The 72,089-nt window shown below is 37.8% G+C and overlaps 1 protein-coding gene across 8 annotated transcripts; it reads left to right on the top strand.

Moving 5' to 3' along the window:
- Nucleotides 1-13,049: 13,049 nt before the first annotated feature.
- On the top strand, nt 13,050-42,796 carry Ythdf3 (YTH N6-methyladenosine RNA binding protein F3). Of its 8 annotated transcripts, XM_085836013.1 has the most exons (8): nt 13,051-13,400; nt 13,798-13,822; nt 16,824-16,969; nt 19,324-19,409; nt 23,273-23,329; nt 28,781-28,813; nt 29,418-31,016; nt 39,705-42,796. In XM_085836013.1, exons 3-8 carry the CDS (start codon nt 16,912-16,914, stop codon nt 39,726-39,728), a joined length of 1,857 nt encoding a protein of 618 aa, XP_085692139.1. In that variant the 5' UTR covers nt 13,051-13,400; nt 13,798-13,822; nt 16,824-16,911; the 3' UTR covers nt 39,729-42,796. The 8 variants fall into 8 exon arrangements, with proteins under 8 accessions (XP_085692143.1, XP_085692139.1, XP_085692142.1 ...); XM_085836016.1 differs by lacking the exon at nt 16,824-16,969 and having other exon boundaries at nt 13,052-13,400; XM_021157366.3 differs by lacking the exon at nt 23,273-23,329 and having other exon boundaries at nt 13,052-13,400.
- The last annotated feature ends 29,293 nt before the right edge of the window (nt 42,797-72,089 follow it).

Here is a 72,089-nt window from a genome sequence, read left to right as displayed (position 1 = left end):
TGTCTGATTGTCACCCAGCCGACTCCTTGCCTACCTGAGAACTGGGACCCTGAATTCTCCCGCGGATTGAGGGGCTGAATAAGTCCAGTCCGGGGCACTCCGGTGGTGAATCCTTGCAGGTCTGCCATGATACGGAGAAACTCTAGCAGTTATATCTTACCCCTCTGCTGTCCCCATTCCAAAAAAGCCTAAAGGAAGTTTTAATGATTATAGTTAAATATATAAAGCCATGGGACATTGTTAAATGTTAAATGTTTTTGTTAAATGTTAAATATTTAAACATTGTTAAACATTGTTAAATGTTTTATTGAAATGCCTTTATTAATATATGATGATTTATTGAAAATAACTATAATGATGATAGAAACTCTAATGACTTTAGAAAGCTATAATGAACAACAGCAATCAAATTATGGATGCACAAAGGGGGGCAATCTTGGTGGAAGGAACTCAGGCAGTCCCCATGGTGATGGCTATGGATCTGATCATGGAAGTGATGGATATGGTAGCAGAAGGTTTTTAAAATAAAACAAAAACGGGCTACATTCTTGCAAGAGGGCGAATAAGGAGTTGTCAAGAAAGCTGACTATTACTTTGAGACAGTCATTCCAAATGCATTAGAGGGACTGTAAAAATCTTCCATAGAAGGAATGATGATCCATTGTCATGAAAGTTTCTGCTCCTTAATCAGGAAGCCATTCTTGTTCACGACTGTCATACCATAATTTGTAAAAACTACAGCTGCTAATTAATGCAACATGATGTCAACTAGATATACATTCCTGAGGAATTTTTAATATGTTGTACCTTTGTCCTTTTCTTTTTATTATATCAGGCATATATTGCTCTGTAAATTACCTTAATGATGCCAGGAATAAAAATTAAGAAATCTGTTATTTAAAATTTTTTAGAGGTTTATAGCATTAAAAAGGTTAAGAACCAGTGGCTATTCAGTTTGCCTGAGCTCCAGCAATGATCGAGCATGCCCAAGGAGCAGACAAACTCTTTCAAACAAGATGCTTACCATTTTTCCCAACTTATTAACGTTTTCCTGTCCTGACACTGGTTTCAGCTTAAACTAAACCCACAGGAAACTGGTGTGTTCTGTTATGTTCTGTCAGATAAAAGACAGAAGTGTTCCCAATCTCTTTATGGAGTGTGTTTATGGCTTAAAAAGTTTTATTTTGATATTAAACATCTTCAATTCAAAACTGTAATTTTTAAGGTTCAAGCCTAACAGGGATTGATAGTCAATAAACTTGTGAATGATCAAATCCTTCAATATATTCAGAAATATATTTAAAGTCATGCTAAGTACTGGCACAGTTAATTTCAAACTTAAAGCTTTATTTAGTCTCCTGTCTTATGTTCACAAGGTACAGTTTAGAGCAGACAACTAAAAACAGACAAGGTGGTTTAACTAGGTAGGTAGTACAGGTAGCCCTCAAACTAGTCAGAGATCTGCTGAATGTGGCATTAATGTGGTTAAACATGACAGTCAGAAATTCCTGAATCCTAACAGTGACCCTCCCCCAAGGTCTCCTAGAAGATATGGGTAAAATGACAAAGGGCACCTCCTGGATTATGGTACAATAACTACTGGCCACAACTGCTTTAATGTCAACTATGAACTATGGACAAACAGGACAACTGGAAAATTGATTGCCACACATTGTCAAGACAAGGTGAGGTCAGTCTCTTCCATCTTTCCTCCACAGGAAAAAGTCTCTTCACCTGGGCATGATGGCCAAAACTCACCTCTGCTCTTGGTGCTATAGAGACACAGGACTCTGGAATAACTGTCTGGATAATAAAGTATGGGCTAGTCTCTATCATTTTAATTTATCCTTCTTCAGCTCCATGATCACAGTGATGGCTAAGCTAATTGTAGCTTGACAGTTAGAAAACAAGCAACTAGCTCCTTATCTCAAGGTAATCCACCACTGTGCTAGTTCATTAGTCAAATCATTAGTTAATTAGAACTACTAGGTCTCATGCTAAAAAGGGCAAAAAGATTTTTCTTGCTCACAGTCTTCATATTAACTGATTGCTATCAATACTGGGTTGCTTATGTCTCATGGTAAAGACTTAGATAGAAAAAAATTTATTTAATATCTGAGGATCGAAAAAGATGTTTAAGATTGGAGGGTCTAAGAAGATATTTTATAATATAAATACAAATTATAGAGCTATAAGAAATATATATTTCAAAGCTTAAAATTATAACAATGAAGTTTTGATAAATGGATGGAGCACTTACAATGGTTGTCTTCTGAGTATAGATTTAAAGGTGCATCTGATTATGCTAAAATTTTTTGTTCAATCTGAATATCTAGCCCTCTGGACTGAAGGAAAAAATATTCCGTGCCTTTTAATCCAAAACTATAGCTATTACTGGTCTCAAAGACACGCATCTACTCCTGTTGTCTTACAGACACCTCTTAACTACTTTGTCTAAAATACTGATTTCAATGCTGTGATAAAACTGATGTCTATCTTTTTGTAAACTAAAGTTCACATTATTTTCAGGAAATCAAAACATCATAAGATTTGTCCACCTGTCACAGATTAAATTGACTCCAGTTAAATACACCTGTCAGTTCTCAAAATTTTCTGCCTTCCTGGGCCCCTTTTGACAATGTCCTAATGTCAGTAGGGATCAGTTACAGAAGAAAGATATGGTGTCTGTTGTCCCATCTTACAGGCTGAAATGCTAACTAAAAAGGAAAGCAACCTGGGCCTAAATGAAAAAGGGCCCCTCTCTGTGATCCTTACCACCCAGACAGCCATGAAATGGGATGGGAACATCAGGACCCAGACTAGCAATGGGTCATCCAACAACACCCACAGGACCCAATAAATTCAGACTGGTAAAAAACTCTGGACACATTTTCTCTTTATGTTGCCTTGGGCTACTGAAGTACATGCAAAGGCTAACACATATGGTCTTTAGAACTATGGATGGGAGCCTAATTACTAATATCACTGCATATGGTTCCCCCACCCTCACATTTGATATACCTGTCCCTCAAATGGAGACCCGGATTGTGGGGGACAAGATATGTACATTTTTGTTATACGGAGCTATGTACATTAGCACCCTGGATAACTATCAGGATAATGATATTTAGTTACAAAGGGTTGAAAGCCATTCTTTTTGTTTGTTTGTTTTGTTTGTTTTTTTGGTTCTTTTTTTTTCGAGACAGGGTTTCTCTGTGTAGCCCTGGCTGTCCTGTAACTCACTCTGTAGACCAGGCTGGCCTCGAACTCAGAAATCCACCTGCCTCTGCCTCCCGAGTGCTGGGATTAAAGGCACGCACCACCACTGCCTGGCTTTGAAAGCCACTCTTAAAAAAAAAAAAAAAAACTGGGAAAAACTCAAGCCCATTCGAATTAAAATCAAGATAAATAAAATGGGGGATAATACAGTAAAACAAAGAATGTGTTGCCACCTGTTGAAATCAATTATAAGCCCTATGAAAATGGTCATTACAACTACCTGGAAGAGGAAGAAGTTTTGTCCTCACTTAGACAAAGGACAAATGGTATGATAAACACTTTTGGTCTGATAGCACCAGAAAGGGGCATTCACTTCACAGATAAACGTAGCCAACCCTCATTTGGCAGACATGGGCTTAGTTACATCGCTGGCCACCATAGCCCATGCTGCGTACCATCACCCCTGCCTCTGCCATTCCTGCCCTAATAAAAGCACTGTGGGTGACTGATGTTGCTAGCCAGACTGTAGTTGGTGGGCATCAGCAATGCTATATTCTGCTTGTTTCCATTGTATGGGATACAAGGAAGATGTGGGGACTCTGCAGTTATACACTAAGAAGGACCCTGGAATGATGGTCACCATCCAGAGATTTCAGGGCCCCAATAACAGGGTGTTAAACATCACTAGTTCCACTAAAGTGTTAAAAGGCACAGCCACAAAGGATCCATTTCTGTCCTTACACAACTAACAGGCCTTTCCCTAATGCTGGTCAATTCCCCCTCTATCCTAAGAGTTCATCTTTCCCTCTGAGAAACAGAAGATGCCCTTGAGGATGTGAAACCTGGGCCCCAGGATGGAAAGTAGAACTCTCAAATTTTGAGACGCTTTTCTCCCTATGCTGATTGGGAGGTTGGATGTACCTAGGGATTCAGGATTTATGTGATGGGACCAGACCCTGGAGTGCTTTTTACAATCCAGGGATTGGTGAAACCTAAGGTCCCAAACCCCGTAAGACCTCTGGCACAAATCTCAAAACCTAGATCTGTGACAAAAGTAAGTATTGTAACCTTTTATGGCATGGGGTCAAATATCAGCCCCCCCCCCCGTGTTTCTTAGGACATGCTATATTCTCATAGTCCCTCCTTTTATGGTCCCTGAGCCCCCTTTTGTTACATGGGACCCCTTTAGTCAACACTATAAAAAACTAACCTCCTAGCAGCACCTAAATGCATTTAGCCTTTCTTCTTGTTTATCATTAACTCATTTCACAAACAAGCAAAAGCCTGAATTATATGTGCTTATACATGTAGTAACATATGGTGGGACAATAAGGCAGAATCGCAAGGGCCTGCATCCTAGCCCTTGATCTGGAAGAGTTGTACCCATTTTAATGCCAGTGTTAACTGGGATGGGCATTACAGGGTCAGTAGCAATAGGGACTGGTGCTCTAGTTACAGGGCAACAGAATTTCAGGCTGTTAAATGAGCAGGTGGACAAAGATCTGCTCAATCACATTCAGCTAGCTCATTTTTGAACAACAGGTGAACTCTTTAGCTGAGATGGTTCTATAAAACCATTGAGCATTAGACTTACTGTTCCTCAAGGAAGGAAGATTACATATGACTCTACGGGAACAATGTTGTTTATATGTCAATCATTCTAGGGTAATTAGGGACACATTGACTGAAGTGAAAACTAACCTTCTCAATGGAGAAGAAGAAAGACAAAAGATAGAAAATGGTTTGGAAGGTTATTCAGTTGGTCTCCTTTGTTAACGTCTCTGATTACTGCCTTGGTAGGCCCCCTGTGTATATTACTGCCCTTTTTAACTTGTGGGCCATATCTTATCAGTGTCCTCATGGCTTTCATCTGGAAAAGGATCTCTCCAGTTAAACCCAGGATCGTAAGATATCAATACGATTCTTTAAAGAACTACATGGAGTAAATGATTTGACTCTAAAGTATAAGCTCAAGAGGGGGATGTTGATTCCTGTTACTTTTAACATACCTGTAGCCATTTTGTATTCAGTCTCCATTTTTCTCATAAGATGAAATTAAATTCAGGTTCTCACACTCTACTTTCCAGATGTAATTATCCATAGCTGACACTGAAAAAAAAAATGTTTCTAACAAGCCAAAAAGTTAAGGTTGAGACACTTGTACCCTGTTAACTCAATGTATTGAAATTCCCATAACCACCTGCCTACCATTCAGGACCAATCAGCTTAAAGGTTAGCTGATAATACCTTCTTTAGTTAGCCAAAAATATTGTACCACTTCATTGTTTGCCTTTGAAGGTTTGAACCTGATTTTTCATTTTCATTTGAAAAGCCTGCCCTGAAGACAGACTCGTTCCACAGTTACGTTTTTCCTTCTTGTGGTCCTAGACATCTAGTAATATGGTGTGCATTCAATAAACTATTCTTACTTAACTGAGATTAGTGTACATAGGGTTTGACTGGCAATTCCCAGACTCCAAGCGATATGATGTCAAATGGTTTTTACTACATATTTGTTTTATATTTACAGATTAGTACTATTTTCAGCCTTAGCCAGAGAAGATTGTCTTTGCAGTGTGTGACAGCCAATGCCAAAACTTGTAACTACTCAACATGTTACAAAGAAGTGGCCATTGAATCCTTATCCCTAAATATGTCATCTATATCATACCCTTTAAAATTCAGAAAGCATCACGAAAGAGGTATCAGAAAGAATGTAAGATGTGAAGGATGGGAAAGCACTATAAAGTGCTGTGGTCTACTGGGTGCAATACGGCTTAGGACCCACCCCCCACTCCATACTCTTAGCAACAATAATTAAATTCAGTTATTCATCAATACAAACCAACAACCAAAAGACCTGAAGATAGGAGGAGGAATTGTTAAGATAAAGAAAGGGTTCAGCAGGAGTGAGAAAGAAATCAGAGAGGACAATGCGGGATGGAAATGACCAAAATACATTGTATATGTGTGAAATTGTCAATAGATAGTAAATAACCCTTAACCATCCCTAGGTAATTTAGTATTGTCTTCATAAACAAGAAGGAAAACTTGCTCAATTAATAATGTTCTGAGACTGTTTGCTGACATTGTATTTATAAATATGCCTACTAATAAGGTATTTGTAGACCTTATTTGTATCTGAACCCACTTTCTTGGTCATAGCCATATGGATATGCAGGACAGAAAATGGATTTGCATTGCTAGAAGAAGGGTTTGGTCCCAGAAGATGTAAGCCTGGTTATATTCTGCCCTCTTGTTTCAGAACTTACACTGTAAACAAGCTTTCTTTTGAAACTATATTTCACACATCTAAACTTTCCCATGCTGATTTCATTGTTTGAAATGACTGCCACACCTATTGCTGAAACTTAGTGTACCCCCCTGCAAGATACTGTGTTACACCTTACAGAAAAAAAAAGTGTACTAGAATAACTTTACTAGGAGAGGTGTCACTGTGCTGTTGTCTTTGAGTTTAAGGTTAATGAATCAACAGTTTATATTAAACAAAGTGCCCTTAGGCACAAGTATTGTCAAAACAAGGCTACATAATTGATCTGCTGATGAAAATGTGACTCAAGGCTTGAGGGAATATAACCTTGTGTTACACTTGGGAAAGTTGGTCCCAAAACAGTTAATTCAGCACTTGAGTTGACTTTATATATAGAATCTAACCAGTGACTAGCCACATCAGACTGTAGTCTTATTTTTATAACCCAATTATTTTAAAATACATCTATTGTGGAGAATTTTCAATAGATAAATTAGAATTTATTATTAGTAATAAATAGCAGTAGCAGAATAATATAATTCATCTTTTAGGGAACATTTGCCTGGATTCAACAATAATTAATTCATAGCCAATGTCATTTCCTCTCTAATTCCCCTAATCCCTCTCTTCTGGGAATTTGGCTTTCCTTGGAAGGCAGAGCCAGGGTGGCAAAATAATAGAAAAGTAATGTTAGTAGCCCCAAATGGCAGAATGAAACCTGTTTAGTGGGAGGAAATTTGTGGATTAGGCTGAGTAGATATTACATGGCCTGTGCTTTGGGCTTTGGTACATTCCTAAGCTCTCTGTGTCACATTTCCTATAGTCTTTATAGTCAGGACTATGGGCTCACACCCAGGGTGGTTGACTAGTGAAAAGAATCCCCAGATTTTAGAAAATGGAACATCTGAGAGCACCTGTGTGGTGTCAGATGAGAAAAGCTATGGGTGGGGCTGGGGGTTGGGGTTGGGGTTGGGGTTGGGGTTGGGGTTGGAAAGCAGACTGGAGAAGCTTCCAGGCTATGTCAGAGCCTATGGGGTGGCATTTGAGTAGAGACTGCTGTCTTGAGTAGAAATCACTCTAGATGAATTCATCACAGGCAGGTTGCTGAGGTTCAAGTTCCTATCATGGACTTAGTGCTAGTACAGTTATTATTGGTGTGATGAAGCCCCATCACCAAGGTAACTTGGAGAGGAAAGGGGTTATTTGGTTTATGCCTCCACATCACAATTCATCACAAAGGAAGTTGAGACAAGAACTCAAACAGGGCAGGAGCCTGGAGGCAGGAACTAATGAAGAGGTAATAGAGGAATACTGGTTTCTGGCTTACTCCCCATGACTTGCTCAGCCTACATTCTTGTAGAACCAAGGACCAGCAGCCCAGAGGTGACCCCACCTATAATGGTCTTGGTCTTTCCACATCAATAAGTAATAAAGAAAATGCCCTACAGACTTGCCTACAGTCTGATCTTTTAGACATTTTCTTAATTGAGGTTCCCTCCTCTTAGATGTCTCCAGCTTGTGTCAAATTGTCTTAAAATTAGCCAGCACAGACCCAGAGAGATCTAGACTCTAGATCTCTTTCACCACAGAGATCTAGAGTCAACTCCATGCTGGACTTCATTTGGTTGCTCATTCTGCTCTTTTCCACACCAGCTAGTGGGAAATAGGGATGGACTCCTTCGGTACAGTCAGATATAGTAGATTGAGGACTAGTCAAAGGCTAGTGTGTGACAGTCACAGCTGCAAGGCACCAAGCCAATGGTTGCCCTGAGGAGGAGAGGTACTGTGAACTGAATGTTGGCTATTAGACTCTGTGGGAAGTAGGCAAGCCTCAGTTGGGACTTTTGTGAGAGAGGGACACTGGCATTGCCTGGAGGAGGAATTTCTAACTGTGTAGCTTTGCTTTGCAAGAAATAAAACATTTACCTGGCTCTGATAACCTGTTTACTCTTTGTGCTCATTTTGGAAATGCTGTCCTGTCAGTTAGGGATGGGAAATGAAAACATGCTCCTATTTTGGGAAGTTTAAGTTATTCACTTCAGGGCAGTAAAGAACTTCAGGCCTGATTGATTTGCTTGGAAACAATCACTGATATCTACCCTCATCAATGTTTAATGATACAAAACTTGATAGAAGTAAGAACTAAGGCCAACTAAGTCGAGGGGGGGAGTACACCTGTAATTCTAGCATTTAGGAGGCTGTGTCAGTAAGATCATGACTTGGAGGAAGCCAGCCTGGATGAGACTGTATCTCAAAACAAACAGAAAAATGGAAAGAAATTCTAGTTAGCATCATTTTGCATGGTTCCATACAGGTCAGAATTAAAGCTCTGGAAATTTTTGTTTTTATGTTAATTAAACGAGATTGTGGAATTTTATTTTATTTTGTCATAATATCCAGGAAGTAAGAAAAACCATTTGGTACTGAAGAAAGTAAAGTATCCACAGCTCCATTTGTATTTTCAGCATGATTTTTGGGTCCCGTGAAGAAGCTTTACTCAATGCTGTCTTATAATTTGTATGTATTCATTATCCCAAAACTAGGCAGGATGGAAACTGTCATGGTGACTGGCCCCTAAAACATTTAAAACCTTGGGGAAATAAAGCACCAGTTTCCCACAGAAGTAGATTGGGCCCCTCAGAAGGAGCTGCTGGCAATGGGCTGTTAATCATTGATTATGGACAAAGGGAGGATAAGCTCAGAGCTGAATTCCTGGAATTTCCTCAAGGCCTCACCAAATATAGTAAAAACGAACATTTAGCAGCCAATCGGAAACCAACCCATGTAACTCCTCTAGCACCTAACAATGAAGTCTTAGGTTATCTAACCTTCACTAAAATTCCTGGAGTTTCCCAAAAGAGACTTGTGCTCCTTTGTCTGGGGTCACCATGCTAGTAGAAAGCTTATTGCTTTCTCAAAATAAAAGCACTCCTGCCTACTGCATCTGTGAGTGGTGGTCTCAGTGGGCACTTTTGGATGTAACAATGGATGAATTTCACAAGGTATAGGTGTGGAGTTCATTTTTCATATCCCATTTAGAGACTAGGCCATGGATCATTTGCTGTCTATCCTGGGTGAAAGGTACTCACTCTGCTTCTGCAGGTCGACAGCTCATTCCCCTGACTGGATTGCTTTAAGGCTGGCTCCAGTTAGCATCTCAAAGTGACACCTTGGAAGGCTAGGTAAAGGCAGGGAACTGTGCTTCTGTAAGTTTAACTCTCAGGAGAAGGGGACTTATCTCTGCCCTTTGTTCTCAGTACTTGTAAGACTCAAAGAGCATGCATTCACATGATGAAAAAAACTACAATTCTGCCCATAAATTCAGTCATAAATTGAATAAGAGGTTATAATAGAGAATGCTTATATGCATATACACTAGGAACAATTATCTGGCTTCACTTTGACCATTTGTTACTATCTTACAGAGTCATAGAAAAGTTTAAGACTATAGCTAAGCTGTCCTTGAAGTTTTGTTTAGACAAACTAGTCAATATTTTATCTCCTCTTTTTGGACTTGGGGTCCTGTGGTATATATCTTCTTTATGACCTTGGGTTAATGGTTTCTGTAACCTCCTGGAATATGCCCTAAGTTTTAGAAGTCTGCTGTTATCTCAGGAGCAACTAAGCAGTCATGTTTATAAAAGGAACTCCAATGTCTCTGTGGGTATTGATATTTGGAAACAATGGTAACCCTTGCATGCTAGATGTTTCTGAAGAATAAACACTCTTTGTATTTGCATACTATCTGGATCTGGGGTCTTCCTTCAGTGATTTTTGTGGACCTTACAAAGGAAACATGAAATTGAAGTGTAACATGGTATTCTGAAATAGAAAAGGAACACGAGTGTGAAAAGTAGGGAAATTTCAGCAGTGTGGAGCTGGAGTCCGTCAACTTGCAGGCAAGTTCCTCATTGCTTTTATTGTAGGGTAGTTGTGTAAGACAAGAACATTAGGGGAAGATGAGCAAGAGATGTGCAGGAACTGTAGATAACATCTTTGTAACATTTCTGTAAATCTAATATTACTTCAAAATAAACATGCTTTTTTCTTTCTAAAAATATATACTGTTTCAAACTAGATACGTTTTAATTTAGTAAATTTAGCCAATGTCTAGAGTCTGCTTTTATAACAAGTTCTAGGGAAAAGCTGTAGTTTTCCCAAGAGACAAGAATCATACTTGAGAGACACCATCTAAAGTAAACCCAAGGCTACATGATTTCTTCTGCCTTTTTCTTGCCTTTATAAATTTCCTTTCAATAACTACAAGAATGCTTGGGACAGAGGCCCATTTCAAAACAACATTTTAAAAAGTATTTCTCTGTATCCAATTCTGTTAACTATTAGTTTTACCTTATATACAGCATTTAGATATCTTACATTTCAAATGCATCATTCAGTCCTATAACCTATCTGTGCTTGGCTCATCTACTGTCACTTGAAGGTAATACAGAATCTTAAAATTCTTAGTTTAAATACTGGAAAAAGTTTCAAAGAAAAATTTAGATACTACCAGATAGCAGAGTGAATTTGGGAAAGAGTTTTGCCGACAGGTCATTACTTGTTATGTCTCTCTTGTCGTCTATTATTCTTCCTGGGTGGTAACTTTCTTGATCCTCAGTTGAACATACATTTCACAATACATGTTTCAGTTTCCTTGCAACCAAGAATTTTCAGAGAACAATGTTGTAGTTAGTAGGAGGTAGACAGGTGTGGGAAATAAAATTGCTATGAAATATCCCAAGAGAGCACTCTGCTCTCCCTGCCTGTCCTGCTCTTTCCTCTTTCCTTTTTGTGTGGTGGGGTTGTGATGATGGTTGGAAGGAGAACAGCCACCTCTGCAGCACTGATGGAGTGTTCTAGAGGTGATCTCAGGGGGCACACACATGGGGATCAGAAAAACATTTTCAGGAGTGGTTCGCTCCTATCATGTGGGTTCCAGGTATAGAACTCATGTTGTCAGTTTTTGGTGTAAGTGCCCTTATCTGCCCAGCCATTTTGCTGGCCTTGGACTATTTCTTAAACTTACTATGGAGCGGGGCAGAGGTGGTGCATACCTTTAATCCCAGCACTTTGGAGGCAGAGGCAGAGGCAGAGGCAGAGGCAGAGGCAGAGGCAGAGGCAGAGGCAGAGGCAGAGGCAGAGGCAGAGGCAGAGGCAGAGGCAGAGGCAGAGGCAGAGAGGCCAATTTCTGAGTTCGAGGCCAGCCTGGGCTACATAGTGAGTTTTTTTAATTTTTAAATTTTTTTTTATTTTTGAAACATAGCCTTGGCTGTCCTGGAACTCATTATATACATCAGGATAGCCTCAAACTCACAGAGATCCACCCTCAAGTGCTGAGTTTAAAGGTATGTGCTCCCTCACCCAGCCTTCAATTTTTGTAACAGCAGTTATCACACAAGATACTGTGACTGTTTAATCAATTATATTGCCTGACATTTCATGAGTACTCACTGAGTTACAGTTTTGATGCTGGGACTCACTCAGTGAAGAAACAAGAAGTGGCTGTACAAGGCCACGACTGTGGGAAGCCTACTCCTGCCACTGATTATGTATGTCAGGCCTTAGTTTACTCGTGACGCCAAGGTTTAGGTTCAGAGACCTCTCCAAGGTTATAAACTAATCATTGCTAGGTAAGAATTCAAACTGAGATTCGTGGGATTCCAAAGCCAAGCTTCTCAGACAGGAGTAAAGTCAAGGCCTGCAAGCCTTTTCTATTAGTTTTCGCTATGTACTTTCAATTTTCCAGCCTCAATTCCTCTTCCGACAAACTCTTTGAAAACCAAAAATGTTTTTGGGAGTGGGAGCTAGGCAGAGCAATGTAGAATAAGGGGGACCTTGGGAAATGGACCGATTTGCAACTCAGGGTCCGAACAGAAGGAACACAAGAGAAAGGGATTTGGGTTGACCACACCTAAAGTTGCCTTTTGAGGATTTGCATGAGAAGCGATCTTGATACAGTGATTCTAAAATATTGTGGTACTACATACAGAAAACTGTGATTTTCCTAATTTCCTGCTTCATAGGTTAGCACTTAAACTGGGAGGTTTTGAAAGGATTTGGTTAGGAGTCCGCACTACACCACACCTGTAAAGAAATCTTACTTGGGAAGGAAATTCAATAAAAATGCCAAAATTACAATTGGACTGACTTTCTTTGTTTTTGCCAACAGGTAAGAAAGTAACATTACCAGTTTCTAGGGACATTTTAACATTATTTTCTTTTTTCGGGGGGGTGGGGGGGCACCAGTCTTGCAACTGTTTCTCTCTCCGAAGGCTATTTTATTCAATAAAAACCAACCCAATCCCAGCAGAGAGTTAGAAAGCATTAATTGAGAGCGTGCTCCTGCACCCCGCACGCACGCCCGGTGGTGGCTGAGCCGACAAGGCGCTGCTGGACGGCTTCTGTAGCCTCCAGGCTAACAACGCCCGAGCCCAACGCTCACGGTACCGCGCATGCGTCTAAAGTACAGCTGCGCCTCCGGGTCTCTGCCCCCCTCCCCTCTCCGATGACGCGCACGGCGGGGGCGGAGCCCGAGGCCGTGGCGGGAGTGGGGGAGGAACTGCGAGGTGTGCGTGGACGTCAGACTGGATAGCGGAAGGTCAGGACGGCCCGGAGCGGAAGTGGGGCTGAGGCGCCTGTCCGCCATTGTGGGCCCGAGGATCGGAGGACGAGCGGGGACGAGCAGTGTGCAGGCGGCGAGCTCGGGCCCCTTCCGCGACTCCCGAGCGTGAGCCCTCTCCCTGGAGCCTGCGAGAGCGGCGGCGGCGGAGGCCGGAGCAGAGCTTCGCGAGGGCGGTAGTCGACTGCTGTGAGTGCTCTCGGCGAGGCCCAGGCGGCGGCGGCGGCGGCGGCGGCGGCGGCGGTTCCTCTCGGGTTACGGTGAAGAATGTCAGCCACTAGCGTGGATCAGGTGAGGGAGCAGGGCCCCGGCTCGGCGAAGGCCGGAGCTGCAGAGCTCCACCCTCGCGTGCGGCGCGGCTCCTCTAGCCGCCGCTAGCTCCGTAACGGCGCCGCGGGTCCCGGTTGTCCGGGCTGCTGCCCAGGCCGGCCTCAGCGCGGGCGGCTGAGTCTGCGGCCGGCGCCCGTAACCACAGGCCGGGAGGTCCGGGTGGCCGCCGCGGGGCCCGGAGCTGGCGGGTGCTGGAGGCGAGGCGGAGAGGCGGCGGGGGGCGGCCGGGCGGAGAGGTTGCGGAGGATCTGGTGGGGTTCACACCTACGCGGATTGTTCTGAAGAACTTGCAGTGGCTCTGTTTAACACACTTTTCTTCCCCCTCCCCCTCTTTACCACCTCTGTCGTCTTGCTTCAGAGACCTAAAGGGCAAGGAAATAAAGGTGAGTTTGTTTGTTTGTTTTCCCCTTAGGTGTTCCCTTGATGTGATTTTTAAACTGTAAGCGGTTTCTTTCTGGTTTTTGCATTTCTTTCTAAATATAAAGGATAGAAAAACATCCATCTCAGCTAACAGACATTTACTTAGTTCCTGGGTTTGTAGAAACCGAAGTACTAAGAAGAAACAGCTGTCTTGGTTGTATTTCAATGAACGTAATGTTATTTCTTAAGTTTACCATTTATGTTTGTTACATAACTTAGGTCATACTTTTTTCTACATTTGTGTATAGTTAGATAAGTTTTTAAAGTGAACAACATTCTGTTTGATATTTCTGGATTGCATTTAAACTTGGCAAATCACATGGCGTTCTATGCCACATTAGGTGAAAAATCATGCCCCTAATCACTGAATAGAATCAGTGAAGTTGCTTGCAAGGAGGCAACAGCACTATAGAACTCCTAACAAGTATGTAATCTTACAGCAGCGCTCTGATTGGAAGGTGTGTCTCGATCTGGTTTCTTACAAAAGCCCGAGAAGGAAATTATTTGTGCAATTATTGCTAGTGTTATATGATTTGCTATTTAAAAACTACCATTAAAAGTAAGGGAGTTAAAACATAAATGTAGTTTGTATTTATGCGTGTGGAACAAAGTAGTCAGCTGATTGAAACATAGCTTAACATGTGATATTAGTGTAGAACAATAACTCCTTTCTTGGGGTGGTGCCAATTACAGAACATTACAATGAGCTATATATTTGTAACGTTTTGAGTGCAGGAAGTGACACTAAATACAATTACACTTCCTGGTTTTCTTTTCCCCCCTTCCCCAGTAACTAAGTACTACTTAAAAAATAAGATCTGTAATAGCCCTTTAGGTGAAGACTTAATTGTTTCCATTGATGCTTTCAATGGTTTTTTTGGGATTTTATGTGGCAAGGCTGATTAATTAGAAATAATAGTGCTCTGTCCAGAATAATTTTCTTCATGTCACACTACATTTTATATAAGAGTTTATATATGCCAGATACATTGTAGTGTGTTAGTTAACAAACTCTATTTTAATTAATGATGTTTTATTTCAGCATATGAACATCTAGGAATTATTAATTCATAGAATTCCAGTTTATTTTAGTTATAATTGTAAACTTCAAAATTAGAGGTTAGTTTAAAATTAGTTATTAAACATTTGTAAGTTTATAAGGACTTTTTTCCTTTTCCTTTTTTGACTCCTGACCATAGTGAAATTTCTGGTCATTATTGCCTAGTATAAACTATTTTATTCTAGAGCCATGGCACTTTGCAAGGTTATTTGAAGTGCTGTGTTTTATGTTACCTGTTTTAAGGTAAGTGATTTCTGTGAAGTTCTTTTTGGATAAAACAAAATAGATCATGCAGATGGGGTATTATAAGCTAGTTCTGTATTACCACAGTTTTGGTTACTTCAGAACCACTTCATTTTGGTGTGGCCTAGTGACCTCTTTGCTGATATACTTATCACCAGATAGATAGAAGCTGCCTAGCCACAGACTTCATCACCTTCTGATTAAATTTTTATGTGAGAATTTTTAATTGTTAGTATCACTTCTGATTTAATATTTAGATACACATACATATTATGTTTTTGAAAGTTCTTTAATCCCACAGATTTTCTTTGACTCTTTTTTATAACTTTAATTTTATCCTAAGATGAAGATTAGACTGGGATTTCTTATACTCCTGGGTTCCAGTACCACATATAGCTACTGATTAAGTCTGCTTAGTACATTAAACATTTTTGTTACAGTTTCCCTTCTGTAAACAAAACATAACTGTAAGTCTCCTGTTATTATGAGGATTGTTAATCATAATAGCTTTTTGCTCTAGTTGCTATTTTTTGAATCATTTCTCATCCTTTTGTGAAGAGAAGAAAAGCTCCTGGCACGAAAGGATTGGTATACTTAAAGTCTTTTAAGTTGATTTAAAAGGATAGAAACCATAACCCTACAAATACATTACGAGCCAAGTCACAGCTACTACCAAGTGGCTGTTAGGAGATTTTGTGTATTTGAAAAACTGCTAACTTAATTTTAAGGTAGTGAAAATATCTTACAGTGAGTCTATATACTGATATCAGGCAGAAAATATAGGTTATTTTTGTTTGTTTTACAATTATAAAGATATGGCTAGTAATATTGAATTTAGAGCTTAAGAACTTTATGTTCCTAAGAAGTTGATATCAGTTAGAATTTTGAAGCTAGTTGACTTAATATGACTTCTGAGATGTTGTGTTTCTTCTTACTAGTTGACATTGTTAACCTAACACCCTGCTTTAGTGTCTGTTTTTCTGCAAAGTATTTTAATGCATATTCCCAAGGCTTATTTCAATAAAGGAATGAAAAGGAGTTCTGTCAGTCTATTTATAAACACAAAAATGCTTCTGAAGTATAATTCTTGAGTTTTGGTATACTTAATTTTACTTATTTAGTTCGTTGTTTTTTTTTTTAACCAAAGATTTTTCTTATGTGAAATGTTAGAACTGCTTATTATTCTTGGCAAGATAGTATGAAAGGATATTAATTAAAATTAATAAATAAGGGTAGGTAAAATAGATAAGGATAATTATTTGTTGATCGATAATTTTCTTTATTAACAAGAACTTTTGCTGTGTCTTCATTTGTATGTCGGATGTTCTCTTGGGCCTTTCTCTGTCCTTTCTTTTGTCTTCTAAGTTGATATAAGTACGCAACACATAGATCACAGCTTTATTTTTTCCTCCTTTTTCCTTCTGTAGGAAGGACACACACCTTTTATACAACTGGAGTTTAAAAGAATTAGGTGGAAGTTGTTTGTTTGAATGTTTCAGAAAGGTAGTATACTTGGCAAAATGTTGTATCTACTCTCTGTCCTCCCAAGAAATGGTTTCAAAGCACCATACTATCATTATTTTGGCTTCATATTATTATTAATCCTCACAACATTCCTGTAAGGAGATAGAGGGTATATGGTATTGTCGCTGTTTTTGTAGGTGGGAAAACATGATGCACACATCTGTTGACTTTCCTAACTTGATGTAGTCAGGACCAGAGCAGAGAACCACCTGGCTTCTAAGGCCCATGTTCTATCTTGATTTGACTTTGCTTCATAGGGCAGAGGAAACAGGCGAAGAATCATGTAAGTCATCTGTTCTTTTTTCACCTGAAGAACTTTTACACAATATAGATGTGGGTTAGATTTCATTACTGTTCACTGACTTTCAGTCTCTGAGACATTAGATTGTCATTAAACAATGTTCAACAACTAAATTCTTATAAAACAGTTGTTTTAAGAAAAGCATGCTTCTGAAATTAAAGGGCTAGTTAATATCTGATTATGAGCCTTTAAATGGATAGTTTTTTGAATATATTGGCAATATAAGCTAGATAACCAAGAACTAATTGACACAAGTGATAGAAATGATGGGCTGTTTTAAATACTAGCTGGTATGCATACTAGTTTAGCAGTTCAATGGTAGGAAACATTTTTTCCCCCAAGAAGTAAAAGACCGTGTATCACCAGTGTTGATGAAAGAATAGTCAAACCAATAGAAGAGAAGGTCCATTAGAATTGCTGGGATTGCAGTGGTTCCCTTAGCGCTCAGGTGGCACTGGATATATCCTCTGACACCCCATCCTCCCTTTTATTTTGTTTGTAGTAACTATTACAAATTTTAATTCTGGGGGGGGCTCAAGCCTAGCTCTGATGAAGTCTGAAATACAATTAAATCTTGTAAGTGGAGTCAGAATCTGTTTATTTCTGGCTCACCTTTGATTGTTATGCTATCATATATGTCAGCTTTAAAGGCTTCATGCTCAGAGTAGATTTACTGTTGAGCCATCCCTGTTACTTACTGGATGACAAAGAACCAAGAGATTTTACAGTTCTTTGCTTATAAGCCACTGCTTACTAACATTATTACACTTTAGGTGAGGTACACTTAGGGCAAAATTAAGAGTTGATGTTCTGATAAACTTAACGCCCATTAGTTGGCAGTACTTTGTGAAATTGTACTTTTAAACAGTTAAGTAGTTCTAAGATTGACATTCTTCAGAAATTGCCTTTTTTTCATTTCATGTTTCAATAATTTTTCATACTGATATATAAGATATGATTTCACTAACCTTTGTTTTTCTAGTTTAGAATAATTTTTAGTTTTATTTGGGATATTGTAATATATAGTATTGTAACAATTATTGAACATGTCCATTTAATACTAAGATGAGATGAAATAGGCACTGAATAACGTAAATAATCATCAGTAGATTACTGAGTTCAGATCACTCCTGAGACTACCTGCCTCCTTGGTAGTAGACCTGAAATTCAAATACAGGAGGTGTTTTTATATGCTGCTCTTAGGCACGATAGAGACAATGTCCAAGTATATTTTATTTTAGTTTCTTTTTGAATCCCAATATTATATTTTAAAGTGTTTATGAAATTTTGAATTAGTGTGATATTCTGATTTATCTTGTAATTTGTTTTCTCATGTGTTTTATGAGTAATCATCATCATCATCTATGGCGTCTTAATTGTAGTTTTACTTTCATGTGAAAGTCTTATTTATTGATGTTTGAATTTGAACTCAAAACTTCAGTGCATGCTAAATATACACTTCAGTCTTTGAGAATCAAGGTGTGTGCACACACATGTATTAGAGAATCAGAAGTGTTAAAAGATTTTAACTATGAGTGCTTATATAGTATGCACAGGGACCTGGATTTGTACTCCCAGGACTACCAGAAAAACAAACCAGAACAATGTAAGGCCTTTTTTATGTTACTTCTTCAATGACAGCATCTTGCTCCATAGCCCAATCTACTAGATAAATGTTTGTGTTGTCCACACCGGTTTTGACATTGAGGTCCTCTTGCATCTGCCTCTAGAGTGCTGTGATAAAATCAGTGGGGCTTCATACCCAGCCCTTTGTATATTTTTCATACTGGAACTTTAAGTCACAAATAGTTACTTGAAGGTTGGGCCTGGTGTTGTATTTCCATTGCTTTACAAGATTAAGTAGGAGGATTGAAAATTCAAGGTTAGCCTGGGTTACAGAAGAAATAAATTCTTACAGTTATCAGATTAATAGATTTTTACCAAGTTATGTCACACACTCTGATGGATTGTCTACCGCATTACTTAGTTACTTTGAACTCAAACAAGTTTAGGGAGCTCTTTCCAATATTTTTATGTTACTTTGCTCACTACAATATTAAAATTGGGATATTTAAGAGTTTAGTAAGTGGGAATGTATACATAGTGTATACATATAGTGTTGAGCTTATAGATCACAGGATTTCTAAGTTTCCTGTGGCACACATTACTTTTATTTTTTTTCTATAGGTTATCCTTAAGATTGCTCTTAAGCCAAAACATAAAGGAACTCAGGATTATTTTTTCCTGAGTTGGTCAGAAATTTTTTCAAATGAGAGATTGTTCTATGACTTCATGAGGATAATTACAGCACTTCTAATACAAATGTGTTCTTTTAGTTTCAGTACAAAATGGTTCGATTCATCAAAAAGATGCTGTAAATGATGATGATTTTGAGCCATACTTAAGTAGCCAGACAAATCAGGTAAGTTGTCTGTAGAATCAGATTTTAGGAAATTAAACTTCTTTTAGTTTTTACTGATTTTTTTTTTCCAAGTAGACATCTAATTGAATAGGAGGATTATATAATGTGAATCAGTTCATTTAGTGTACCTACATGTGGTGAATAACACTTGCAGGTTTATGACTCTGGAGACTACTTTAAAGATGGTAGGTAACTGAATGGGTTCTAAAATATTTGAAGATTAACATTATTTTTATATATTACACTTAGAATTGTTGAACATTAAAGGTTAACTTTTTACTATTGCAGCCATGTATTTCTAACTAAAGCAAATTAGACTTAATCAGCTGGAAACTATGGGATAATGACTAGTTTGTCTCTTACAATTTCTAGTTAACTGTTTTCTTATTTTAAGGCATTCAGATTTGAATTCCATTGACAGTTACTGCAATTTTAAGTATCTAAGTATTAGTGAATAGAATTAAGGACTTTATAAATACTTCCTTGTTATGGACATAGATTGTAGTACATATCTCAGTTCTGGGATTTGAACCTATGATATTCTATATACTAAGTCATGTGCCACAATTGAAGTACATGCCTAGTCTCTAGTAACTTTTGTTTATAAAGGTAATAGGTGTTAAACAGTAAAATGTTATTTAATACTTAGGTATAATTTTTGCTGTCATGTTTTTATCTCTGTGTCACTAGTAGAATAAGATTTTGAAAATATAATTTCAACCCTCAGTACTTTATTAGAATATTTTGGAATGAAGTTTCTACTGTTGTTTCTGTCACTTGTAAAAAGATGTATGAAACATATACTCTGAAGTGTTAGATTTTTAAAAGCATGAGAGGAAAAGGCAGTCATTGTTTCTCTAGAATGAACAATGTAATTAGAAAACTTGAACAGATAGTTTTCTGTTTTGAAGAGTATAGATTTGGTTTGTATCTTAGAGAAGTGATGGCTTTGCTCGCTCTCATCTACCTCTTGGTCATTTTTTATCAACTTTCCTTTGTGTGCTGGCTTAGATTCCTAGCATATATTGTAGAGGAATAAATAAACGAGGAAGAATAAAAACAAATGGTAGAATTTGTGAATCCTGGACAGAAAGGGTATTATACTACTGAGAAAAGATGTGTAGTTGTCTTTCTACAGTACCAAAAATGATGATCTCTAACAAAGCATGTATTTTAAGAGCAACAACAATGTAGATGTTGAAAATTAGATTTGTTTTATAGAAAAAAGTGGAAAATTGTCTGAAATCTTAGAGGTAAGTTATATAAGATTTTAAGTAATTCAGAATTTGTTAGCTGAACTATAAAACTGAAGTAATTCAAGAGTATCAGTTTAGTGGAAATTTAAGTTTATTGCTGGAATATGTCAAATAATCATGATTGACAAACTTTAAAGTTGTGCAAGAATTCACATATTTAATAATTCCTTGCATGCTGTTCTAAAGTATTCAATTAAAATTCAACTGGATAAATTATGAGGTTCTTTTTAAGATTTATGTGTATGTGTGTTAGTATATTCTATATGTGTATGTGATTTGGGAACTAAAAATTGTGAGTTGCCTAACTTGGGGATCTGGGAACAGAATTTGGCTTTTCTACAAGAGTAGGAAGGCTCTTAACTGCTGAGCCAGCTCTCCAGCTCCATATATGAACTTTTAGAATTCATCTCTTCAGGAAATTTCAAAAAGTCTAAATGATGAAGATGAGTCATTTTGTGGAAAAGGTGTTTAATACTTTTCACTGATTTACAATGTTTTATATACTTGGATCTAATTCATATCAGTTAATCCTAGGATTGTGTTAAAATATGCTGTTGGCCTTACTTCTCTGGCAACATACTTTTTCCATTTTTACAGTGTTTTATTTTTAAAGGAGGAGGGAAAGAGATCATTGATTCTTGTAGATCTTCCAAAGTAGCTGGTGATTGAGTCCAGGTGTTAGGACTAGGTTGCCTTTTTGTTAAATATGCCATGTAACTTGCAAATACATTTAAAGAGGAAATTGGAATACTAATGTTACCTCTGGTCAATATTGGTCAGAGTTGGTGTTCCATTTTTAGATTCTTGGCCATTCACATATTCACAGAATTGAAATTAAAACCCACACAGATTTGCAAAAGTAGCAAGATAATTTTATTTAAACCAAAGCAATAGAAACGTTCAGCATATACTGCAAGGGTGCAGCTAGCCACATGAGTGGAAATATTCAAGGTCTCAGTATGTTGTCTGGGTTTTCTCTTTATGAGCTCTGCAGGAAGAAAGGAAGGGCTGATTGCTACAAGTGTAGTTTGCATGGTTCTCTTTGATTGATTAGCTCATATAGTCATTTTTTCCATTGTGTGTATTTCTCCCCATAATGCATCTTTTACTCATCTATGTCTTTACCTATATCTACATTGATATCTATGAATGTATGTAGGAATAAAGTGATAAATAACCAAAAAGGATACAGTTTTGTTGCACTGTTCATGTAACCCATAACAGTCTGGCTAGATCTGCCCTCCAATCCAGAGACTGGATTGTATTGAGTCTACTTTTGGACAGAAATTTTCCACAGTGGGATTGTTGTTAGAAGAGTAAAATTTATCCCCTTGTCCAGAGAGGTTATGTTCATGTAGGCCTATGTGAGTTAGCCTCAGGTTGCATTGATCAGGTGCATTGATCAGAGAGGAATGTATGCTTGGTATGCAGGTATGCATGCTTGTTTGATAAGCAAAATTCTTAGAAGAGGGGTATGCACATACCACAAACCAAGTAGAATCCCAGATTACTAAAGCAGTCCCTATGCTTTCCATGTGGAGGCTTTGGAAAATAATTATATTTGAGTTTATTTTGTTTTGGCATCACATGCCCTGTAGTTTAACTATGGCTGGCTATTAATGTCATTTTTCCATTGGTATTACGTTGCTATTCCAGAGTCCTAAAATCCAAATCTGATTGTGTAGTTCTCAATACTAATAAAAGAATTATCTGGTAGATGTGGTGGTGTGATCTTAGCACTTAGGAAGAGGCAAGACGATATCAAATTTAAGGCCAGAAGAGGACATGGTTGAGATAGTAAGAAGATTGTATCTCTCAGAAATCAAAACAAAAAATAAAGCACACAGAAAACACTACCATAGTTCCAGAGAAGTGGATAAATTTGTCATATGAGAGAGAGCATTTAGTAGAATGGTTCACATACTTTATCTCATCTTTAGTCAGCATTGCCCATCCTTGGAAAATAAGACTTAGCCATTAATTTCGGAGAATATAAATGTTTTCTCAGTTTCTTTAGGAAAAAAAAAAAAACAAAAACATTCACCTTAATATTTGTATTTGTACCATACATTTTTTTCTTTATGTCAAGCCTCAGACACAACACCCCATGAAGTTAAACTCTTTGCTGATTGATGTGTTTTATCTTTTTTTTTTTTTTTTTTTTTTTTTTTTTTGGTTTTTTTGAGTCAGGGTTTCTCTGTATAGCCCTGGCTATCCTGGAACTCATTTTGTAGACCAAGCTGATCTAGAACTCAGAAATCTGCCTGCCTCTGCCTCCCGAGTGCTGGGATTAAAGGCGTGTGCCACCACGCCCAGCTTTTTCTTCATTTTTATACACAAATATAATACCAATTTAGTTGGAGGGTCAGTTCTTGCTGCAGTATTGTGGAATGCTCCAGTACAGGGAATGAATTCTTTTCTCTTTCTATTCCGTTATGGTCATCCCTGGGAGGTATGAAGGATTGAAATTTCAACATGAAATAGATGTTAAGTGAATGAGTATGTTAGGATACTTGGTAGAATTATGTAACAAAGAATTACAGTTGATGAAACATGCAGGTTTTTATTAATTTTCATGACATTTTTTTTATGCTTGTATTTTGACAGTCTCATTGTATAGCCCTGGCTGGTTTCAAACTTAAGACTGCTGCCTTAGCCTCCCAGGTACTGGAATTACTGCCTTGATTGTGTTGTAATAAATCTCAGTTTTTGAGATGAACAGTAGAAGAAAGTAAATCATTAAAAATACACTGGGAAGTCACTTACCCTTTGGTGTAGGAAACAGGACAATTTTCTGTTTGTGTGTGTGTGAGATTGGGTGTGGTGGTATATGTAGCCCATATTAACCTCATCAGTTTCCAGGTGTATTAGGTTAATAGATGCATACTACCAATCTGACTTGGAAGTCTGCAGGTTTTGAAGTACCTCAGGTTTGTTTGCTTACTTGTTTTCTGAAACATAGTCTTACCATGTAGTTCAGACTATTCTGGAACTTAACTATGTAGATCAAGCTGGCTTTGAAGTCATAGATAAAACTCCTGCCTCTCTTTCTGGAGTGTTGGGATTCAAGGAGTGCACCCTATACCCAGCTGTACTTCACTTTCTTTTCTTTTTTTTTTTTTTTTTTTTTTGTTTGTTTTTTCGAGGCAGGGTTTCTCTGTATAGCCTTGGCTGTCCTGGAACTCACTTTGTAGACCAGGCTAGCCTTGAACTCAGAAACCCTCCTGCCTCTGCCTCCCAGGTGCTGGGATTAAAGGCGTGCGCCACCACTGCCCGACTTGTACCTCAAGTTCTTAATAGAAGTAGATTTCATTTTACTTGTTGTAAAGATGAGTAATAACACTTTTCATCAATCTTTTAAAAATACCTAATATTTAATACTTAATTTTACATATTTGAACAAATATGAATAAAAAGAAATGTTATAACTGAAACTCAAAATTGAGCTATGTTAATATGCCTTGAGAACAGTAAACATTAGCTTTTTTAATTTTTCAAGTTTTTTATAGTTAATAAAAAATTAAACTGAAAGTTATTAATAGCATTAAAGAGTCATGACTATAAATTATTGTACAATTGCAAAGAAGCACTTTTAGTAATTTCTTAAAAAGAATGTTTATTCTGGGAGAGAACCCTCCAAATTGTTGAATAGCTTTAACATTCCTTACAGGCTTGAAGTATAGTTCGGTTTTCTTAAAGTGTGCTTAGCATGCATAAGGCCTTGGATATCATTCTGCCTTCATCTCCCTCCCAAGTTTTTACACTATGAAGAGCAAAAGTTATCCTTATTTTATAAACAAAAAGAAATTCAATGGCCTGTTAGGATAGTGAACATTGAAAATGACAATGTAAGAAATTGAGTCCTTACCTTCTTTATAGTAGATCTGCATTAGCTTTGAGATTATCCTATCTGGTAGTTTACATTTGAAAAAGAGGTAAGTTAAGTTCTGGTATAAGTACAGGTGTAAATATGTGATACCACATTTCCTATTTGAAATTATATAAAATATTAAATATAAAGAAAAATGTTATAATGAGCATATGCATTACTTAGAGTTTGCTATGGCTATTTCACTTGTCTTATTTATTTCTTAATGTTTTTCTTTTTAACAAATACCTTTATTATAGGATATGTTTTAATCATTTTCAGACCTAACCGTCAGCTCCTCTTAGATTCAACTCTCTTCTCTACCTACTATCTTATGTCTTGTTTAAAAAACTTCTTTTAATTCATTTTAAAATGTTACAGTTTTCATATTCTCCATAAGTTGATCAGTTTTTCCTAAGTGGGCCAGCATTTACAGTTATAAATATTTACGGTCTTAAATATTTTAATTTTCTTTTAGAAATAAAATTTATATGTAATATGCAAAATCCAAGTATACTCATGTAACCAAAGCCAGTGTTCAAATAGACCATCTTTCATGTTAATATTTGTTCTTGAGTTTAATTTTTTATTGACCTCTAGGGTCATTTTTAGAATTTCTTCTATGAATTAATTGTTTAGAGTTAGATATTTATAAGGTTATGATTTATAAATATACAATATGGGGTGCTTCTATACATATATCAAGGTGTTAAACTAGCAACCTACATAGTTTTAACAATATTTTATTGTGAACAGTTGAAACTTTTACCCACTTTGGAATGAACTAGGTATTAAGTATATCACTTTGGCTCCTTTATGCATGTCATAATATTTGTCTTCATTGTTCTCCTGTTTTTCCCCTTCTTTCCCTGGGAAGTTCCTTTCTGTTCTGCTTTGCTATTTACATACATCCCTTTACCTCTTCTATTTCCTACTTACTAATCTTTCTGTTCTCATTGTCTTTTATTTTGAGACAAGGTCAGTCTGCCTTCCTCCTCTCCCCCAGCCCCCAATTTACTGTAAGCATGCCTCTGCGTGTGTGTGTGTGTGTGTGTGAGAGAGAGAGAGAGAGAGAGAGAGAGAGAGAGAAGGGGGGGGGGAGAAAAACATCATAGTAGTAATAAATATCTTTTATTTTTTGAATTACTTATGTATATAAGTATACTGCAGCTGTCTTGAGACACACCAGAAGAGGGCATCAGATCCTGTTACACGTGGTTGTTAGGAATTGAGCGCATAATTTTTTTTGAAGATACTGTCTTTTTTCCAGTGTGTTTTTTCTGGCTTACTTATCAAGAATCAGGTATCCATAGGTGTGCGGATTTGTGTTGGGGACTCCAGTTAGATCAACCCATGATTAATGCCATGCTGTTTTTATTGCTATTTTTATTGTTTTAAAGCAATACAATTTGAAATCAGAAATGGTGAGACATCCAATAGTTCTTTGATTATTCAGGATTGTTTTAGCTATCCATGGTTTGTTGTTTTTCCATATGAAGCTGAAAATTGTCCAGTCAAGATCTGAAGAAATTTGTTGGAATTTTGATAGCACTGCATTCAATGTGTAGATTGCTTTGGTAAACTATGTTAATCCTACCAATCTATAAGCATAGGAGATTTTTTTTCCTCTTTTGATAAGTTTCTTAATTTCTTTCTTCAGAGGCTTGAAATTTTTGTCACTTAGGTCTTTCACTTACTTGGCTAGAGTTACCTTAAGGTATTTTCTATTATTTGAGGTTATTGTGAAATATGTTATTTCACTGATTTTCAGTCTGCTTTTCATTTGTATACAGGTAGGCTACTGACTTTTTTGAGTTAATCTTTTAGCCAACTACTTTTTTGAAAAGGTTTATCAGCTATAGAAATTTTCTTGTGGAATTTTTTGTGTCAAATATTGATAACATCAAATGATCTCCAAACAGTAAATGATTCCTGTTTCTCTGACTGCCTTAAGGTCTTTTTCTTGGGCTTCTGCTATGTTGGACTATTCAGGGTCTGCTATGGTAGGGTTGCTAGGCTCTAGTGGAGACATTTTTCTGTCTGTTACTGTGTTTTCACACTTGGTATCTAGGCATCTGTGATTAGAATGATTATAGGTCTAAGTGCTGATACTTGGTTTTATCTTTGTTGAGTGGGTATTTTGTTTCATGGTTTCTGTTTTCTCTCTGGACTTTAGAAGAGTGTGATGGTTATGTGTTGTCTAGATATGAAATTTTCTCTGGATCTATATCCTGGCCTGTTCAGCTGGTATGTTGCCAGGGAATGTTTTTTGGTGTTGGAGGCTAAGATAATAGGATGAATTTAGAAGATTAGATCTTTTGTGATCACTTGGCAATGGAGTAAGAGAGGAAAGGGAGACTGTGGCCGGTTTTATACAGAGCTGAAAATGAGACTGAGGGGATTGAATCAGGAGGCACAGAAAGAGTGGTGAAGATACATATTCAGCCTACCTATTTCCCCAGCAGCAGGATTAACCAAGAGGTGCTTACTAGGTTTGGTGGCTGGGACAAAGGAAGAGTTCAGGGAGGGAGGCTAGAAGGGGAAGATTTGTAGGGTCTGACAAAAAGGGACAGGGAAGGATACAGCAGGTGTTTTGTTGCAGAGCTGGGTCTGAGACTAGGAATTGGGCCTGGAGGAACATAGTAAGAAGCAAAAGTTGCCTCAGAGACATTTTCAAGGGGAAATAATCTTATTTTTATTTTCAGGGAAATTTTCAAAGTATTTTTTTATATTTAACTTAGAAAAAATTGTTTCGTTTTTTTTTAATTAATAGAACTTTGCTATTTCGACTTTGGGCAAAATTGAAATGTATAGTTATTTGATAGGCAAACAGAAGTTTTATTTTTTAAGTGAAAAATACTCTGATTTAGAAAGTTAAAAGCATTATTACCTCAGGACTTGGGGTGTGGGAGGCAGGAAATAATAGTATTAAGACCAGTCTGAGAACATGAAGAGTTAGAAGCCAGTTTGGCAAGATCTTGTCTCACCAAAAGAACAACAAAAGTTGTAACTGTGTAATATAAAATGTAGTAAGTAGTGGATAGCATAAAAGAAAAGGATTCCCTTAGTATCCTTAAGACAAGATACAGAATTTTCTTTGAATTATTTACTCTTTCACAATTTCTCTGTTTCACTCTTGTGCGCACATACATGCATGTGTGCTCATGCACACACACATAAACATGCATGTACTCATATGTGTGCACATATACACATAGTGCTTTGGTAAAATTTCCTTCTGTTATATTCTTATTCCCTTCCCCTCTAACCCAATCTCCTTCTCCACTTTCATCGTTTTGTGTATGTGAAGCCTACTCCATTTAGAGTTGATTGCATGAGCTGGTGTAGAACACTACTCTATGTCAGCAATCATTATTTCCCTGTAACTCTATTGAGAATAATGGGTTATGAGTAGTCTCTTCTTATCCATAAGATGCTTTGAACCCAATCTTGTGTGCATTTTGTTTACGTAGCCACTGTTCCTGAGAGTTCCTAGATATAACAGCTGTACAATGTCCAGAAGATAGAGGTTTTTACATGATCACAATATCTTATGTAGTGCTAAGCACCCAAGTCACTTCTTAACACTTGGATCATGGACCAGCTATGATTGCCTGTATACTAATTACCCCCTGCTACAAACCAGCTTCTCTGACCAGTGCTGAAAGAATTGTTAGTTTATGAATATAATTATTTTGACTCCCTATCCATTTAGAAAAGGGACAGTAATAGGTTACTTTTTAGGGCCGGTGACCTCCCTTTCCCAAGCATGATCTTTTGACCAGTATTACATTTATATTCCGCAGACCTAAAATCTGTTTGTCTAAGCAAAAAGCTATTGGTTACCTCTTAGAACAATTATGCCAGCATTGCACTCTTGAGTACATCTTGCCTGACATATTGGTATTGTTTGCAAATCTACAGCTGGGTCCACACTTGATGCTTTTTCTCCCATAAGATCCAGTGTCTTTTGACACTGAAAGCTAGCCAGCAGAAAGGTAGAGAGGAAAGTTTTAATTTATTTCCCCTTGATTTCTTTGTGTATTACAACCAAAAATGTATCTTTAGTAGTGGGGTCTTAGCATCTGCTTCCAGTGGGCAACCAAAGAGTTCTAGCCATAGCTTTTATTGTTTTGAGTGCCTTTGGGGTCTCTCTTGAGTGGAAGTGGGATTTTTTTTTTTTCATTTTAAATCTATGACTTTTGGGAGCAATAATAAGATAAATAATATATTTTATTTCTTTTCAGAAATATAGGAGAGCAAAACAGTTGTTTCATTGTGTAAGCATAATCTTGATTTTTTTCCCCTCTGAGTATAGCAATTGTACATTTTCTATCTTAAAGTACAAAATTTAAGTGGCTGAATTCATTCCATCATAAAAACTGCAATTTAATTCCTCTATTGTCAAACATTCCAGATTTGTTTAAATTTTGTATGTAATTATAATTTTGTGTCTACAAAGCATACTTGGTAGAAATTTTAGTATTTTAAAATTGGGACAGAAACACAATCTTCATTTTATTTCTATACTTTCTGCCTAAAAATGCTGTAATTTATAATATTTTAAAGTTTCTCAGCCATAGTCTGACATGGTGTCAGAGTTTATAATCCTAGCATTTAGGCAGAAGTGGGGATTGTGAGATTGAGGCCAGTCTCCTGTAGAGGGAATTTGAGTCCAGCTGGGCAGCAAGACTTAACTATAGGGTGTCGGTACTCATTGGTAAATATTTCTGCTTATAACATTAATTTGAAATTTTAATGTTATATAGAACAGGCACATGTCTTTTTCATTCACTTAACACTGCTTTCAGTCTTTTAGTTAACCTTTTTTCTTCTCCCTTTAAGAGAACATTTCACTACTGATTATGGTCTTCTGTTTTGCAGAATAACAGCTATCCACCAATGTCAGATCCATATATGCCTAGTTACTATGCTCCGTCCATTGGATTTCCATATTCTCTTGGGGAAGCAGCATGGTCCACGGCTGGAGATCAGCCTATGCCATATCTGACAACCTATGGACAAATGAGTAATGGCGAACATCATTATATACCAGATGGTGTTTTTAGTCAACCAGGGGCATTAGGAAATACCCCTCCATTTCTTGGTCAACATGGATTTAACTTTTTTCCTGGTAATGCTGATTTCTCTACATGGGGAACAAGTGGATCTCAGGGACAATCAACACAAAATTCTGCTTATAGTAGCAGTTACGGCTATCCACCTAGTTCTCTTGGGAGAGCTATTACTGATGGACAGGCCGGATTTGGCAATGATACTTTGAGTAAGGTGCCTGGCATTAGTAGTATTGAGCAAGGCATGACTGGACTGAAAATTGGTGGTGACCTGACAGCTGCGGTGACAAAAACTGTAGGTACAGCCTTGAGCAGCAGTGGTATGACTAGCATTGCAACCAATAATGTGCCCCCTGTTAGCAGTGCAGCACCTAAACCAACTTCTTGGGCTGCTATTGCCAGAAAGCCTGCAAAACCTCAGCCGAAACTTAAACCCAAGGGCAATGTGGGAATTGGGGGTTCTGCTGTGCCACCACCTCCTATAAAACACAACATGAATATTGGAACTTGGGATGAAAAGGGGTCAGTGGTAAAGGCTCCACCAACCCAACCAGTTCTGCCTCCTCAAACTATAATCCAGCAGCCTCAGCCATTAATTCAACCACCACCATTGGTGCAAAGCCAACTGCCTCAACAGCAGCCTCAGCCACCACAACCACAGCAGCAACAAGGACCTCAGCCACAGGCCCAGCCTCACCAAGTGCAGTCTCAACAGCCACAGTTGCAGAATCGTTGGGTAGCTCCTCGGAATAGGGGAACCGGCTTCAACCAGAACAATGGAACAGGCAGCGAAAACTTTGGTTTAGGTGTTGTACCTGTTAGTGCTTCACCTTCTAGTGTAGAGGTGCATCCAGTGCTGGAAAAACTAAAGGCCATAAACAATTATAATCCCAAAGACTTTGATTGGAACCTGAAGAATGGACGTGTGTTTATAATTAAGAGCTATTCTGAGGATGATATACACCGTTCCATCAAGTACTCTATCTGGTGTAGTACTGAGCATGGTAATAAGCGTTTGGATGCAGCTTACCGTTCCCTGAATGGGAAAGGCCCACTCTATTTGCTCTTCAGTGTGAATGGCAGTGGACATTTTTGTGGAGTGGCTGAAATGAAGTCTGTTGTAGACTATAATGCTTATGCTGGTGTCTGGTCTCAGGATAAGTGGAAGGGCAAATTTGAAGTTAAATGGATCTTTGTCAAAGATGTTCCCAATAACCAATTACGACATATTCGCTTAGAAAATAATGACAACAAACCAGTAACCAATTCAAGGGACACTCAAGAAGTACCCCTAGAAAAAGCAAAGCAAGTGCTTAAAATAATCGCTACTTTCAAGCATACCACCTCAATCTTTGATGACTTTGCACATTATGAAAAGCGTCAAGAGGAGGAGGAAGCCATGCGAAGGGTAAGAAAGAATCCAGTAATTTTTGTGTGAGAATCCTTCCTTATAGGTGGAGTGTGTGGAATGGTATTCCTTTAAACGTTTTACAGTCTCTGAATTTTATTCTGAAAGGAATCAACAGTTTAAGAAACAGAACTCTAATCCCCTCTCTTTAGCCTTTCGATCTTAACTGTTAGCTTGATGAAAAAAAAAAACAAAGTTTGAAGCACTATTTTCAGATGTTTGCTATTGCTTTGTTCTGTTAGAAAGGTGGTCTGAGTGTGTGCGTGTGTGTTTTACAAAACTATAGTATATAATTTATAGGACCATAGCAGGTGTAACAAAATAGAGCTAGAATTTGACATTTGGAAGGGACATTAGATTTGGTAGGGCATGGCTATTTTAGAATTAGATCTTTAGCATTGATTGTCTCATATTAAAGTGCCTTCAGTGAGACATGGAGAAACTTCCTGAATTTACATATATTTGTATACGATTGGAGTTTGGTCTCTAGATAAGGTTGGCTTGAGTTACTCTCTTCAGAACTGCAACTTCAATTTGGAGGTCTGATATAAAGAGAATGGGGAGAGTAGGAAATGAATAGTTTTTCATACTCAGTAAACACGTTTCTTTTGAAAACAGGCAAGAATAAATAACATAAACTATGGAAATATTTGTGGGAAAATTAATCTTAAGGCACATAGTTCTGTCTTCATGAAAAATGACAGTGATTCATTTCTTTTAACAAATATTGTATGACTTCTCTATATGTGCAGCAGAAGAAATTGCTTCAGTTAACATTTGAGTACTGTGATGAATTCTGTTGAGCTAAAGTAATTTCCAAACCTTAGGGCTCAGAAGAGCTGGATTATTTTAGAAACATAGCTCTTTATGTATTTAGTAATGGACTTTAGCTACATTTCTAACAGGCACCCTAGGTAGTCCTGGTGCTAGTCTTTTGCTATGCTGGACTGTCAGAAACTGCTTTGGAGTAATGCAGACTGCCATTCACACCTCAGTGGACTGCTGAAATGAATTACTAAATATAATTAAGAGTTTTCTCGTTAAATGTGGGAAGTGGGGAAAATAGGATCAGAAGTTGCCAGTGGGTCTTTTTAGCTTAGCAGTGAAATAGATTGTAATTGTTATAAGATCAGGAGAATGGTTTGAAATGTGGATGTTGTGATGTGGGGAAAGATGTGTTTTGGGGATATGTTTATTTTAAGATTTTTGAGAAAAATACAGGTAGGAACTTACTTAATTTAGATGGATGAGAGATATGAGAATCAGATTTGGGGTTTTTGTTCTTTCATAGCTGAGTGTTGAAATGAGATAAGATTTTCTAGGAGAAAAGATAGGGGCAAGAAATACTTAGAAGCTTTTTCTTTTTCTACCGTGTATCTTTTTACATCTCTTTCCTACCTATTGTGAAAATTTAGTTCTGGTTTTATTAATTTTAGTGTTTTAAAACAGTGAAAGAAACTTTAATTTTTTACATTTATATTGTTTTATCGTTTCCTACATTTATATCTGTATTTTGAATTCATTTCCCAGTGTTTTAGGAAGAATAATTTAGTAATGCATTTTCTTAAAGCCTGTCTATATTAAAAGTGAATGTATTTTTTTAGTCATCATACATGAAAAGTTTTGTTGGTTATATTAGTTTGATGTTATGTCTGTTAAGCAGAATACTAATTGTGGGTTCTCCCCTCAGGCCCAGACCATCTAGGAACAGGTTCTTGACCCTGGTAATGGTGCTAGGTATTGCTTTGCAAAAACTGGGATTGCAATTGTACTCCACTGAACCCAGCCTTTGCTTTAAATTTTTGACCCCTTTATAATAGGTAAAACTTTGATGTTCATCTTCTTGTTATTATTGGATGTTTTCGTTTACTGAGTTTTCCCCATTCCTGAAAGTAGGAGTTCTCCAGCTTGCTTTCTAGGCAACACGATTCTTGTGGAAGAATATCCTGTCTGCCATATAAAGTTTAGAATGTTAGGACCTCTTATTTCAAAATGAGAAGTTTCAAGGGAATTTGAAGTTGCGAAACAAATCTATGCCAGCCAGTATTTATGTAGGTACTATCTTGGATACATTCTTAGATTTGAACAGGTAGTTTTCATTATATTTGAGTAAAATGAAGTTTAATGAAATGACCAAGGTTGAAAAAAGAATAGGATAATTCAGGGATCAAAAGATAGTTTGACATATAAAACAGAAACCTCACATGTGGTTCATACTTTTAATCCTAGCACTCATTAAGTAGAGGCAGATGTTACCTGGGTTTGGGACCAGTCTGGTCTACATACACAGTGAGTTCTAGGACAGCTGGCACTATGTAGAGAACCTTCAAAAGCATACAATTGTATACATACATATATACATACAAACATATGTATGTACCACACGCAAAAGATTTAACAGTTTGTCTAGTAGGAAGGATTCCCATTCCTACATAATTGGAGCAGAGTAATAAAAAGTTATTGAAAAATTAAAACATGCTTATTAGATCAAAAATGTGAGCAAGCAGTTTAGTGGGAATATACCTATACTTGTGTTAGGTCTTGTTGAAGTTTTAGAAGTCCAAATTGAAGAAGTTAACCAAATGCACAGTAATGGACATGAAAATATAAGAGGTTAAAAGATGTAGTGGAAAGAGAAGTGGTGTGAATTTTTTAAGCACTAGGAAAAAAAAATCAATGGGAAGGATAATTATAGGAACCATTTCAGGATCACATGTTTTCAGATTGAATCAGCCTTCCAAATCACTATCAGGTGAGTTTAAGATAGAAAAGAACAGACATGAAAGAGAAAATCTTTAAAACTTTTGAAGCAAAAGACACTACAAAGGAAGGGTAAGCAGGGTAATAAGAAATGTCTCCTCTCCGGCTCTGGAATGAAGAGTGAAATTGGCCTCTGAGAATTTAGCCTACATAGTTCTTTTTTGGTTTTGCTGTTGTTTGTTTCTTTCTTTCTTTGCTTTTTAAAGAAAAGGTAAAAGAAGCATTTCAACGGAAAGAAAAAAGTTGAAGAAATGCTGATAAATCCTGGTAGCTATTGGTAATACTGAATAAATAGCCCCCAACTCCCCGTCCCCTGTACATACTGAGGGACTGTGAACACATTTTCAATGACAGGTTTGTTACTCAAGAGCAGGAGAGGAGTCTTGTTAAGCCTAGCAAACAAAATGATCACTTGATTGTGAAGGTCTCAGCAGAGGGAGGAATATGAGAGGACAAACTGGATAATCTTTGTTGACACACGTGTATTAGCTAATTGAGAACAGGAGAGTCTGCTCTATGCTCATTTCTTAGTATCTAAAAAAATGATGGTCACATAGGTTTTAGTAGATACTGCCAACTGTGTAAATGTTCTAAAACAGTGCACCTCAACCTTCCCAATGCTGTAACCCTTCAATACAGTTCCTCATGTTGTGCTGACTCAACTATAAAATTATTTTTCTTGCTACTATAATTATGCTACTGCTATGAATTGTAACGCAAATATCTGATAGGCAGGATATCTGTATATGTGACCCCTACCCAAGTGGTGGTGACCGCAGGTTGAGAACCACTGCCCTCAAGAATCTCTTGTGAAGTTTTAATATCTTGGAATTTTTCTTCTTTGTTGGTCTAATCTCTATTTACTAGTTGATCAGTGTTTATAATAAATGCTACTTGTTGATTTCTCCATTTGTGCAAATAGTAAGTTATAAAAGTTCAGTTCTAGCTATACATTAGGAGATATAGTGGGAAAAACATGTATATTTTTATATTTCTGAAAGTAACAGTTTATCGTTAAATTTTATGGTAATTTAAGGAACAGTGCCTTAGCCATATTATTTAAAGTCCTGAAATAGAAAGAACACTTACTTTGGTGAACATATAAAATGTAGTAGGAAATTATAGTGTCCAATTGATCAAGAATTCTAGTAGTAGCAAAGTTATAATGACAACACAGCATGAATTTAAAATGCAAATGTGAGAAAAGATTTTTCTCTGTCTTGAATTCTAGGCAAGTGTTTACTCAAGTCCAGGATCTTTATTATCTTAGCTTGCTTCTAGAAGAATTATTTGTGTGCACTGTCCCTTTGATGAAGTTCATATAGTCCTGGAAAATGAGAAGAAAATAAAGATGACTTGAGTGTATTTGTCCAATATAAATTTTAGTTTCTCTCATACTAATAGAGAATAGGCAATCCTTAGAAATTTTTTACGTAATCCTTAGAAATTTTTGTCTTAGTGTTGAATGAATCATCTGTTTTATATCCTTTGTAATTTTACTCTTATAAATCCAATTAAATACATCAGCAAACAATTTGGTATGAAATTTTAGTATTTTTTTAATTTAACCTTTATATTTTTATATGTGCTAGTATTTGGCCTTTGTGAATGCCTGTAAACATGTATACAGTTCCTGTGGAGGACAGAAGAGGGATCAAATCCCCTGGGATTGGATTTCCAGATGGTTTGAGAAACCATGTCAGTTCTTGGAATTTGAACCCAGGTCTTTTAGAAGAGCTCCTGCTCTTAACCACTGAACTGTCTTTCCAGCCCCAGGTTTTAGTCTTAATAACTGGCCTAGTTTTGTTTTTTGTTGCTGTGACAGAGTATCTTTTGATTAACATTTTGTGATATTTCTTAATCTCTCACTCTACTCTCTCTCACTCTCTTCTCTTTTTCCTTCCTTTTTTTTTTTTTTTTTCCCTTTTCTTTTTTTCCTACCTTCAGATTGTGGTGGTTGTGTTATATTCTAGTGCTCCATCCAAAGGAACTTTCGGGAAACAAATGACCTCTCCAGTTCATCAGATTAGTCATAGATCTTGGGGAAGATAATTTCCTTCCTACTTTGTTTTTACATATTATTAAACTGAACAGAATTTCAGTTAATGAGCATATTGTTTTTCTAAGCAAATTGAGGACCATATGTATTGTGGGATTTATTAGTTTTTTTTTTTAAGGTCCTTCTGACCATAAGCTCCATGCATCCAGGCTGAAGAATCAGTTTTATTGGTAGAATGTCAGTCCAGCATTCAAGAAACAATAAAACAATGCTTAGTAGTTAGTAATAGGCCTGCAGTTTCCGTATTCAGGAGGCATTCCATAAGGCAAAGGTAGGAGAGTAAAGAATTTAAGCTTGTTCTTGGCTATCTAGTGTATTGAGACCAGTCTAGCATACACAAGATCTGGTCTCAAAAAAGAAAAGAAAAACAAAAACAAAAGAAACATTAAACAAAACCGAAGCAAACAAAAGGTAGCAGTTAGGTAGACAATAGCAACATAAGGAAGCAGTGTATATCTAGATAGGATTAAAGCTTCTGCAGCTTATTTACAGAAGTGATACCCTATTTCTGTTTCCTGTTCTGTTGACTAAACGGAAGTATTTATTGGGTCTAGTCCACATTTAAGGGAGAAGTTGTACAAAATCTTTAATACATAACACTGAAAGCTGTTTCTAAAGCTACTTACCATAATTACACTTAATTTTTTTTCACAAATGAGCCATATGGTTAAATGAAATCATGTTACCTGATTTGATTTACGATTTTCCTGAACATTTTAAAAATAATTATTAGATATTAAATTTTATTTGGAACCTGAAATACATTAAAGTCTTAAAATATATGTGTGTGTATATATATATATATATATATATATATATATATATATATATATATGGATGGGGCTAAAGGTGGTTCATTGAATAAGACACTGGCTGCTCTTTCAGAGGACTCAGATTCCTAGCACCTTCATAGTGACTCATAACCATCTGCAACTCCAGTTCCAAGAAATACCCATGTATACAAACACCAATATTTGTAAAATGATTTTGTGAATAATATTTTGGTTTGAAAGTATAAAGTCAAGGTGAATTTTTTAGATTTTGGGTGATGTGGCAAGAGAGATGTTTTAAAACATAGAACAGGTGCTCAAGTATTCTACAGTAGGTGAAATTTGCAAAAAGTAGTATAGAAATTTAATGAAATTTGAAAAACGTATCCATACATTTGTAAAATCTTTATTCAGCACACATCCTTGAACAAGACACTAAGAAAGAACAAATTAAGAGCGTCTCGATGAATAGTTTAAGCATCTAAGCATAGAAGTTACATTTTGCTATATTAAAATGTAATAAAGGTGCATTAAAGTATCATTTTAGGAATATTCTAGCCATTTGTGTGTGTGTGTTTACTTTGTAAACTTGCAGTGAAGCTTATGCCAGCTACAGACCTGTTTTGTAGCCCAGACTGGCCTTGTATCCTCGATATTCTAGCTGTAGCCTCTCTAAAGGATTAAAGAACTAGGTGTGGAGTCAAACCCAACCTTAGAAAGGCTACACACAATGGCTACAATATTTCTAAAATGATATTTTAATATTCTTTCATTTTACTATTTTTCCATTTTACTAGTTTAAGTAAAACTGCCTTTTAGTGTCTATAACAATATAATTATGTGTTAATATATAACTATAGTATATAATATGTATAATAAGGTATAATAAGTATTATTTACTAGATGCTCATAGAAAAAAAAGTTCCCACCAAGTTTTACTAAGTTACTGTAATGTTCTATAATTTCTGATTGACATTGACTTTGTGGGTCCTGGAAGGAAATTTTCAGTTTACTAAGAATATTCTTAGACATTTGAACATTTGTTTGTTGGAAGTTTTTGAGAATTCTGCTAACAGACATAGTATATTCAAGTCAACTCACGTCACCTTGCATTTGAATGTTTGGTGTTCTTAAACATGTATTTGCTATATTTTGTTCATCATATAAATAAAGGTTGCCAAATGTCTTTACTTTGTAGAGATGTATAATTCATTCCTTGGTTGATACTAAACCAAACTTAATTGGTTTTAGGGTAGTACTTTTTTGTTCTTCCCCTTCCAAAGGAATATTTCCTGTCTTATTATGAGAGTGTTCTAATTTTCATTGTCTTGTTAAGTCCATTTGTATGCATGGTTTTGTAAATGTTCAGTTGTTTTAATTGCTTACTGTTGTTAGCTTATGTTTTTTATCCACTGATACTGCCAAATTTATACATTAGTTGTATGTGTGTGCCTGTGAATGCACTTGTCTGTGCATGCGGATGCTAAAAGTTGATGTCAGTTGTTTTCCTTTATTCTCTGCACTGTTTTGGGGAGAGGCTCTCTTTCTGATCCTATATAACACTCCCAACACGCCACACCACACACACACACACACACACTGTTTTGGGGAGAGGCTCTCTTTCTGATCCTATATAACACTCCCAACACACCACACCACACACACACACACACACACACACACACTGTTTTGGGGAGAGGCTCTCTTTCTGATCCTATATAACACTCCCAACACACCACACCACACACACACACACACACACACACACACTCCCAACACACCACACACCACACACACACACACACACACACGCACACACACACACACTTGCACACTCACTCACACACTCACAGATTTATTTTAAAAGTCCAGTGACCCTGGACTGTCATGAGGCTTGCATTCGGGGTTGCAGTGTGATCATATACTCTAATATCAGTTTTCTGTGCTTTTTATATTTGTTTACTGTTTTACTAAAAAAAAACATGCTACATTCTCCTATTATGAATGTTAGCTATTTCTTATAAGTTGCTTTAGTATAAAATTGCTTTTGAAAACTTGAGTGTGCCACTTACACCTTTTAAATGGCCACTTCTGTCCATAGCAATAGCTTTCATTTCTGACTGTTGACCGTTTTTTCTGACATCACTCATTTGTGTTGTGTTTCTCTTTTTTTAATTTTTCTTTGTCCTTGTATTTTGGATTTGTTTCTCATAAATATGTAATGTGAAATTTAAAGAATTCTTATAGGTTTTATTTTTCTGGATTAGTGTACGTTTATGTTGACTCATGTTATAAAAATAAATTATTTTTACATTTATTTTCTGAAATCTTTTACTCTTTTTTTCTCTTAGACTAAATGAGTTTTCTTGGTTTTCTTCTATATTTTCCTTGCTATCTCCTGTTCTGTCCCTTCAATTGAAAGTTATGCTTTATAAAGAGAGATGCATTAAGTATATAATTTGTGTATTTTAGTGATTCAATAAACGTTGACTACAGTTTAAACTGAAACATGTAATTTTTAAAATAATAAGTTATCCTAATTGTTGTAACTGATTACCTGTCATACATTTCTGTCTAATGCAGCCTTGTAGTTTACCCCTCCCTCTAACTTCTCTCCTCTCATTTCTTCTTCCTCTTCTTTCCCTAATATAGCTAACAACTCCTTGGTAGACAGTCTTAGGCCTCCTTTATTCTTGATGTGAAAAGTTATAATATATTGAATGTGAGTCATTTCAAAATTAATACTGAACTCCTAATTTAATGTATCTTTAATGTAACTTAAGTTTCCATCTTAGTCTTTAATTTGGTATACCACACATCTAAACTTCACTGGGAGGATAAAAAAAAAAAAAAGAGCATAATGTTCTCATCTTAAATCATGTAGTAAAATAAAGGTGTAAATATAAACTATCTTGAAATAGGCCTTCAGTTTTGGAGTTATTTAAGAGGTTTGTAATGATCATCTCACTGTGATATATGGAGAGAGATAATTAGTATTTGAAGAGCTATATCTAGAAATGATTTACATTATATGTACCTATAGTTAAAATCACTTCATAGTGATTATATTTTGTTATAACATTTATATTTTTCTTTCAGGAGAGAAATAGAAACAAGCAATAACCACCGTGTGGAGATGTCCTATTAAAATGACAACACTAATGATGTAGACTCTGGAAATGCCTAATAAGTCAAAGAAGATGTTATTAAAGCTTTTTGTTTTCTGCTTAAGGTGACATCTTTGAACCCTTTAACATGAAATTGATTCTTCTTGTAATGGTTTTCATCAGCGCATCTGCCCTTATTCTCTCACCAAACACACTTGAGAACTGTAACTTCATCAAGCACTTTGTGTCCTGAAGCTTTTACCAGTACCTGCTGTCTTTTGTAATTATGCATCCTAGCTAAGGCACAGAAGACTGAATGAATTGCAAGGATTCATTAACTCTTTGAATTTGTTAAGTACTAACAGTTATCCATTAGAAGTGGTTCAATGATGTAAGAGTCTCACTGCTTCAATCTTTTCATTGTTGTAGTTTTTAAATTGTCAATTTTTAGCTATTTGACAGATTAAAAGCAAAATAATCATGCCATATTTAGTCCTGGAGTTCAAGTCTGAATGTTTATGTGAGAAATTATTGTAGCAAACTTTTAATATGGCAAAGCAACCTTATGCTCTATTTTAGCCAAACAGTACATAATCTAAAATTATATATTAGAACATTTCCCTTGTCTTCAAACTATTTGATGTAACAAATATGCAGCCTGGTGGGCTTCACCAATTAATGCACATCCCCCTCCTCTCCAGTTACATGTACACTGAGAATATGCGTTGGTTTGAGGGATTGTTTTGTTTCTACCACTTAATGAATCTCAACATTTTGAGTAAATGTACCTCAGTCTAATCAGACTTTTTATGACCTTTATAACTACATTTAAAACCCTTAAATTCTATTTCTGGGTGTTTGCGAGCCTGATTGCTATCATGAAGTAAAAATTTATTACTCTAGGTATTCACTAGATAAATATAGTTCTTGTTTAGTAAGCATATACTGTTTCTCACCTCTTCTCCAGCTTTTGCAGTGTACTGGCATCCTTAAAATACTTTGAAAATATGGCCTTGATCCATGAATTAAATCAGTATCTAAGTGAATGTGTTGATGTTTTATTGATGAGATCTATATACATGGGAATACAGTATATATCTGGGTATTCTTATAGATAATCTTTTTAACATCCTATTTTTTTCATTAATTACATATCAACATTAATTTTGTATCTTGAAACAAATTGATTTTGTATAATTGAATGTGTTGTGCATCTGTATTTGATTTGACGGTATAAGGTTATGAAAATAATGTCCTGCCCCTTATATTACTGTTTTGAAAGGAGAAAGCTATGTAGAATGATATGTTAAGGGTGAAAATAGCAATACAGTAGATTTGAATGTCTTTTTGATCTGCATTAGTTCATTTATGTTTACATCATAGTTAGAGATATTTTCATTTGCTCTTGTCTTTGCTCACTTCAATTTGAAAGCCTCATGACACATATTTCTTTGAAACTTTGATTTATATAATTTTTATAAAATGTTTTAGGATGTACAAATACTGTATTTTCTTATTAAAATACAGTATTTGTAAATGACCATAGCTACTTCACAGTTACTTGTTAGTCCCAGTGTAGTTATATCAGTGTTTACTGAAGGGAACACAAAAATATTAATGGTATATTACAGAATGAAAACTTTCTTAAAGGAAAATTGCACCTATTTTACATTTTTGAGACTAAGCCATGAAATCTTGTAATATGTCTCTTAACTATTTATAATGAAAGTTGGCATTTGGGTATAGTCAGCACAGCAATGTTCTATATCCTTAAGATTGTATAAGTAGGACATTTTAAAGATGACACGTGTCATTCTGGAGCTCCTACTAGAGAAAACTGTAAAAAGGGTGACCTTGTAGGAAGGAGCTGAGTCCTCCCCCTGAGGTTCTCTTTTTCTTGGTGCTTTATTAGCAACTCTGGATATTTTTATAAAACTAGATACATTATAAACTAATTCAGTCTTGTTTAATTTACATTAGGTTTTATGTAAGAAATGTCATCAAAATACCCAATGAGCAGGCTGATTGCAGTAGACTCAGACAGGGCCAGTGAATCTCAGCTGAGAGTCTATTCGTGGTGAAGAGAACATCCCAGTGCCTTTAACCTGAATTTCTAATCTTATGTGAAATGGGTGCAGCATTCCTTTGGACAAAAGCTTCCACTTGGTAATTTTTGTGTTTTTCTCACTTTAAGTATTCCCCAAAGCACCAACTTCTCTTCCTTCTTGGTCAGTCAGTATATTGTAAGATTATTTTCCATTAAATGACATCATTACTGGTTGTCTCTAAAGTACAACCAACAGAATGTTTCTTAACTGCGGGGACCAAAAGGGAGAGACTCTGAGCTCTACAAGAGTATATATATAATAAAATGTTTGAATAATATTAAATTAAGACATTATTGGTCCTGTGATTTCTTGCTCAGTGTTTTTCCAAGTTGTCATTTGAATGATTCTTACTAAAGTTATTTTATGTGGGTATTTTATTTTTAATGGTATTATAGTTTGTATATTTAACAGTAAGGGGGAAAGTAACCAAAATTAGTATTCTTTCACTATACATATTGGTACTTGAAACTTCCTTTAAAAAAAAATCAACAAAAACTCAAACTTTTAGTGCTTAATTCCTCATTTTAACCTGTGATCTTTCTAATTGAAAAGCTGTGTTATTTTTGACTACCATGCATGTGGGGTTAAGCTGATGTTGAAACAGTTTGCAGTTAAAAAAAAAAAAAAAACTTAATCAGCTTAAGTCATTCAATCATTTCAAGTGCGTTCTGCATCCTTTAAAAGTAAGTTTGTGAGATTTTAAGAGAATTGTGTTTTCATTAAATTTTGTGTATTTTTTGTTATGCCATGTAAATTCCCTTTTTCCTATGATTAAAGGAAGGGTATGATGAAATGATTAGCTCATTTACATTTCACGTGTAGCAGTTACATGAGAATTTAAATTTTGTCGTGTTTGGGTTTGTTCATTCCTGTGAATGATGGTACAGTAGGTGAGATTTTTTTTTGTTATGGTACCGAACTCATCTTTTGGTCCTCTTTAATCTTTGAGGGTTTCAATAAAAATTGTTCACTCTAATTGGTGTTCTTTCCTTTTTAGCTATCTTTATAAATATATGCTGCCTGCTAGAAAATAACTTACTTACCTATTTTCCTGATTGACAAATGCATGTAAGTTCCTCATTTTAGTCAGCAATTTAAATGAAGTGAATTAAAGGCAGGGAGGATAGGATCCCTTTGTCTAATCAGCCTGTTTACTTATATGTTCTTAATACTTGAGATAGAGAAGGCTTTTTTATTTTTATTTTATTATTATTTTTTAATGTAGTAAGAGGAAGTAGTGGTTCCAGATGTCTAAGAACCTATCTTTTGGCTCCAAGGAATGCTTTTTCTAACAGATTTTACATTGTCTTTTAGAATGAATGGAATTAAATGTTAGGGTCATGGTAATTCTGGATAGTATGTTGATTATTAACTTAGTTCTCTGTAAAGCATTGGTATAGATGAGAAAACTAAAAATTTAGTTTTGTGTTCTCAAACTAGCTGTGTGTATATAAAAATTACCCCTGTGTCAGATGCCCCTAGTAGCTGCAGTGTATCAGGAGTCACTTTTTGGTGATCTCCCCAAGAGAATGTATTTCATCAGTGTACATAGAATTGAGGACAGTCATTATTCACCTATAGTTGGAACCTGATTACTCTTCACTGATCTTGCTTCTTAGTGTTGGATTTGGGGGTTCTCTTCTAGAAACTAAGATACACTTACAGTTAGAATGGCTCAAGGTGGTTATCTTTACTTTCTACTTATATAGTACGAGCTAGTACATAGTCTCAGGAGTGTAGTAGGTTTTTCCTCCTGCTAAAATGATAAACAGAATTCTTGTGTACCTATTTATAGTGGTGGTAGGTTAAGTATAGCTTATTCATTAGTGTACCAAAATCAGAATACATTTCATTTTAGTTATCTATGTAATAGTAGAGCTAAATGTGAGTGAACAACTATTTTCATGAAAACCTATTACTGCCATCTTAATTGGTCCTCCAAAGAACATACATTTGAAGATTCCATATATTAAGCTTTGATTTTTAACATACTGTACCATTTTTGAGACACGCAATAGAATTGCATCTAGGGGGCATAGAAATAAAGATACTTGAAATACATCCAACTAATGGGGTGGAACTGAGCCATTTGGTGTTAGCCACCAAATAGAACATAGCTAAGATAGTGCATTTCTGAGATTTTGTAACATGGTTAATTTAGATACTTAGTGCTGTAGCCTATTGTGAGTCTACAATGTCACACTACTTTGAAAGTAGTGTGGCCACCCATATGGTTTTTGTGTTTTGTATTCAAAGTATTAAACATGTGTCCCAAAGACATCCATTTTTTTTTTCATTCTGCCATTTCACAATATTTTTTTATTCTTCATAAGTCAGATTAGAACTGTTTAGAGAAAATCGGGAGAGACAATATCCAAAGTTCTTAATTGCTTTTTATCCATCTCAGTTCTTAATAACTTAGAAATTAGTTTTATAGAAAATCTGGAAAGAGAGTAGCCAGTGTTCTATTTTGTACCCATCTCCCACCGTTCCTCATAACCTAGAAATTAGTGTGTATAGATTCTTCATTAGTAAACTGTACATATTAGTTTTTTAGTTTTTATCTACTGCCCCTTTTTTTGGGATCTTATCAAGAATACCATGGCACATGTAGCTTTCATGTCTCCTTGGTTGAGATCATTTCGTGGGCTTCTGTTTGATGATGATGATAGTGTGTAGAATGTTCCTCTTTTGGAATCTGGCTGATAATTTTCATTTATTTGGGTTATAAGCTTTAGGGAGGAGGACTACACACTTAGTCCTCTTTTTTCCTGTCACATACCAAGGATGCATAACTTGTAACTTGTGTTGATGATACACTTAGCACCTGTCTTGAGGTGTAATTTGTTAGATATAAAGTTACTTTTGTGTACTGCCTTATCTGAGGTTAAATGTAGAGTCTGGTATATTCTATTCAGGTACTCTACTGCTGACCTACTTAAGCTTTCCTCTGTCTTCTGAGACAAGGATATGGTGGCTGAATATCAGCTTGCTTGAACTGAGAAGGACACCTCTGCGGTGCTTCCATGAGAGAAGGCTTTTCCAGAGAAGATTCAGTAATGGGCAAGACTAACTCTGAATGCAGGAATTATTTTAGTAGACTGAGGGCTCAGATGGAATGATAGAAGAGGAGGTAAGAAATAGATGCTGTTCACACCGACCACCTATCTCTCTTCTTCACCTACCTCTCTTCCATGTGTACTTTTTGGTTGGTGGTTTAGTCCCTGGGAGGTCTGGGGGTACTTTAGTTCATATTGTTGTTCCTCCTGTGGGGATGCAAACCCCTTCAGTTCCTTGGGTCCTTTCTGTAGCTACTCCATTTAGGACCCTGCATTCATTCTAATGGTTGGCTGAGAGCATCCACCTCTCTGTATTTGTCAAGCACTGGTAGAGCCTCTCAGGAGACAGTTATAACTAGATTTTTAATGTAGTAGCTGAGAACATAAGCTTTGGAGGTAGTAATTACCCCAGTGCATTTTCTGGTGCCTTAAGAGAACACATAGTAAAATAATGATAATAACATTTCAAAATGGTTAAATGAGCTAATATCATAAGTTTCTATCCTTGGGCTTACTTTAAGACCTCAAATATTAACTATCCTTTTCTATTTATGAAGAATTCAGGGTCTATTGTACCTTTAGAAGTTATTTTAGTCTTTACTGCATGAGTGCAACTTAGAGGTTGTAGTTGAAATGGACAACTTTCTTGCTGCTTTCTTGAGAACCTGAGACCAATAACTGTAGTATTACAAAACTTTGTTAGTTATGTATCCTGTTTGCTACATTCTCTTTTTAGTGGGTGGGCCTGTCTGGCAAGATTGTATTTTGGCCACATAGCCTTATATATACTCATGCATACAAACATTGCTAGAACTTTGGGCATGGACTACACCCCACCCAACAAAAGAAAAGGTCAAACAGATTTTTGTAAATATGGAGTAAATTATAGAAATAAAGGTTAAGAGAAGTCCATAGACAGCTGAAAAATTCCCAGAGAGTAGAAACTTGTCTTTTCTTTACTACAAATGGCTCTTGATGCTATCATTTAAATATATAGGCAAGCTATAGATTTCTCTGACCAGTCACATTTCAGAGCTGAAATAAATGTGCCTGTGTTACGTCATTTGTCACACTCAGTGAAATGTCTACCTTATTCTAGTACTAAGAAAAATACTTATTTGCAAATGAAATTGTTAACCTTCACTATAAAAGTTTTGAGTAGTAGTGATAGACATACTAATTCCAATAAGCGTGCTTTTACTTGGGTTCACAGCACTAACTGGCTTTGTGTTGTCTGGGAAGTGCTTTAACTGAGGTGTTGGTGTCCATCTGCCTAATTCTTAAGTCTGAGGACCAACTATGTATTAGAGTTATTCAGAATCATTTTTCTGTAGAATCTGTATATTTCTTGTTATTCTCTGAACTACAGGATAGCAGCTGTTTACCAGTATTTGTATTGTGTCAGATATTACAGGAAGCTAGATGTTGTTGTACATGTGTTTGAAGAACCTTGCAGTGATCTAATACTGAACTTGAGCATCCAGGAGGAGTCCTTGTATCATCTCCTGCAGATACTCAAAAGCATTTCTGTCCTTCTCAAAAGTCATTTGTGCTTTTTTTAAAAAGCTCTTTTCTCGCATTGTGTTTGTTTACATTAGAAGTTGTAAGTATATAAATTGATCAAGTATGACAGAATTGTTTATAAAGTAATTTGGCTGCTTTGAATATACCTGAGAAAGGTTAGCTGTCCAGATAGACTTAACTGTAAAAGCTTCTGGGAAAATTGTAAACATGGAGAAGTTTGCATTTAGCCTTTGCAACTAATTTCAGTTCTCACTGCACTGAGAAATTTTAGATTATAACAGGAGGTTACAGAGGAAAGACATTAGGGAAATCAACTCAGCACATTCTTTACTCAGGAAAACAATGAACTGATGTTAACCAGTGCAATTAAGTATATTTTTAAGCAGTTTAAGGTTTGTATGTATTACTCTTTATACTTCCTCCCTCCCTCTCTCTCTCTCTCTCTCATTTTTTTTTTTTTGTTTTGTTTTTTGTTTTTCTTTTTTTTTTTTTTTTTGAGACAGGGTTTCTCTGTGTAGTCCTGGCTGTCCTGGAACTCACTCTGTAGACCAGGCTGGCCTTGAACTCAGAAATCCGCCTGCCTCTGCCTCCCGAGTGCTGGGATCAAAGGTGTGCGCCACCACTGCTTGGCTCTATAATTCATTTCTCAACAGACATGTTTCCTTTAACATTGTTCTTGTTAAATTTTAACCTAATTACATTTTACTAAAGTACTGAAGTTTATCTTTTCTTTGTAGTTAGTAAGTTGACTCCTTTTGCATGTGATTGACTGCACATGTATATGTGTAGTCATAATCTGTTACGCCTCTTCAAATGCAAAGAACTGAGAAGTAGTACTTAAGCCACTTAGAAAGTTCAACATGCTGGTCGTTACATACTTATTTCAGGCGTGTTGAATAACATCTTTTATATTAAAAGTTGGAGAGAAGAAATGTACCTGGATACAGTTCAGTGTCTAACACAAATGGAATACCAGGTTTGGGGAACTGGCTTAAGAAATTAAACCATTTTTTGCCTTTCTCAGAACTTATGTAACAACCTATCTCCTTCTACCAATTGGTCAAGTAATAGGGAGTTAGTGGTTAAATATGTGTCATGAAATTAGGTAGCCTCAGGTTTTCAACTATGTTTTTATTTTATTTTATTTTTTTTTAATTTAGTGCCCTTCTGTTTCCCAGGTGCTATTTTTAAGGTCATGAAATAAAAACACGAGGGGTAAATAATGTAGAAATAAACTAATTTTGATCAGTGCTGATTGTTTTAGACAATTGTATTAGGGTTCTCTAGTGGAACAGAACTTCAGAACTTACATATACAAAGATGCTTCCTTCTCTGCATATATAATGATATATAATATATTTTATATATTAACTTAAATGTTATATGTGTGTGTGTATATTATATATATTTATATACATATAGATATATAAAATAGAGCTAAATCTACTATCTGTCTTTCTGTATCTTATATAATTTATTAGAGTGGCTGACAGGATGTGGTCCAGCTTGTCCAACAATGGCTGTCTACCAATGGGAGGTCCAAGAATCCAGTAACTGTTCAGTCCACAAGGCTGCATGTCTTCAGCTAGAATCCTGAAGACAGACTTTGATGCCAAGAGAAGGAATAAGCTTACTAGTGAGAACAATAGTAAACAGGCAAAGAACAAACAAAAACTTTCTTTCATGTCCTTTAAATAGGTTGTCAGCAGAAGGTATGGGCCACATTAATGGTGGATCTACCCACCTCGACTGATCTGGGTTAAAGGGGGGGTGGTTCTTCCCACTTAAAATGATTTGATTTAAGAACATAGTCACTCACAGGTGTGCCTAGTCATTTTGGTTTTAATTAGTACCAGGTGCAGTTAAATTGACACCCAAGAATAACAGCAATCAAAATTAAAAAGAGTTTTACAAAAGTTATTTTGGATAGCATTAAAATGATTAAGGTTTCAAAAGACATAAATATCTAACCTTCCACTGGTTTCTGGGTAACTTTGCTGTTCATGTTACGTCTTAAACCCTTGTTTTAGTTGATTTGCCATATAATTTGCATCAGTATGTCCAATTTGAAGGGTTTACATAATTTCATGGTGATGTAAAGTTGAATATTCTTAAATAGTAGGCTGACTGGCATCCAGCACCTTGGCTCAAGTTCTGTCTCAAGACCTCCCTACACATTGAGGAAATTAAAGGATTTTTCCACGTGGGTTGTGTACTGACATTTATTTTATTGGAAATTAGAATAAATATTAAAACACTGTTTGATTAGAACAGTAGAATATTCTGGCTTGTCTACAGCATTCAGTCTATTACAGTATCTCTTGTTAAAAGAAAGCAAATGAAACAGCTCAGTGTCCTCTCTGGTCCCTTTGGCACTGGCACTCCTTTTGAGAGTGTCTCTTCTTAGTGCCCACTGGTGAACTGCTTGGTGTCCATGCTGCTCAGTGGAGGAGGACGATGATGGTGATGATGATGATGGACATTGCTATATGAACTCCAACATACACAGAACTTCTGGCCCACTCACCAGGAACATTTATCTCTTCTTGGCCTTGTTACACACAATCAGGTGTACTTTTCACTGAGCATATTCGTTACAATGAATTTTCAGTCAGATTTTATTGCTGGATTTTCCTTTAGCTTCTGATCATCTTACCACCCATCATTTTGATAAGATTTAATATGTTTAATGGGCAAAATTACTTTAGATTTGATGTTTTGAAATTGTTTACTATGTTATCCTGACTGTCCTTGATCTCTTGAGCTCAGATGATCTACAGGTGCATACCTGCTGTCCTGATTTATATAGCAAGAGGAGTGTTTGTGAGGGTAATAAAGATGTTATTTAAGACTTGGTTTTCTTTTGATAAGAAACAATCAGAATGGTTGTACGAAGGTCAAAAGAAAAAAGTTCTTTTCTGAGCTTAGGATTTCATAGATAAAAATTTCTAGGCAAGAGTCATGTCAGGAGCTAGATTTGACAAAGGGAACAGTTTTCCACACTCTAAGGTTAACAAATACTAGATTGGCAATTTTGACTGAGAATTTAAGTACATGATAATCATGTACAGAATTTGCCTCAGTCCTAATTATTTCCTAGTGACCACAGGGGTGCTATAAGCCTAAACTTTCTAGTTCCCACTTCAAAGTCATCTATAATCAAGGTTGGTTTTTAGTTGTTGACAGATGGGTATTGTAGAATAGAGAACAACTTTAAAATTGACAAGTGAATTAAATGAATACATCTTGAAGATCTGAGATAGTCCTGGCATTTCTGAGAATTTTTGTTTTTCCTAATGTGGCTACAGCTTGATTTTTTTGTTTGTTTGTTTGTTTTCTTTCTCTGTATCCAAATGTAGACCCCTCCCCCCCCCCATAGATCCTTCTTACAGCAAGTGTCTTTTCAACATTCTTATGGCCAAATTTGTTTACACAAATGAAATTTGGAAGTTAAGCATAATATACTCTATTCTTATTTGTAATCTAGTATACAGGAAAAAAGCTGAATAAATGATGCAGGAGCAGGCTTTAAGTCAGGTATTGCAGTAAGTCTTTTTATAAATCTGCCTAATCTGGCATCCAGTTTAAAAAAAATAAACAGTGACAGAAATGGACAGCAGAGGGAGCTATTGAGACTTAATTTTCATTTTCCATTATAATTGTTGGCTTTTTTTTTTTGCTTCAAATTATGCTTTTTAAGACTTTTACTTTGTGTGTGTAAATGTGTGTGCGTGTGTGTGCGCGCGCGCGCACGCGTGCATGTGTGTGCATGCACTCATAGAAGTTAAAAGTGTGTGGAAGTCTTGGGCATTGTTTGGGGTGCTCAAGAAATGAATGCTGTCTACCTAACTCACCTATCTTTATAGGTTGGCTGGCCAAGGTGCCCCAAGAGATCTGGCTGTATTTGAGGTGGTGGAATTAGAGCCACATGCTGCTGTGTTGTTGTTTTTCCATGTGTTCTGGGGTTATCCAGATCTATAAAATACAATGTTTCGATTTAAGCTTTCTCATCTCAATTATCAATATTCAGGAAAAGTCTTTATCAAGGTGGATACTGCTACACTGAGGGATTACAAAAGCAGAAAGACAAATCAAGGCTTTCCCCATCTGCTCTGTAAATCATCCTCCTCATTCCTATGATAAAAGTAATCATAGTTTAATCCAAATTTTCGAGATGACCCCATTGTTTGAATCTGGATTATCAATGTCTGCCTCTCTATGGTATTAATCCTAATTGTGTTTTGGTTTGTTTGGGGTGGAGTTTATCTTAGCTAAGCTGCCATCCAGTGCCTCAGCTCAGGCTGTTCTGTCTCAGCATTGTGAGGAGCTGAGGAGCTGATACTATTGGTGTACTTGTGTAGGGGTAGTAATCACAGTGGCAAACAGTAGGACAGAGCTCAGAGCCAGAAAACAAGAGACACTTTGAAGAGCTTAGTCCAGGGGCCCAAGGACCTTCTAATAGGTCTAATTTCCATATCCTACCAACCCTTAACATGGCCTTTAACATTAGCCCTTTGGAAAATACCAAAAAAAAAAATATAATTGTTACCTGTTGGCATTTTGTCTATGCTCAACAGCCAGGTGTGCCTACTCTTTGTAAAGGGGGCTGTTTGCCCCCTCCTCACTCTCTTGCCCTCTTGTTCTTGCTCTCTCCTCTTGCTCCTGCCCTCTCTCTCTCCCGGTTCCCCTCCCCACTCCATTTGCTCATGGCCAGTCTCTATTTCTCTGCTCTTCCTCCTCCTGTTCTCTCTCTCTCCCTTCCACCCTCCACTTTGCCTTTTTCTGAACTCCCCTCCCCATCCCTGAATAAATTCTATTCTATACTATACTATCTGGTTCCTCAGGAGAAGGGATGCCTCAGCATGGGCCCTCAGAAGCACCCCTTTCACCCACCCCATACCTTGTCTCCACCAAACATACCTCATCCTCTTTTTATAAAACACAACAATGGTGTTGAGTGATTAAGATTTAGAAATTAGAAGGTTCATCTCCCCTGCTGCCACATGGAGAGCCATGGATAGCTGACTTACGCATCCAAACTTGGAAGTATTTCTGTATCATTCACTTTGAGCCATACTTCAGCCAATTACTGGGATGATCAATTATAACTATGCCTGGATACTTTAGGTGGCCCACATGTCTCCCCAGAGACGTGATTTTGCTAAAAGGTGGTTGTAAATGTTGGCTTCAGACACCCCGTTGGGAATACAGTTAAAGAATATAAAGTGGCCATTTAGATGTTTATGTTACCCTCTTTTTTTTTTTTTAATCCTACTAGCAAGAAACCAGATGTTTAAACCTTGAAAATTCTATTTATATGTTTTGTGTGGGTGTATGTTGCATGAGAACATGATGCACATGCAGTAGTCAGAGAACTTGTCACAATTGGTTCTCTCTCACCATGTCTTGGGAACTGAACTCAGGCTTGGTGGAGGGAAATTTTTTATGTTGTCTCTTTGGGGCCTTAAGGATTTATTTCACAGAAGGAAAGCAGAGAGGTCACTGTGGTGCTGCTGGTTCGGGCAAAGTGTGTGGTCTTGCACTTTTAACAGTCACACCTTTTACATGCACTTCCGCACTTCTAACTTTCATTATGCTTAAGCTTTGAAATGGTAAGCACATTTTATTGCTCAGTATCAGGATCTTCTCAATGCATATTTTTGAGTGAACAATAAATGAATCAACCAATGGCTTTTATCCAAGTCTGATAATTCTTGAAAGTATCTAATTGCTGTCATTTATGTAAAGTGATCTAGTCAGGCTGTTTTTCCTGCATTTTAGAAGTACTTTGATCTACAGCTAGACCCTCAGCAGACTTTACTTTGCTGTGACTTGCTTCCTGCTCTCAGTTCTGCAACAGTATGAAATGCTGCCATTCCAGGGTGAGTGAAATGCATGGCAGAAACAGATGTTATAACAATTCATTGCCAGCTGCTACAGTTTCTCACAGTAAAGAGTTGGTTATGTGCTTGGTGTAAACTTCTATATTTTTTGTTGTCCATTCCCACCCTACTCCTTACACTTTGCTTTTTATCAGCAGCAAAGTGGTAGTTGGTATCTCATCGTTTGTTTTAAATCTTGCCTAGTTGTCTTGGGAAATGAAGTAAAAGAAAGTATATCTGAATAAATTTGAAACACAGTTTGTGGAGTTGCCCAGTATACACATCTGAGTCACCATGGCCAAAGCCTTTGCCAAGATCAGTATGCTAGTATAGTAGTAGGTATTTTCAGTGGTGTTTTTGTTAAACCTTTGGAATTTCACCAATGGATGAAGTTACCCATAATTACTTTGTCATGCCTAGTTCCCTGTTGAGTCCCCTTGGGACTGTGTAAGCGTAGGAACATAGTGGATGGGATGTATATACATTTGATTATGCTATTGGAGAACACACATGATACTGCATGCAGACTGCCAGGCCCATCTCAGAACCCAAGAAAACCTTTAAATGGCTTTAGTCACCCCACCCCCACCCCCCGCCCCCAACCAGCACAATATCTCTGTTGAGTCTGTTCAACCTGCAGAACAGTGAGAGAATATAGAGCATGATTGTTTCCTTAGGTCCTTTATTTTGCTGTGGTTTAGAGACCATAAAACACATTTCTTTGAAGTGGGTTGTTCTGGGGGAGGCGTGAGGAATATGGGTTTGGCTTTGCGATGAGTGAGCAGTAACAGGAAAGAAATGGTTAAGGAAGACTCGAGAAAAGAATTGCATAAGGTATAAAAAAATGATCTGTGATACTGAAGTCAGAAAGCTTGTCTGGAAATGGACAAAATAGAAAACAGGCCTTGTACCTTGTTAAGTGGCAATATCTCTTTACATGTACACACTACATTCTCCTCAACAACCTCACAAGCTGTTAACAAGTGAGAAAGCTTACTAAAGAAAGTTAAGTTTCTTTCTCAGAATCTTTCTCAGTAGGTTGCAAACTCAAAAGATTTTATCACAATTTGGCTAACAGGATTTTTGAGTAAAAAAGTACCAGTGGGATCAGTTACTATGACCAAAATATCTGAATGAAACTACTAAATAGAGGGATAATTTACTTTGGTCATGGTTTCAGAGGGCTTGGTCCATTGACCTCATCTGCATGGGCAGGAATTGTGGGAAAAGAGATTGTCCTTTATTTTGGGCAGGCTACTAAAGGACAACAGTGAGTTGATTAGGGCTGTCTGCCTGAGCATAGGTGAGAGGATATTTATAAATCCATGAATGAACAACATAATGGTGGCTATACCATAGAATATTATGTCTCTTCCCCAATATCCAGTTAATTGCCAGTAGCTTATCAGGGAGGTTTGGGCCCTCATGTGCAACCAATAACTACCCCAAAGAAGAGAAAGCCTTTAGAAACTGCCCCTAAATTCTTGAGGGAATGATGATGGGTCCAATCTTGCGGAGGTTTGTGAAAGTAGGAAATCATAGCTCCTGTAGGTATGTGGGTTACCCAGATGACAGCATCCTTCAATACTCTTCCCCCCTCCCCCAGCTCTAAAATTCTTTCCATCCTCTGTTTCAGGATGTCCCCTGCACTTTGAAGGATAAGATCTAAATGGCCTAAGATTGGCAGTCCCTTAATTTTAGCATTTTAAGTAGCTGTAAGATTCTGCAGTAACTGCTGCCCAATCTTTCTTCGACCAAAGCCGAGAACAGCACTAATACATGGGCATGCATTAAAAGTTTAGAAGGCAATTTGAAGAATACAGCATGTCTATTTAACCAAATAATAGCAGAGGGCTGCTTTATTGCTTTCATCCCTTGCTAATCACAGCAGGTACTCAGTTATTTCCACTGCTGTTGCTTGTTTTCCAATTTAAACTGAAGACCAGTGTAAGGAATCCTTCAGATTTTCAATACCAGATTTGTATTGCAGCATTGAGATACACTGGTCAGTTACCAGATTCTTAGCAACTGTTAGACTACTCTGTCTATATCATATGTAAACTAATGTAATAAATCCTGTCTAGAATAACAGTCACTACTTACAAGTCAACACCATAGTCACAGGCCTTTTACTAGGTTTACAGTGTGTTAGATGTAGCTTTCCTTATGTGGAGTGAGTCTCAAATCCAATCAAATCACTTGGATACCTCTGTAACATACAGGCTAGCCAGTTGTGTTGCATGCAGGGCCTACAGATAATTAAGACTGCTGTCTCCAAGAAGCCTGCATGGCACCTTTGGACATTATGGGGGCTAGCACTCAGGGAGAATGCTTCTAGTTCCAGATTGATTTCTTGTCTTATTACCAGGACATATGGTATCTTCAGCAACAGAATCTTACTACCTAGTTATAGCCAGTAACCTGTGGGGGTAGGAATTACCTGGGTTGTTTGGAACTTTCAGAAGTCTTCCAGAATTTGATCTTTAGAAAGCATCATTCTTTATGAAGAATTTCTCTACCTAAATAACCTTAGAATTGGTAGCATGAGAAATAAAATTTTTGGAAGAGTATTTTTAATTTGGTGTATTCTGTTTGGATGGATGTGATGTGATGGTTATCTAGGTTAACTGGATCTGGAATCCTCTAAAAGCTACTGGGCATGCTTATAAATGATTTTCTTTGCTTTATTTAATTTTAGATGTATTTATTTATGTGTGTGGGCATTTTGTTTGAATGTAGGTGTGTGTACCAAGTGCATAACTGGTGCCTATGAAGGCAAAAGAAGGCTCCACGTGTTCTTAAATTCTTTAACCTCCTTTCTCGACAACCACAGCATTGGTAGTCGAAAAGAACAGCTATTAGATGCAGGGAAGTGGACTTGTTTAGAAATATTTCTTTGGAGCAAATCTAATCTGTGTTGTGAGGATATCAGCAGTTTGGTTCAGTAGTGTCAGGATAGCAAACACTAACCAGCAGTGGTGGCAGAAACAGCCAGGCCTCTGCCAAATTGGCACAAGTCCGCATGAGTGAGCAGGACCAGGAGGGACTCCAGGAGAAGTTTTCTGCTGTGCTACTCTCAATGAAGTGAAGATCAGCAAAAATGAAGATGCATGGCCAATGTAGCTAGCTATTCAAGCTGGCTGTCATGTTGAGTCATATTTATGTTCCCTCCAATATCACACGTCCTCCCATGGGTCTTTCCTCAGCAAAATACATGAGTCTGTCTTAGTAAAACTGCATGAGTCTGTATCAGCTGACATATCCAGAAACTTCCTCTTCACTCTGACAATTTTTCCACGACTGTGCAACTGGCAGGGATCTGCCAGAACACCATCAGATGTGGTGTGTGCATTTCTTTCTATGAAGACAAACGATGACCAGGAAGGAATGGCAGGGTGTACCATTACCATCCAGCACCATCCACAGGCTGTTGGGTTATTATGTTTTATCTTCCTGCTTAACATCATGAATCCTTTCACATGTCTGCTTTAGCAAAACTGCCTGACTTTCCAAAGAAAGTTTCCTCTTTGCCCTTTTTTCATCTCATCTCCTCTTTTCTCCATAACACTAGATAAGAAAGAGAAAAAGGTAGAAGCAAGAAAAAAAAAAAAAAAAAAAGAGGAAAAGACATTCCTGAATCTAACCTCCCTTCCCTTATTTTGTTCCTCTCCACCCAAGACCTTACCAACTTGTAAACTACCCCCCTTTAAATGATGATAAACACACATCATCTATTGACCAACCAAAACCCATTTATCCTACCTCTTGGGAATGGGGGCATTGCCCTCTAAAATTGCTTCCTGCAAGTTTTCGATCCCCTTTGTTGGGTACTTCAGCTAATGTTATCCCTGTTGGGTCCTGGGAGCCTCTTGCTTTCCTGGCATCTGGGACTTTCTGTTGGCTACCCCCATTTCCCCATCCCACATTGCTACACACCTCTGTTCAAATTCATGACCTTCTGTACATCTCCCCCATCTCCATATCTAGAGGTTAGGCATGGCCCCAGGTTGAGGGATGAGGCCACCCACTCTTCTCAAAATTTTAACCCTGAATTGCTCCTGTCTAAAGGAAATACAGGGACAAAGAGTGGAGCAGAGACTGAAGGAAAGATCATCCAGAGACTGCCCCACCTGGGAATCCATCCCATATGCAGCCCCAAAACCCAGTCACTATTGCTGATGCCAAGAAGTGCTTGCTGTCAGGAGCCTGATATGGATGTCTCTGGGGAGGCTCTACCACAGCCTTACCAATACAGATGTGGATGCTTGCAGGCAACCATCAGACTGAGCATGGGGACTCCAAAGGAGGACTTAGGGCAAGGACTGAAGGAGCTGAACGGGTTTGCAACCCCATAGGAAGAACAATAATATCAACCAGCCAGACAATCTCCACCCCCGAGCTCCCAGGGACTAAGCCACCAACGAAATAATACACATGGAGGGGCCCATGACTCCAGCTGTATATGTACCAGAGTATGGCCTTATCTGGAATCAATGGGAGGGGAGGCCCTTGGTTCTGTGAAGGCTTGATGACCCAGCATAGTGCAATGCTAGGACAGTGAGGTGGGAGAGGGTAGGTGGGTGGGGGAGCACCCCCATAGAAGCAGGGGAGGAGGGGTGGGCTGGAGGGAGGTTGCAAAGGAGAAACCAGGAAGGGGAATAACACTTGAAATGTGAAAAAATAACCAGTAAAAATTAAAAAAAAAAAATTGTTTCCTCCAGTCTTCCTTTCTTGAGAGTTCTAAGAATGTTAGGATATTGGTCTTAAGAAAACTCGCTGTAACATTTGCTATCCAGGTTCTGCTGAATTGGCACAAATCAGCACAAGTGACCAAGACCATCAGGGACTCCAGGAGAAGTTCTCTGCTGTGTCACTCTTAATGAAGTGAAGATGGATATGTCAGCTGATACAGACTCAGGATATGTGCTCAGAAAGTTCAAGGCTTAAAGTCCTGGCTGGAACAGTCTGTGATGCTGGATGATAGAGCTTGCTTTTTAGAACCAGATTGCTGGTTCACTGAAGCTACAGCTTGAGAGAGGCCACTGAGCATCTCTGCCATCTGAGTTAGCACACAGGCCTCTGCTTACCCAAGCAGTCAGCCATGCTGCATCGCATGGGATGTGTGTTGCAGGGTAGGGGGTATGCTCTCTTGCTGTTGGTCTTTCTGTAGCTTCCTGCTTCCACTGTTCACTGACTCCTGTGGCCAGCCAGACATTAGCTAATATGCTTACAGAACAGCCTGCCCACCTACCACAGAGCAGCATGCTAATGTGTCCTTTTAAGTGGCTTCTTGGGCTCCAAGCCTGGATTCTGCCCCATGTTAAGCTCACTATATTTGTGGGTGTTTCCACCCATGCCTCAATTCCCAAAATAACTCTTGAGAGTTATTATTTATGAATTAGTGCCTAGGGCACTAATAATACCTTGATTAATTCATTTATTCTATGAGTGCCACATAGTTGGTTACCTTTCCTCATTTTCATGGTTCTGTCTCCTCAGAGTTTGAGGAGAATCTTCCCATACCTGAATCTATCCCAGAGATCCTTTCTCCCTACCAGAACTCTTATCCCCTATTTCCTACCTCAGTAAACTATCAGCTTTTTATTGACAGGTGATGCTTCCATAATATACAAGAGGTTGTCTCTACAGATCAGCTAAGTTCAGGCCAGCCCTATCTTTTTTTTTTTTTTTTTTTTTCGCCTGTTTTGGTGCCTCCTTTTCATGTTGTTAAACATTTTAAGCATCTTGTGTGTCATACAGCTAAGCTGTGGTGGCCTGCACTTTCTCACCTTTGAAGAGGACATTTGAAATTCAAATGCTAGCAGACAATATCCTTAAAGGGTATCCTTGTTTTTCATTATGTAGATATCAACCTTCTGGCTTACCACTTCAATAAAAAGATGCTATTTTTACATAGTTAAGTTAAATTCTGTCCCATGTGACAAGGTCAAATGTAATATTTACTCTTAACCTTCAGGTTAGTTAAAATTTGATATTATAATTTTCATGTACCACTATTCACATCCTCTGGTCTTCTTATACTCAAGGATGTCTTGTTCCTTTGTGAATGGTAGAAGTTTGGGTTAGGTATATGGCTCCATGGTGTAGAACTTATTCAGAGCCTGATGTCTTGAATTTATTAGTTTCACTATGTCTCTGTTTAGTTTATGTTTCCATGATCTGCCCTACACCCTGGAGCTAAGCTGTTGCACAGTCCTCCACACACAAATCCCACCAGGAAAGAGCAGGTCTTCCAGGAGTGCTCTCACTCCTAAACTTTCACTCCAATAACTGTCCAAAGTGGGACCAGCCAAGAATGGACAGGGCACAGGAACACTGGAGCAGCTGGGGACAGGATCCTTGTGGTCTCCATCTGCACTTCAGAGCTAAGGCTATCCCACAGTCTTCCACAGCCAAACCCCAACCAGGAGGGAGCTGGTCTCACCAGGAATGCTGACACACCTGAGATCACAGGCTTACAGGAAGGACAAGCTCCAGTAAGAGACAGCAAGACCAACTAACACCAGAGATAACCAGATGGCAAGAGGCAAACTCAAGAACCTTACCAACAGAAAGCAAGGCTACTTGGCATCATAAGAACCCACTGGACCCACCACAACAAGTTCTGAATACCCCAACACACTGGAAAAGCAAGATTTGGATTAAAAATCACATCTCATGATGATGATTGTACTGGCTATTTTTGTGTCAACTTGACACAGCTGGAGTTATCACAGAGAAAGGAGCTTCAGTTGAGGAAATGCCTCCATGAGATCCAACTGTAAGGCATTTTCTCAATTAGTGATCAAGGGGGAAAGGCCCCTTGTGGGTGGGACCATCCGTGGGCTGGTAGTCTTGGGTTCTATAAGAGAGTAGGCTGAGCAAGCCAGGGGAAGCAAGCCAGTAAAGAACATCCCTCCATGGCCTTCTGCATCAGCTCCTGCTTTCTGACCTGCTTGAGTTCCAGTCCTGACTTCCTTTGGTGACGAACAGCAATATGGAAGTGTAAGCCGAATAAACCCTTTCCTCCCCAACTTGCTTCTTGGTCATGGTGTTTGTGCAGGAACAGAAATCCTGACTAAGACAACATCTCATGATGATGATAGAGGACTTTAAAAAGGACATAAATAACTGTCTTAAAGAAACACAGAAAACAGGTAAGCAGGTAGAAGCACTTAGAAAGGAAACACAAAAATCCCTTACAAAACAGATGAAGGAATTGAACAAAACCATCCAGTATCTAAAACTGGAAATAAAAACAATGAAGAAATCACAAAGGGAAACAACTCTGGAGGGAGAAAACCTAGGAAAGAGAATCAGCAACAGAATACAAGAGATAGAAGAGAGAATCTCAGGTGCAGAAGATACCATAGAAAACATTGACACAATAGTCAAAGAAAATGCAAAAAGTTCCTAACCCAAAACATTCAGGAAATCCAGGACACAATGAGAAAACAAAACCTAAGGATAATAGGTATAGAAGAGAGTGAAGGTTCTCAAAGGGCCAGTAAATATCTTCAACAAAATTATAGAAGAAAACATCGTTAACCTAAAGAAAGAGATGACCATGAACACACAAGAAGCCTACAAAACTCCAAATAGACTGAACCAGAAAACTAGTTTCTCCTGTCACATAATAATCAGAACACCAAATGCACAAAACAAAGAATATTAAAAGCGGTAAGGGGAAAAGGTCAAGTAACATATAAAGGCAAACCTATCAGAATTACACCAGATTTTTCACCAGAGACAGTAAAAGCCAGAAGATCCTGGAAAGATGTTATACAGACCCTAAGAGAACACAAATGCCAGCCCAGGCTACTATACCTAGCAAAACTCTCAATTACCATAAATTGAGAAACCAAGGTATTATATGACAAAACCAAATTTATACAGTATGTTTACACAAATCCAGCCCTACAAAGGATAATAAGGTAAAAACTCCGACAAAAGGAGGGAAACTACATCCTAAGAAAAGCAAGAAAATAATATTTTAACAAACCAGAAAGGAAATAGCCACATAAAAATAATTTCACATCTAACAACAAAAATAATAGGAAGCAACAAGCACTTTTACTTAATATCTCTTAATATCAGTGGACTAAATTCCTCAATAAACGACATAGACTAACAGACTGGATACATTAATGGGACTCAACATTTTGCTGCATACAGGAAATGCACCTCAGTGACAAAGAGGTACACTACCTCAGAATAAAAGGCTGGGAAAAACTTTCCAAGCAAATGGTCCCAAGAAACAAGCTGGAGTAGCCATTATAATATTGAATAAAACCAACTTTCAACCAAAAGTTATCAAAACAGGTAAGGAAGGACACTTCATACTCATCAAAGAAAAAAAATCTACCAAGATGAAATCTCAATTCTGAACATCTATGCTCCAGATACAAGGGTACCCACATTCCTAAAAGAAACTTTACTAAAGTTCAAAGCAGACATTACACCTCACACAATAATAGTAGGAGACTTTACCACCCCATTCTCATCAATGGACAGATCATGGAAACAGAAACTAAACAGTCACAGTGAAACTAGCAGAAGTTTTGAACAGCTGGATTTAACAGATATCTGTAGAACATTTCATCCTAAAACAAAAGGATATAACTTCTCAGCAAGCATCTCACAATACCTTCTCCAAAACTGACCATATAATTGGTCACAAAACAGGCCTCAGCAGACATAAGAAGATTGAAATAATCCCATGTGTCCTATCACATCACCACAGACTGAAGCTGGTCTTCAACAACAACAGCAACAACAACAAAGAAAAAAAAAAAAACAACCCCCCCCCCAAAAAAAAAATAGAAAGCCCACCTACACATGGAAGCTGAACAACACTCTACTCAATGATAGCTTGGCCATGGAAGAAATACAGAAAGAAATTACTTTTCATTGAATTCAATGAAAATGATGGCATAACATTCCCAAACTTATGGGACACAATGAAAGCAGTGGTAAGAGAAGAGGAAAACTCATAGCTTTAAGTGCCTCCAAAAAGAAACTGAAGAGAGCTTACACTAGCAACTTGACAGCACACCTGAAAGTTCTAGAACAAAGAGAAACAAATATACCCAAGAGGAGTAAACAGCATGAAATAATCAAACTCAGGGCTGAAATCAACCAATTAGAAACAAAAAGAACCACACATAGAATTAACAAAACCAGGAGCTGCTTCTCTGAGAAAAATCAACAAGATATATAAACCCTTAGCCAAACTAACCAGAGGGTACAGAGTCAGTATCCAAATTAACAAAATCATAAATCAAAAGGGTGACACAGGAACAGAAAACAAATAAATCAAAAAATTATCAGATCCTACTACAAATTCCTGTACTCAACAAAATTGGAAAATCTCGATGAAATGGACAATTTTCTAGACAGATACCAGACACCCAAGTTATATCAGGATCAGATAAATGATCTAAGCAGTCCCATAACCCCTAAAGAAATAGAAGCAGTCACTAGATGTTTCCCAACCAAAAAGTAGCCCTGGACCAGATGGGTTTAGTGCAGAATTCTATCAGACCTTCAAAGAAGACCTAATACTAACACTCTTCAAACTGTTCCACAAAATAGAAACAGAAGGAACACTACCCAATTTGTTCTATGAAGCCACAATTGCACTTGTACCTATACCACACAAAGACACAACAAAGAAAGAAAACTTCAGACCAATTTCCCTTATGAATGTCGATGCAAAATTACTCAATAAAATTCTCACAAACAATCCAAATACACATCAAAACAATCATTCATGATGATCAAGTAGGTTTTTTTCCAGTAATGCAGGAATGGTTCAATATATGGAAATCAACATAATCCACTATGTAAACAAACTCAAAGGAAAAAAAAAACATAATTTCTTAGGTTCTTAGGTTCTGCAGAAAACATTTGACAAAATCCAACACCCCTTTAAGGCAAAAACTTGGAAAGATCAGGAATTCAAGGCCCATACCTAAATATAGTGAAAACAATGTACAGTAAACAAGTAGCCAACATCAAACTAAACGGAAAGAAACTTGAAGCAATCCCACTAAAATCAGGGATTAGACAGGGCTGTCCACACTCTCCCTACCTATTCTACATAGTACTTGAAGTCCTTGCCAGAGCAATTAGACAACTAAAAGAGGTCAAAGGGACACAGATTGGAAAGAAATAAATCAAAATATCACTATATGCAGATGAAATGATAGTATACTTAACTGACCCTAAAAATCCCACCAGAGAACTCTTAAACTGTATAAATAGCTTCAGGAAGGGGGCTGGATATAAAATTAACTCAAACAAATCAGCAGACCTCCTTTACTCCAAGGATAAACAGGCTGAGAAAGAAATTAGGGAAATGACACCCTTCACAATAGTCACAAATAATATAAAATACCTTGGTGTGACTATAACCAAGCAAGTGAAAGATTTGTATGACAAGAACTTCAACTCTCTGAAGAAAGAAATCTAAGGAGATCTCAGAAGACAGAAAGATCTCCCATGCTCATATATTGGAGGATTAATATAGTAAAAGTGGCCATCCTTCTGAAAGCAATCTACAGATTCAATGCAATTCCCATCAAAACCTATGTATGTTGGAACATTCCATTTCTGCTTATGCCGAATTCCACAGTACATGAATATATTGTTGTTTTCTTAATTTTTAGCAAGGCTTCTTTTTCTTTTTGTTTCTGGTTTTTTTTTTTTTTTCTATTTGTTTTAGTTTCAGTGTTTGTAGCCTGTCTGCCTGCTTATCTATGTACTACACATATGCCTGGTGATCCTAGAGGGTAGAAGAGGACCTTAGATTCCTTGGATATGTGGTGACAAATGGTTCTTAGTATCATGTGTTTACTTGTGGCAGGAGTTTTCCTATCCAATCAATTTAAATTTTATTGCACTAGGAGGCCTGTTATTGCACAGGGAAATGGAAGCAGAGCTAGAAATTGCAGAGAGGGAACAACTCGGAAGAGAGGAGAGGAAACAAGATGGAGGCCCATAAACAGGATGATTCAGAATCTGCTTGGTTTTTAATAGCATCATATAGGGATGGCATAATTGGGGTAACTTGTCTAATCTAGGTGGGCAGCTTGTACCATTATCAATTGGCCCTGAAATTATTGTGTGAGCATCATGTGAATTGAGAATTTATTGATATATAAATCTGACTGATTAATTATAATTTTCTAGAGTTTTGTTTCTACTGTGTTGCTGGGTGTTGTGGCAGCTCACCATGGGTAGGCAGTTGTTGCATGGGGCTGGTGTGACAGGAACCTGCCAAGGGAACTTGGTGAGTCTGGTACAGACATTTCGGGAGCTCTGAATTAAGAGAGACTGCTGAGTTGAGAACATCCCGCTGGAGACATATGGCCCGATGGTGCCCAGTGTATTGCAGGATACAAATAGTCCTTTTAAAATATTTTCCACAACAGATACTGGGAATTGAACCAACGTGCTATTGGAAAGCAGTCAGTACTATTAACCACTGATCCATTTTCTAGCCCTTATATTACTGTCAGTATTCATTAAAATTGCTTCAAATGTCTAATGTAATGTAAATATCAGGAATAATGACAGGTAAATTATCTATGCACATTTAGTTCATATGTAATATTTATCCCCGACTTCTTCACTCATCTCTCCCTAGTTTTTCCTGCTACAACTCCAATAATTTCCCTTTCTCTTCATATTTCCTGTGTTTGTGTTTAGTCATTTATTTTTTAATGGCTAGTAAATTGCTCACATTTTATATTGTATTATAGCTAGGACTGTTTTGGCATTCTTATGCATTTTACCACATGCATGTGTGCTTGATTTCTCTACAATACATATGTAAGGAATAGAGGTGAATCTTAGGCATGAACCCTTTTAAGTTCACTGGATTATTTTAAGTTGTTTTCATCATTTACATGTCCACTTGAAGTCTTTCATTGTTCCTCATCATTTGAAAGCATTTTCTCTAAGAGAGTTAGCATCAGAAGATAAGTTATTTAAAAAAATAGAAATAACTAACAGAACTCATAGTTTAATTTGTACAATAAAAATACAAATATAACAGAGACCATCAATAACTAAAAGTAGGTGAGATTTCAGTGTCCAGCTACCAAGTCATACTGGCAGGTCCCTGGCATCTCTTTCATAGTCCACAAATTGAAATGGGCACATTTTACCTTTCATAGGTACTATGTACTTGCTTGTCTAACTAGCAAAGAATTACTTACAGTAAACTTTCATTAACAGCATTCAAGTATGTTTCATCAGTTTGAGTTGTTATTTTTCTCACTTCTGTGATAATGTTCCCCAAAAGAGAAAGTTAAGTACATACAGGTACTGGATTGCAGTTTAAGCGTATGGTTCTTCACACTGGGGAAGGCTTGGTTGCATGAATTTAAGGAAGCTGGTCACTTTGTGTCTGTAGTCAGGAAACAGAGAGATGAAAGGTGCTCAATTCACTTTTCCCTTTTATGAAGTTGTGGGCTCTTGACCATGGAATGATGGTCAATACTTAATGTTAATACTTAGATTAATAATTATGAAATTAATACTTAAATGTTTTTAATGTTTACAAGTAAGAGTATATTTATGTTTTGTTTGGTTGGTTTTGCATAAAAATAACAGTGGGGACTCTGGCAAGAGTATGATCCTGGAATAAGTCTGTCTCCCTTGTTTGAGGAATGTGGTATATTAACGTTGACATTGAATTAACAGTGGAGGTAGAACACCTGCTCACCTTTGGTCCAAAAGCTCAGGAGTGATTTCACAGAGGAACAAGAAGCATTTGTTAGTTCATAAATGCCGCTATGTCAACAAGCTTCTGAGAGGGAGGTGGCTGCCTCCTGAGATTCTGGAGAGTATATCATTGTATAGTTGTGGACTGCTGTTTTTAATATTAATAATGCAATAATCTGTTCATGGTTCAGCTATGAAAAAAGTTGTGTTTGTAATGGATAGAAAAATCATTTAAGATCAGAATTTGCAACAAGTAGGATAGGTTGGGAACCAAATCCCTGAGTCAGTTATTGAATTAAAATTTGTAAGCTTCCAAACACATGACCTTAAAAATGTTATTTTAAATTTTCTAAGATTCTACCAAACATATATCTTTTCTACCAAAGTGATAGTTAGAAAAGCCCTACAAATAATTGGTTGGCTAAGTCACTGAGGTAAAGATCTTCATTAGAGCAGTAAATAATGATAGTTGTATTAGAAATTATGAGAGAAAGTACAAGGGAGGATGGAGAGTATGTGAAATGAGAAGCTTGTTGAAACTTATGATTGAACAATTTGCAAAACACATGAAACTTGAGAAGAAGGAAGACAAAAGTGTGGATACTTCCTTCCTTCTTAGAATGTGGAACAAATATCCATGGAAGGAGTTACAGAGACAAAGTTCAGAGCTGAGACGGAAGGAAGGACCATCTAGAGACTGCCCCACCTGGGGATCCATCCCATAAACAACCACCAAACCCAGACACTATTGCATATGCCAGCAAGATTTTGCTGACAGGACCCTGATATAGCTATCTCTTGTGAGGCTATGCCAGTGCCTGGCAAATACAAAAGTGGATGGCCACAGTCATCTATTGGATGGAACACAGGGCCCCAAATGAAGGAGCTTGAGAAAGTACCCAAGGAGGTAAAGGGGTCTGCAACCCTATAGGAGGAACAACAATATGAACAAACCAGTACCCCCCAGAACTTGTGTCTCTAGTTGCATATATAGCAGAGGATGGTCTAGTTGGCCATCAATGGGAGCAGAGGCCCTTGGTCTTGCAAAGATTATATGCCCCAATACAGGGGAATGCCAGGGCCAGGCAGCGGGAGTGGGTGGGTTGGGGAGCAGGCCAGGGGGAAGGTCTAGGGTATTTTCAGAGAGGAAACTAGGAAAGGGGATAGCATTTGAAATGTAAATGAAGAAAATATTTAGTAATAATAAACTTATGATTGAAATATATGAATCTGAAGTTTCCTTTCCTATGTGAATTTGAAACTTGTAATGGCTGGAGGGATCTGAGGAGCCTGGAAGAGCCTCTTCTTCCAGGCATGAAGGACCTTATTTCCAGATCCCATTTAAGTAACACTTGCTAATTCTACCTAGCAACTAGAGTGACTACTGTGCCCAGTGTCAAAGGTCATGGAGGACACGTCTGAGTGGAGTAGTCACAGTGTAGGAAACCACATCTTTAGAGAAAATCTTCCACATCTGGAGACACTGAAATTGGACTCTTCTGGTGGCCTGAACAGCACGATACCATCATTCACAAGTTAAGAGTGTCCAAACTAAACTGTTGAGACAAGGTAATTACACCAACTGTGAGCACTCAGGCCTTCTCTGGTCTGCGTGGGGATGAGAAAAATAGATGCTTATACAACCATTGTTTAAATATTTAAGGAAAAAATATCAAGCGATAGTAGGTTTTTTCCTCTTGTTCTGGGAAATACATACTGAAAACTACCCAGATCTTCACAGCAAAGATAGTCTTAACACAAAAGTCACAGTCCTTATCTTAAAGGAAGTAAAAGAGAGTTTATTCTGAGTGACTATGGGCTGGGGAAACAAGCTTAAGTTACCTCAAATTCCATGTTCTAATGTAGAAGCACTTTGATGAAGTTTTTTTTATAGTTTTATAGAACAGAGAAAGTCATTAAGCAAGACAAGTTTAAAATACATTAGTGGGTATATTAGAGAGGCAGGTAAACAAGTCAGGGAAGCTTTTCTATGTGATGCTGGCTGATGTCATCCTTAGGTTTGGATTGATAGAAGCTAATTGCCTGGTAAGTCAATAGATTCCAAAAGGGTTTTAGTTAAACACATGGTGGACAAAGGAAAGGGGGAGAAAGAAGGTGGTTCCAGAGGGTCAGAACTTAGCCCAAGATAAGGTAATTAGCCTTTGGACCTGCAACATTCCAGTATCTCAGAAGCACTGAAATGATAGCCAATCAGTCTGCAGACAGATTTCTTTTAGGAGTTCAGTCACAGTTAGATGAAGCTTTTTTTTTTTTTAATAGATTTAATTCATATTAATTCTGGGTTTTCCAGACTTTTTAGACCCTGGCTAGCACAGTTCATGAAGTCACTATACGACCTGACTTTTCCATCCCTGACCTGAAACTGTGTGTGTGTGTGTGTGTGTGTGTGTATTCCTATCTGTGGGAACTAAAAGGGGGCCTGGGGAAAGATGGGGGAGGGAGGATTGCCCACTTTTGGCCAGAGTTCCTCCTTTGCTCTGTACAGGCACACATGGGAGGGATGCCAGAGGCTTTCCACTCACCCCTGGTGGGCATCTAAGCCTATGATCCCACTCAACGGGAGAGGGGGCGGGATGGACAAGGGGCAGCCCCTGAAACCAGGAGGGGCCCGGAGTTACACCCTGTAGCCCCACAGTTATGGGAGAGAGGGCTGAGTGAAGAGAGGTTCCCACACAGGGGAGAGTGAATCAGTGGACTTTGGCTGGAGCACAGGAAGGTCTTTCATGGGGAGATTAGAAACGGGTCATTAGGAGAAAGCCTATCCCATCCTCCAAGCGCAGTGGGCCTTGATGAGCAGTCTGTGGTTTTAGAGCTTTATTATAGAAAGGCAGGGAGAAAGGGAGAAGGTAAAAGAGAGAGACTGGCAGGAGAGAGAGAGAGAGAGAGAGAGAGAGAGAGAGAGAGAGAGAGAGAGAGAGAGAGAGAGAGAGACTGGCAGGAGAGAGAGAGAGAGAGAGAGAGACTGGCAGGAGAGAGATAGAGATAGAGAGAGAGAGGGAGAGAAGAAGGAGAAGAAGAAGAAGAAGAAGAAGAAGAAGAAGAAGAAGAAGAAGAAGAAGAAGAAGAAGAAGAAGAAGAAAGGCTAGAGAATAAGAGGGAGAGAAAGGAAGAGAGAGAGGAGTGAGAGTGAGGAGGGGCCAAACAGCCCCTCTTAAAGTATGCTGTTATCTTTTCTGTTGCTAGGTAACTGGGGAGGAGTTTAGCCTGAAGGTCAGAAGCTTGGGACATTGCCTATGTGACTGCTAGCCACACACTACTCCTGTGGGGGTTGGGGGTGGGGCGGTAACTTCAACAGAAGCCAGGGTTCCAGGGGCATGGGGGCTCGCCTACTGTGTCATGTAGGTGAACTATCTCCCCTGGGTCCCAGGGTTCAACATCTCAGCTCCACTGGAGACCAGACTGTCTTTGCATAGCCTAATGCCCCACACCTATCTGCTAGCAATCCACTCTTACTCCCTAGATTTTTCTTCCAAAGAACCAACTTCACACTTCATATGATACATTCAGGAAGAGAAGTCTAATCTACCCCTAAATAAAGGTGTCAGGGGAAGAAAGGCCATGTACACACACTGGTCTGTGCTACATGTCTGCAGAGAGCCAGTCTTTAGGGCAAGACATGGGACTATAGATAAAAGGGCATTTTGTGAAAAACCCAGACGATAGTGGCAGTAACAGTAACCTTGTTGTTTCCCTTCCTTCAGCCCATACTGGGTGAGAAAGTCACATATTCCTGCCCCCGTGATCTGGGGAAAGTCTACATTAAGCGCATGTGATTGATTCTTATGAAACAATTAGATATATCTGGATAAAACAGACAATTCTCTGAAGGTTTGCATATTCTGGTATTTGACTTAGCATGCTGTAGTGGTTGCCCTTCATGCTGGCGATTGAAACTGCATCCAATGGAGACTGCATTTGCCTGAAATGTGTTACTACATTCATGCTCTGCAGTTTTTACCTTCCCTGAATCTTCAGTGTTGTTTGCTTTGTCTTGGCAGAAATTGTCTGTCCCCTGTCTCATGTGAAAGTGAATTCTGCAGTGTTAATTCTACTGTTCCTGGCGCCATATTTCCAGGCTTCTTTGTTGCCTCCCTGACTCCTATGTGTCCTTTCAATGTTAGCTTCTTCATAGTTCTGGTTTATATTCTTTCTTCTCAAACTCCTGACAAAGGTCCCAAACCTTGAGAGAGATTGCAAAAGAGGCCTCACAGACTTGTCAACATTCATTCTGCCTGCTCTGTTGGTGGGAAGGTGGTTTGTTTTTTCTTACATGGAGCATGTGTGGATGTCAAGCTAGTTCATATGGACATCCAATAGCCAGCTGTCTGAGTAGCTCCCACTGTGTTGTATGCCAGCCTGTGGCCTACTTGAACCGGGTACACCTGGGAGGCAGGCTGGGGCTGAAAGAGACTTAGACGGCGAGAGATTAATGGAGACCAAGACACGATTCTATTCAAGGCCCAAATGTTTAATGGCGAATGCACATATAAAAGGGGGGGCGGCATTCCCGCCAATTCATCCTTGGAGCCTGGAACCAGCTGCAGGTGATGACGTGCAGGATAGGGCATAGTCTCCGGGAATAGCTCCGGGGCCTCTCAGAAGGTAGCAGTATCTTGAAGAGGAACAGTGACAGTGGCTGAACAATGGAGTGATCTAGGGAGGAAGGCTCCACCCTAGGTAATCTTAGTGGCAGCAAGGTCAAGTTCTGGCTCAGCCAGCTTCAGGTTGAGGGAAGGTTACAATTTTCTCTCTGTTATTAATATTAAAAAAAAAGCTGGACTGAGGCACAAAATTTATTTATGCTCCATAGTCCTGCCTGGGAATTATGGTGGCTGGCGGCTGCGCCTGTCTTAGGAAATCTTAGATCTTTCCGAACCATCCAATTCCACCTTGGAGGCTACATGCAGCTAGTTTGTGTTATATTTCACACAAACATGACTCTGTGGTGTGCTATCAACAGCCACGGCCTTTTGGCATGTACCTCTGTCTTAGACTGGTATGTTTCTGAGATCTGGGTGCCCGTCATTGACTGTGCAGCCCTCATTAGCACACCTTATTCCCAAATTCAGACTAAAGCCACAATATGTACTTAGAATGCTTCTTGATGAAGATTAATAACTGCCACCTGCACTGTTGGAGGCGAGGCTGTACACCTGCTGCAGTTAGGCTGAATGTCGTGGCTGACCTGCTTGAGAAACAAGGGTGGGACAGTGAAAAGCAACAGTATAAAAGCTTCTTTGGAGAAGTCCAGGTACTCCATTCAGTTGCAAATTAGCAACGATCAAGCTTAGACTTAGAGCTCCTGGTGTGGGGAAGGTGGCTTTGAGAATTGCAGAAAGGCTACAGCTTCCCTAGGAATGGAGGCTGTGCTCCAATTTAACTTTTCAGCTAAACAGGATTTTTTAGCCATAATCAAGGTTAGAGTCATACTTACTAGAAGATTTAGGATTTGTGTCCAGTTGATGAACTAATTTCTCAGGCAGCCATCTCACTTCATCTTCTTTTTGTTAAAAAACACAGACTGAGCCCCTTCCCCAGATTAGGACTGGTTCTGGACCCTTCCATTCATTAGTTAATGGGTCCCGCCACTTTACCATGGCATAAGAACTAGAAGTAACTGGATGCCAGCGGCGATCTGCTGCAGACTGACCTTTAACATCAGTTTGCAAAAAAAATTTAGAACAAATAAAGCAAAAACAAGATGTGCCTTTGATGGCCTTGGGGGATATAACTACCCTTGTTTTGTTTTTAAAAAGCCAAATTTTTAAAGTGTGATGAGCATGTTCAACTATTCCTCGTCCCAAGGGGTCATAAGGAATTCCAGTTTTATGTTTGATGCCAAATTCTTTACAAAATGAAGTGAAATTTTTGCTAGAATAGGATGGCCCATTATCTGTCTTAATAAGTTTAGGCAATCCCATGGCATTAAAGGCTTGTAGGAAATGATCAATTACATTTTTGGAGGCTTCTCCAGTATGCAGAGAAGCAAAAAGAAATCCTGAACAAGTGTCAATACAAACATGTATATATTTTAATTTTACAAATTCTGCATAATGAGTTACATCCATTTGCCAAATATGATTAGGCATAAGACCTCATGGATTAACTCATAAATGTGGCACTGGATATAATGTCATACATTTAGGACATTGTTTTACTGTTGGGAGCTATTAAGACAACACAATTGTCCTGATCTCTGAATTGGGCCTCTCCCCCTGAGAAGGGGGTCAAAAGCGGGCCACGACACACCCTTCCGAGAACAACCACAGAATGTTCCAGCTCTAAGTCAGCGCCAGATGTCCTGACCACACCCTGATACCACCAAGTTCCTGCTTCCCATGTAACCGCCTAAAGAATGTGCAATTCTATTGCCCCATCCCTCCCGCTGATAAGTACCTGTACTTCCCCTTTTGCTTGTGCAATTCTACTGCCCCATCCTTCCTGCTGAAAGGCACTTTCCCTTTTGCTTGTGCATTTAAACCTTGGGCCTGGCTAATACATTGGAACCTTGATGCCACTCAGAACGTTTCTGTGTCGTTATTTGCACAAGGTTCTCGTCTCTCTCTACCCCCCAATTTGGTTCTTAGGAGAAAGTCCCCTCAAGACCCTCAAATAACTGGACCTGCTGGACGGGTCAAGTGGTGCCAGACGTGGGGCACGAGGTACGACCACCCTCCAGACAACAGATTCAAGAGGTACCACGCAGACAATGAGACAGTGAGACTTTTCGCTTTGCTCGAGTGTCTCGGACTTCGAGAGGTAAGCCTAGGCATTCAGTTGTTGTCCCATTAACCATGGGGAAGGTTCTGTCCAAAGAGACAGTTTTTAGTCAAGAGATGAAGGGGTCTCTTTAGGAGAGAGGGATAAGAGTTCAGAAAAAGGATTTAATAAAATATTTTTGTTTTGTGGACGAGAGATATCCATGGCTGGTATTGAATGGTCCTGAAATACACCCTTTAACTTAGAATAAAGTAGGCAAAGACATTAATGCTTTGATAAAATAAGGAGAAGATGTCCCTGAGTCCTTTTTTAGTCATTGGGGAATCATCAG

Source organism: Mus caroli, unplaced genomic scaffold (assembly GCF_978045245.1).
Source record: "Mus caroli unplaced genomic scaffold, Mus_caroli_1 scaffold_3, whole genome shotgun sequence".
In the NCBI taxonomy this organism is placed as follows: domain Eukaryota; kingdom Metazoa; phylum Chordata; class Mammalia; order Rodentia; family Muridae; genus Mus; species Mus caroli.
The sequence above is the reverse complement of the archived record's forward strand: the minus strand, read 5'-3'. Positions and strand labels throughout refer to the sequence as shown.

What these genes read in the sequence shown, in the direction of transcription:
- Ythdf3 (XM_085836013.1), top strand. Translation starts at nt 16,912, where the DNA reads ATGTTCTATCTTGATTTGACTTTGCTTCATAGGGCAGAGGAAACAGGC. An exon ending in GGAAACAGGCGAAGAATCAT is followed by an intron (nt 16,970 to 19,323) that starts GTAAGTCATCTG and finishes GTGTTCTTTTAG; the next exon opens with TTTCAGTACAAAATGGTTCG. An exon ending in AGGAGGAAGCCATGCGAAGG is followed by an intron (nt 31,017 to 39,704) that starts GTAAGAAAGAAT and finishes TTTTTCTTTCAG; the next exon opens with GAGAGAAATAGAAACAAGCA.